A 69820-nucleotide genomic window follows, 5' to 3' on the forward strand; every position below is an offset into this window, starting at 1 on the left:
TTTCAGTCTTTACTGTCCGCACACAGGGCAGATGACGTTGGGTCTATCTCCTTACATCGCCCATCTGAGTTCTCTACCTCAGAGGGGGATCAAGGGTTTCCTCCAATAATGTGGCACCACCTGATGAATTTCAGGATAAACAATTATTATTAATTAACAACAGCTTAACAAAGGTGAACAGGCAACAGGTAGCACTGCTCAGAGAGGGAGAATTCATCTGGTTTTCCATTTCTTATTGTGCAGCAGCAAATCCTCTGTGGGATTGGGCACCAGAGATTTACCCACCCCTGTTGAATAAGATGTGTAGTCCTCTGATGCAATGAGTACACAACTCAGTTGGTGGATTGCAGAAAGAAAATAAGACATGTTTGGCAGGACACATTTCAGAACTTGTATGCGCAAGGCTGCATCCAGGATATTACAGCGATGAAAGAAGCGTACCAGAGTGATTTTGATCTTTCTTATTTAGCAAAAAGGAAATTTAAATATTACTTGCAATATTGGTAATTCTACTGAGCTCCTTGGGAGAAATGTAGAATTGGAAAAGCACTAGCAGAATTTATACTGTGGGAATGATTTAATATCTTGTGGGAGCAATATCCTGATCTTGTGGCCATGAGATTTCATGGCCACAGGTTAGTGATTTATGGTGGGGAGCTGCTGGCCACAGCAACAGTGCTTCACAGCAGAAATGGAGTTGGAAAAAACACACCAACTACTTACATGCACGCCATATTCTGATTAAGGCCCATGTTCTATTCAAATAAACTATAAGCTTATCACAAACCTGCACAGCAACGCCCTCCCCCCCCCCCCCCCAAGCATTTTCTAAAAAATTTACATTTCACAATAAAAAATAAATTCCCAGCACCTCAGTGAATTGACCTAGCACCCCCTTAGCACTTCCAGGGGAAACTTCCTGGTGCTGCCATGCTAGATACACTGAGTGACCGTTTTATGAGGTACACCTGCTTGTTAACGCAAATAGCCTGCTCCTCCAAACAGGTTTCACTGTTGCTCGACCAAACATTAGAATGGACAAGATGCATGATCCAGTATAATCCAGTATCCCTCTACAAATAGATCTGGAGTTGTATGGAAGCATTCCCAGAAGGATTGAACCTTAAGCTGTTTCAAAGGAACAGAGTGGTCCTACTACTTCTTTGTTACTTGGAATTCAAATATTGTCAGGTGAATCCAATCCATTGATGTGTCCAATCCTGCCACACACACACACACACAACCATATAAAAATGAAAAGAGCTTCCAGTGAGAATCATTCATTCCCCCTATCTATAATGATCTAGGTGTGCCACTTGTGTGACAGTTATTTTCTATATCTGGTTGAGCATAAAAACATGCAGCACAAATCAAAATCTAAAAGGCAGAAAAAACAGCCAAGCGTGCATTATTTAAATGCGTGGAAAGAACCCTACAGTAGTAAGGAATGAGAGGAAGGGGGAAGTCACTCTCTTCTGAAGATGGCTAAGTGTATTTTGTCTGTGGGGACTGGGGCAGGGTGAGGGGCTTTAGAGTCTGTTTCTCACTGTGGGGCTGTAGTGTCTGTTCCTCACTGTGGGGACTGGGGCAGGTGAGGGGTGTAGAATCTGTTTCTCACTGTGGGGACTGGGGCAGGTGAGGGGCTGTAGAGTCTGTTTCTCACCCACGCTAATGATGGATAGATGAAGCCTGGGATGCTGCCTTATTGAAATAGGAGCAATGAAACCAGTGGACCCTGCATTAAGTGGTCTGTAAGATGCTTGTGCTGAAGGTGCCCCTTATGTACCCTCCCATGCTCCGTGCCCAGCCCTGAGCTGACCTATCAAAGCTGGGAGTCAGAGGTAATGATAGCTCTCAGATCTGAGACACTTCTCTTCTCCTGTAATGGGGTAACCTCATCAATAGCATCACCTTCTGTTTCACAGGCGTCTGAATCTCAGATCAAACTGGAGAAGTCGCAGTCCAGAGAAGAGCCAGGGCCAGTATTATTTATAAAAATGTAATTATTGCACGATGAATAACTGACACATATTAACCCCCCAAACACTTTATTTTATATTTTCTAGCAGTTCGTATTTAATATTTATTTAATATTGAAAACCAGCCATGCTGTAGATCCAGTTTGAATGATTAAATTCAAACTGTATCCATGGGAACATATTTTGCAGAGAAAATGTGACCGTTGTGAGAATCTTCACAAACCAGGGCCAGATGTATTGAGGTTTTCATGCCTCTAATGAATGAAACGTGGAATCTGTAACATCAGAGTCAAGGTAAAAGCCTTTTCTTTGTATGCTCCTTGGCAGATTTGTAAGTGCCAAAGCTTATTAAGAGTTATATGTGTACAAACCTATTTCCCGTTGTATTAAAACTAGTGCTCCACTCAAATAAATATACCGCATTAACAGGGCTCTGACACCACTATGAGACCCTTAGTAACATTATCTTTTCATCTTTATCTATATGTATTTTATTCTTTCACATCTTCTTCACTCCCTCTTTTGTCTTCTCTTTTTTATTGTAATTTTGCTGTAATTTGCTCTTTCTTTTTCCTCATGTCCTCCCTTTTCCTCTCCCTGCAGCCAGGAACCTGCTGAAAACCAGAGAGTCTGAGTTGGGCGCAAGACTGTGTTTGTCCTTTTAAGCATTAAACATTTAATTATGGTACAGAACATCTAACCTGAAGATACAGACATAACAAACCATAACAAACTGTAATTTTAGCATTTTCACAAGAACATTTTTGTGAGTTGAGTCACATCATTGAGACCTGAGAGCACAGAATGTTCCCAGAAGGCGCTCTGGTTTGGCTAATGGGGCCTCTACACCTCCCATTGTTCCAATTAAGAAACAAGCAACGTGCTTCAGCATTGAAATGGGGCCAGTGAGACTGACATCTCAAACAGCACATTGGCTGAGGGGACTAAAGTTTATTGCCTGCTTTACTCTACCTGTGGGCTGAAATGAACATACAATATGGAACAAAGCACAGTACCCCCTCAGCAACGTCAGTTCAATGGAATAACATAACATAACATAACATAACATAACATAACATAACATAACATAACGAAGAGAACAGGCCATTCAGCCCAACAATGCTCCACATTTTCCTAACGAAATTGTACCTAGTGCTCTGATTACCTGCAGACTAGGTAGTATACTAGTATCTTACACCGTATCAAGCCTAGTCTTGAAAATCCCCAGAGTTTCTGCCTCTACTATGTGAATTCAACATTGTGGCTTGTGGCTGCAGCCAGTCAGCTGGAAAGTCGCGGATTAAGCATTCTCTTGGAGGCCCAAGGACATGAAGAGCTGTGCCTTTGGCCCGCTGAAAGAGCTTATTGACATCTTGGAGCATCCAAGCCGCAGACCTGACTCTGGGGGAGAAAGAGACACTTAGTGCAGCTCTTCCCTGTGTTCTCTTTCTGAACAGTCACCTCCCCCTAATGCTAAGTACCGTCCACCACCTCAACCCCACCTGGGTTAGGGCTCAAGTGCTAAGGTCACTAAAGCACCGATTCCAGGGGAGTCAGTTCAACATAAAGAAGAACTTCCCTTTGGAGACACATTTAAGAGCAAACACGATTCAATCAAACCAGACTTAAGTTCCTCCGGATTCAGTAAAACCAATATGGGGCTATTATTGTCACAAATAAAACAAGATTCACAAATAATTTTAATATCTTACAAAATAATAGGTTCACAGATAAAACATAATGAATCAACGCTCCTAATAACACTCAAATCATGCCCAATTTGTACTCTCCGGAATACCTCAGGAATAATTCATTTGGATTACTGTCTGTCTGTCTATCATTTGAGAATGTCTCTCTGTCAGATTATACTGTGTTTTTTGAAAACAGAGAGTACTGTGTGAAAAACCACCTGCAGACTATCCTGGTTTTCACATGTCCCAAACATTATGCAGCTCGCTCTATATGACCATGTACACACAGCAGAAGAGTAACACACCTCTCCACTCCCTCTCTCTCCCACTCTGCTCACTTCAGTGGGCTCCAAGAAAAGAGGACAGACAAAGAGAAAAGGAAATAGCTATTTATAGCTTTCTTTTTCCCCCTTTGTTCTCTTTTCTTGGTTCAGTGCGGATATTGGAATCCCCGGAATGTCTAGCAGCGTTCTGTTGCAGACTTGATTGATTGATTTCTCATTGACTGATGGAATGATTGTAATATATTATTGATTGATTGTAAAATGGCTGCTATGATGGTTTCTAACTGACTGCTTGTAAAGTGAATGATATGATGCACCTAGGTTAACCTGCAGCCTGCAGTATCTATGTGCCTATTGAGGCGTGCTATACTACAGGGAGCCAGGGCCATCGCTAGTGGGGTGAAAAGTGCTGAAAATCTTAGGGGCCCAAAGCTTTGGGGGACCCACAGCAAAAAAAATTGAATTTGTTTTATTGAGAAATGAGGGCCCAGAGCAATATTCTTTCAGGGGGCCCATAATTCCTTGCTATGACCCTGTAGGGAGCCGGCCTGATGGAGAGTGAAACGTACCGTTCGCATCCTTACCTGCAATTAAGTCATAAAGTCATAAAGTCTAGTTCTTCTTTTTTGAGTGTGTGGTTCAAGAAATACCATATTGATGCCCTTCTTGATGTTTGATATGTGTAGGCATATATATATATATATATATATATAGTAATTCTGTATGGCATTTTAGATTTCTGGAGAAGCGTGTTCCTGTTGATTAGTGCTCTGTTTTAGGCATAACCTCTGCACAAGTCTGAGGCCCATACATACTAAGTATTTAGATCTGAAATCCAATCCACTGAGCGAAAAAGAGCAGGTGACTGCGCCACCGGTGCTCAAAGCAGGGGCCCCTTTGTTAGACAATGGAACACATGCCGAAATTAAATGGCACTATCCTGCACCATGTTCACCTGAGTAAGATTATTTGCCTTACATTTTGTCAGTGAAAAAAAAACTCGTTCTGTCTCATTTATATAATAACGTAACACTTAGAATTTACATTACTACCCTACCCCATAACTAAATTTAATTTTACACATTCACATTGTTTTCTACTAGAGTTTACATGTTTTCACTCTGCCATGTCCATCTTACAGAACATAGAAAGTGTAACTAACCTATATAACAACCATAACGATGTATGCAAATTATTTTCGTATGTTTCATAAAAGAAATGACTGAGCTCATTTTTCCTTACCAAATTAAATATGTTGTCACACCTGTTACACATGCATTAACCGAGCAGTTTTTTGTTATAAATATTTAAGTCTCTCTGAGAGAACATAACCGCTATCTTCGAATAGCTGACAAGCAGTCGTTCTGTTGCTGCTGTACATGCATCTAACGTAACATTTTAAAGCTCCGTGTTTGTTCTGCATCATTTCGTTCGAATCAAAGCGATTCTGCTTTGGCTATTATGGTGAATACGCAAACCCGTCGTGTAACCAACTGGGACTCATAATTAACTCGATCGGCGCAAAGGGACTTTATTAATTACGTCTGATTGCTTGTAAGAGCGGTTTAGGATGCACAGCAGTGACCACACTGCTGCTCTCGGTCACCAACGCAAACTCTTGCGCACCCCCTGGTGCTTGCCAGTCTTCAAAACTTCTTTGTGTTGCCTGCTTTGCAGATTGTCTGCCTTGTCTCTCTGTGGTTGCTCATTATTCAGAGACAGACGGATCTCAGGTCATCTGCAGCTGCAGCATAAGAGAAGCAGGGAAGATGGCGATCACCCACTGAACCAGGCATACGCACGAGACATAACAACTTTTACTAAGATCGTATTCACTGGACGAAACCGTGAGTAAAATACTATTCCAAAATGTAAGCTCGTAGCTCTGTTAATGATCCACGAACAAACCGTCTTGATAGATCGACATGATCTGGATAACGTCCCTTTAGAACTAGGGTTTATCTATTTGCCTTTTTATTAGTTTGGGACCAGTCTTGGCGACTTTGGGGAGCGAGGGAGACAGACAGAAAGTGAAGGGGTGTAGCGCGTGCTGGCACCCAAACATGTAAAGTCAGCCAGATCGTGACCTTTATTTTTTTCCTACAAACCTTGTGCCGCCGGGCTTCTGGAATTTGGTGGCTGTGTAACACCACAGACATGGACCGTATTAACGCGCGGGTATTCGGGACAGTTTAATTTTGGGACATCAGAGGTTTTGCTCTCCCCTTTCGCTTTCATGTTCGTCGGCTTGGAAGGCGAAGCATTGCACATATATCGCTGTCCTCTCCTAGCACCAGGGCTAAAAAGCTGAGATACCATTAGCGACAATCCACTGCGCTGGTCCAAGTCAGGGCTCTTATTTAAAAAGCCCTGCCCCGGTTTTTTTTCTGCTCAGCAATATCCTAAACGTCTGGATTTGTATCTACTTTACCTTCTATAATAAGGAAGATTTTAGGTTTATTGGAGAATTTCTTGATTTACAGTTTTAGTTATTTCATTGTCCCCTTTCTCATTCACCTTATGAATGCTGCTGCCAGCTGGTGCTTTGGATGTCTGTGCTGTCAATGCCCTGAAGTCAGGTATGTCATTGTGGGCTTCACCATAAAATGGAGGATGGCAGATCAGTCTCTTAGGAGAGCGAGCAGTCCCTCGGAATTCCTCACTCAAGAACAAAGGTTGACATTATTATTTAGCATATCTGCAGGCATTGGTTGTGCATTGACACAGATAACAGATGTTCATGTGTAGCTTTCCTTGCTGTATGAAGCCGTCACATTTAACTCCCCCAAAAAAAAAAAGAAGAAAAGATGGTCTTGAAAATGAAAATAGATGCAGTGGAGCTTTGAGTCGGACTGTGACAGAGCTAAGCAGAGTGGTGGGATGGATGAGACAGGAATGTAAAGGCTTGATTATGCAGTAGTGGAGACAACGTGTTCGTAACGTGTTCTTAACGCGTTCTGAAACCTTGTACAGCTCAGGCTTCAGAAGCTGCAGAAGTTTAGTCCTGCACAGTGTGAAAGTTCATCAGCTGTGTGTGTAGCCACTGCTGTGAAATGTAGTGCGACTAATTAGTGTCTGGTGTTACTGAGGTATTCACTGAGACTGGAAACATGGTCCCACAGTTCTGGCTCATGAGATGTGCCTTCTGTTGCTCAAGAATGTTGGAGCAGTTTTTTTTAAGCTGCAGAATCTGGGTGTCATATATGTATGTGGTGATGGATTTTGGAATTTTGACTTAAACAAATAGTGCTTTTATTATATCAACGTCATAATTCAATTATATTAGTTTATTTTCCAGAAGTCATATTGCCAAAATTAGTAATTTTTTATTAGTAATTATTTTACAAATATGGAAAATTTCTTAGTTGTTGTCTTCCCTATGCATTGCAAAGTTATAGCTGATTGAAATGTTTGATAACAGTGTAAGTTCTTTCATTTTTATACTTGGCAAATGTTTGTCTGCACTCTTTTAATTCACCTGTATCAGCAGTGTCATCAGGGATAAAGAATTCTCTTTCTCTTCCAGCGAGGTTAGATAGTGAAATCTTGCTGACAGAGACACAGATAGGCAGTCATGCAACTTGGCTTGAGACAATATAAAATGGTGGAGTTTTTGTAACGTAAGGGTAAACTCTGGGGAAATGGGGTCTTAAAATGTTCAATGTTCTACACAGTTATGTGCTACTGTGCTCAAATGTGGTGGCTTTAATGTGTACATGGAAATAGATTTATTCTGTAAATTATAATAATTTTCCATATAATAATTTTCTGAAATTAAAAGAACAAAAATTCCTATAGAGCTCTGACATTTGCTGCAGGTGATCCACATATGAACTATCTTTAGCTCTGAAACTTTTTGGCTGAGCAATATACATTGCCTTCTTTCTTTGATTCACTCATATTTTACAGTATTTGGCACAGTGTTTGCACTGCTCTGCTGGTGGACTGAAGTGTAAAAAATGATTTGGTTGGCAGCATTAGTTTAGGAAAATATGTGTTGTCTGTACCCTCCCAAATGTGTGGAGGGCGTTACGTACGTCAACAATAGAGGGCTCTGAATACGAGTGGGTTTCCAAATTTATAAACTCCTCAAAAAAAGTTTGGAAATTTGTGTTTGGTCGATCATATCTCTGTTGTCAGTGTATTATTAGCATTGTATCTTATACCATTGGAAAGCCTGTTCATTTCCCTTTACAATGGTGTCCCATTTGTAAGGATCATGCATTTGTGGGATGAGCAGCACAGCTGATTATGTGGGTGGGGTCCCAAGTGAAATGTGGCAAATTTCCCTGCCAATGTCAAACAGTGTATTCTCCTGTTGGTATTGACTCTGTTGTTTTGAGTTGTTTGGGGGATTGGATGATTGAACTCTCTATCAGTAACAAGGAACAAACAAGACATATTGGTAATTTTACGCTTTATTCATTGAACAAACAAGAAGCCTCAGTTGCGGGTGGAAGAACCATACGCAGCCACAACAGCCTGGCACCTCCTCCTCATGCTGGCCACCAGCCTGGTCACGCGTTGCTGTGGGATGGCATTCCATTCCTCAACCAGGATTCGTCGCAGGTCAGCCAACGTGGTTGTGTTGGTCACTCTAGCACGTACAGCACACCCAAGCTGATCCCACAAGTGTTCAATTGGGTTGAGGTCTGGGCTGTTGGCAGGCCATTCCATTCAACCACTATGCTAATAATACAGTAACAACAGAGATATGATTGACCAAACACAAATTTCCAAACTTTTTTTGAGGAGTTTATAAAAGAAAAAAATGGTTGCAGAATGCGTAAATGACAGCCAATTTTTTAACTTTCCCAATTGCTCTGAATCAAACACAACTCCCAGCATGCATTTGATACTGTGTTACACACATTGGCAGGTAATCCTGGTGCTTTACCTGTACACTGCCAGAAGAGGGAACATCTAGATACTAAATATACCTTCTCATCGTTGAGAGTACATCTATCCCTCTATGCTGAAGTTGGTCTTACTGTAATTCTAAAGGTAGTGTCCTGTTATAACACTATGTTAACACTTGTTAACCAGCCACATGTGGTTTATGATCCGATGCAGGCTGAGTTATTTCATTTATATGTTAGCACACTAGCTAGCTTTTTAGGAGGCTAAACACCTGTTGAACAAAGGCACCCTTGGGCCTGTCCTGCTGATGCTTTTCTATTCTTATTAGTGGATGCTACAAGCTAGTTGGTACACCAGCTACTATGAGTCCATTTCCTGAATATCCTCCTTCTACTCTAACGGTTTCTATAGGGAATGGTTAAAATAGGTTGCAGAAACCATTTGCAACAGCCTGGAGACTAATTTGAAAACCCAGATCAACACAAAAACCACTCTGTGCCTATTTATAAAAGCTTTAGCAACATCAACAGAGAATCCGTTATCTCAGGGGCCCGGAGTGTCAGCTGTGCAGTGCGTTTAATAAGTATTTACGCCCTTGGACTTTTTCAGATTTTTTTACAATTATGTTTTTTTGCCACTGATCAAAAGAAAAATACTCTATAATGTGAAAGTGATTTCATATTGTATATGTAGGCTATATATAATTGTATATTTCTACACATTGGCACACTTCACGGTGATTACAGCCTTGAGTCTATTCAGATAACTCTCTATCAGTTTTGCAAATCTGGATACTGCAGATTTTGACCATTCTTCTTTGCAAACTTGCCCAAGCTCTGTAAGGTTGGATGGGGACTGTAAGTAAGCAGTAACTCTGAAGTCCTGCCACAAATTTTCAACTGGATTGAAGTCCAGGTTCTGCTACTCTAGGACATTGCCCTATTGGTTTTCAAGCCATTTCTGTGTGATTTTGGCTTTGTGTTTGGGGTCATTGTCTTGCATGAAGTTGAATCTTTTCCCAGGTCACAGTTCTCCTGCAGACTGCAGCAGGTTTTCCTCCAGGAGTTCCCTGCACTTTACTGACCTCATTTTGCCCTCAATCTTCATCAGCCTTCCACTTCTGCTGCAGAGAAAGTGTGGGGAAGTGGGGAACGCGGCTCTGGAAACCCAGAGATAACCTGAGGTGTGTGTATGCTTTGGTGTTGGGCAGCATATCTGCATGGCACCAGCACCCCCTCTGGCTCAGAGGTCTGAGGACTTGTTACCTAACAGGTCCCTAAAGACTAGGAATGTAGTGGTAAAACTCAGAGGTCTCTTGCAAGTTGTACTGAGCTCTGAGTGAGGCAGGGGGCTCTGACTCTGAGACACACATACCACAGACCCCGTGCCACCGTCGCACTTTAGAACACACACCCGTCCTACTGGGCTGTTATGAGCCGGGTTCTCAGTATTTGTGAAGCTGCAGAAGAGTTGGAAAGGAAGATGCAGATGAGGTGAAAAGATGTTAGCTTATTTATGTACATAATCACCAGTTAATTCTGTGAAAGCAAATATGACCACATTTAATACCTCTAGCTGAACACAGGACAACATTCTGACTAGGGCTAATAAACAGGAAAGAGTGGGGGGGGGGCGGGGCGGCCACCTGACTGGGCCGGCCACCTGACTTGCTGTGATGCGTAGGAATGAAATGAGGTGGCCAATAACGGTGCCTCTGGCACCTGGGCTGGGCAAAGCCGTCATGAAGCAATGAACCCGACCCAGACAACACTCAGACAAACCTTTTAGTCCTGAACAGTTCTGGGCTCAAATTATGATTAATTTTTAAAAATTTTGAAAATTAAATCTTGTTATGTCTGCAGTTTGAATTTTAAAGACAAATAGATCATTAATTATATCCACATTAATTTGTGACAAATCCAAAAAGTGTTATGCATTCATGTGGCCCAAAAGTGAATGAATCAAAGCCCGCTCTAAGATGACAAAGGTTGTGAATTAGAGGTGAAGCGAGAACACTACAGAGTTCCTGTACTGCAGTGTTGCCTGGATTCACAATGCTGAACTCATTTTCTGGATAGACCGCCCACTCTGCTGTGAGATGTTGTGTCGTCACTATGGGATCTGATAATACAGAGGAATGGGCTGTATTAAGTATTAGGGCTGGCTGGGTAATGTCAGGTAACCATCTGTTCTGCCCTGGTGGCTTTCTGCAAACTTGATGTGAGGGATCTCGGACATCCAACAGCAAATTATTATTTCACCGCTGGATTAACATAATATCGTCGCCACACTGATGGAATTGTCAGGAAGTAAATTCAGCTTAGTGCCTTCTCTGTCAGCAGTGCACATACTGTAATGCAAGTTTTAGTGTCGTAGTGTATTGTGATGATATTCAGATCTGTAGACTGGGGCAGCAGTAAACCTGGTGTCCTGCCTGCTTGCCTGATTGGTGAAGTAACTGACAACTCCTGCCAGTATCTTGGAGAGAGGAAAGGAGAACAGGAATCAGTTTGTGCAGAGAAAACGGACATGATGGCGCATAAAAATGGGCCTCCATTTTAAAAATAACATATCAGAGAGCACTATAAATAAGAGGCTCAGACTTTTAAGGGTTAGTTGGGAAACTTGTCCCATTGTAGCAAAAAATTTTGCCTGAAAATTTCAATACTGGACAATTTCAATACCCCTTTCAGCTTTTAAGCTTTCCTTTTTAACCAGCTGAAACAGCCACCAAGTTTCTCTGTGAGTTGAAATTACACCAGGTTCAACTTGTACAGCTGCCATTTAAAAGATCTGCCCTAATCTGGGGAAGATCTGCCCTGACGTATTTTGAAGTGTGAATCACTCTGTACACACGGCATGCAGAGGAATCTTTCACATAATTGACTTTTTTTAAAAACAACCTTTGTGTCCAGCCCTAATCTGGGGAAGGTCTGCCCTGACGTATTTTGAAGTGTGAATCACTCTGTACACACGGCATGCAGAGGAATCTTTCACATAATTGACTTTTTTTTAAAACAACCTTTGTGTCCAGTTCAATGGGTATGCAGTCCAGAAAGTATTATGAGCATTTCTCATTAAGACATAATTTTTGCCTTCTCAAAATGTACAAGAAGAACGCTTTAGAAAAGGCGTTTGGGAGGCTCTCAACATGCATGTAACAAATGACATTAAAATGCCATGTAAGTCTCCCTGTTGAATGTACTGTACTCCATTCTGATAAAAATGGGTCCTCTGTGCATTTATTCATGCCCAAAGTTCAGATGGAACTTTCAAATTTAAAGTTGTATAGACTTGACTTTTTCATCTTGGTGTTGCCACAACAAAGACTGCTCATTAAAAGGACTTCTGTTGGCTGTTCTCAGAAAGGCTTCCTGTGATTTTGTTAATGGTTCACCTAGTTTGGTTTCCTGCAGCAGAGTCAGTGCCACTGGATTTTTATTAAAATATTGAAATGTCAAGGAGGTCCTCAAATTAGGAAGGAAATGTGGTCTGCATGTATCTGATTTGTGGAAATTGCAAGAGGTGAATTGCTGCTTCATTAAAAAGGTGCAGGCTTGGCCAGGCCAGGAACGTAAAGACCTTTCATTTTCACAGCATGAAAAAGCCATAAAATGCAAGATTTACTGTTTTACTCTGTGCATGCCTGGTCTGCAATCTACTAGTCATTAACTTGTCTTAAGAAGAAGCAATTACACGGGATCTAATATTTTTAACCATAAAGTACTTTTCTGTTGATCTGATTTTCATGCCTGTGCAGTGACCCCCAACATGTTTCACATCCTGGATTTAAAAAAAAACATTATAAGGCCATACAAAAATGATTACTAGTTTACCGGATTAACTCCCTGTAAAAATACAAATACAGACAGCTGAACACCCCTAAACACGGGCGCATGGGTGCTGTATATCGGAGTAGGTTTGAGGATGCACTGTGAGTGGATTCTCATTACAAGGGGCTTTTTGTGTCTCTAAAATCAAGCCTTGAATACTTCATTGATTGGAATCATGCACATATTTTACTGTAGTTGTGTTTTAACATAGGCTGCTGTCACTTTCTAACTTTAATTCTGTTTGAGTTAATGACCAATCAAACCAGCAGTAATCGAAATCTCATAAGAACATTCACATTTTTTTTAATGCCTTGTTTTTTTTGCCTCTTTTGTGAACTGTTAGACCCTTCTTTTTAGCAAACACTGCACAGCTAAAACATGCCCCTTTGATTGACTTTGAGATTAGTGGAAAATGTAACTCCTTTTTGTTTACATGTTTTTGTATCAGGGAAAATAAGATTTTCATAAGATTTAATTTAGTATGCTGTATATGGTTTTATACCCATTTGGCTGATAGATCAGTAACTCTAAGATTTGCATCTGTGAGGTTGTGAGGTTCAGCAGTACTGACACATTTATGTTTGTTGACTGTTCACTGCACAAAGCGGACAAAACCTCCGCAGTTCTAAATCAGCTTAGTGATGGATTATTCAGAGGTCTCCCTTTCAGTCCATGCAGCTGCTGCCAGCGTGTTTGGATGGAGGGTGTGACTGACGACGAGGCCGCTCAGTACACAGTTGGTGTTTAAGATTTAAAAACTTGAGGAAGCTCTGGTATCTAGGGAGCTGAGTCAGAAGGCTTTGTCCTCTCTCAGGCTGGGTTCAAGCTGGCAGGTCCTTTTCATCCCCCACTCCTCAGGATCACAGTCAGCTTCAGATGTTTTCTGAGATCTGGAGAAGGAAAGTCAGACATGTTTTGCATTTTTAGCCCCTCTGGTGGAAGCCAGATGGCAGGTTTTATATGTTTCCCTGCTTATCCTGTTTAATGTATCAACCAATTCATCAGCTTTTTAAATTTCCAGGTTTTGTTCTAAATTGATTAGATTAATAATTATTGAATCATATTGGTCATATGCACATACCTCCTAGCAAGCAAACATTTTGCAGAAACTTTTCTCTAAAGGGAACTTTCAGAACATTTGGAAGAAGAAGATAGATTAATGTTTTGATATGTGTATGTGGAGTCTTATTGCATATCAATCTAACATTGTATCTTTGCTGGTACCAGTGCACTTTCACACATTTCATAAACATGTGTCTTATGCTATTTGACAGATGTAGAGATGGTCTTAAAATTTTTGTATCTCTCATTCAGGTGCAATGCCAAATAGCCAACATTGGACTGCATAGCTGAACACAGCTTGCATTTCAAATAGTCAAATATAAATAGCCTAAACAAAATATTTATTGCATCTGTGTTATGTGTTCATGCATTCGTATGTGCGGTGCATTCATGGCACCACCAAAATAGCACAATGTGGCCACGCTTAAACTGGCCTGGGTTGTTCAGCACCAAACTTGCAGCAGGTCTACTGGTGACACACACCCGGTTGCGCTGCGTAAGCCATATTGACACAAACGGGTTTACTGTGGAGCACAAAACTGCTGAACTACTGCATTTGGAGGAGACAAAACTAGCACTGTGGCTGCCCACTGCTCCTAAGTAACTAGGATGGGTCAAATGCAGAGGACAAATTACCCCACGGGGTTCAATAAAAGTATATCTTACCTTACCTAAGTTCCCCTTGCACTCTGGGGCAGTGGTGCTTGCATTGTCACCAGTATAGGGCCCTCAATCTCAGTTTTGGAGCTTGTTTACACTGAAGCCTGCATTCACAGACATTCACTCAGAAGCTAAAGTTTGCATAAAGTTTTATTTTGTGCCAGCATTGATAGAGCAGGTACTGCTGCTTAATTAGCTGGTTTGCTCTATGTTTTGCTCTATGTTTTGCTGTTAGATATCCTCCCCAAAAGTGGTCACGATTATTTTAGCTTAATGAAGCATGTTAATGTTCTCCTTAAATAATGTGTTTAGAAAGCCCACTCAAACTCCTGACTTCAGCCTTTCTTGCCTCACAGCTACTTCTGGGATACTCCTCAGTGATGGAGGTGCTTCAGTGTGATGGCTGTGACTTCCGTGCGGAGTCCTGTGATGATCTAAAAACGCACATCCAGGATGTCCATACGTCTGTCCTGCAGGGTGTCCATACATCTGTCCTGCTGGGTGTCCATACGTCTGTCCTGCAGGGTGTCCATACGTCTGTCCTGCAGGGTGTCCATACGGACTTCCAGCAGCCCACAGTGGGTGGAGAGCAGGCCCACCCGTGGTCCAGCTCCACCTCACTCAACTCCCTCAGCCAGGCTGAGGAGGAGGAAGACCCGGCTGCTCGGAATGAAGATGAATCACCAAATGAGCAAACTGGTATGGGCTTAGCCGTGGTGTGGGTTATTAATGGGATTTAATCTATCAATTTTTATAGTAATTTTAGTACAGTCATTTTGTGCTTAAATTGCAGTATTGTTTGCGGGCTTGATGTACGTTTGGAATTATGATTTATCATTATTTTTGAAGATTTACAAATAACTTGTATTTCCTTAAATACTTGGGCTTTTAGCCAAAAACATATTTGTTATAATATGTGTTATTTTTTATTTCAGGGATTCATTCCTTTGACATGGACAGTGGAGATGTGTCCAGCTCTAACCAAATGATCAGCAACCAATCAATGAAACAATCTTCTAAGTCGGCCAGTCAGTTTTTCCAGTGCAAATTTTGTATCCGTTACTTCAGATCAAAACCTCTCCTCTATGAACACACCAGGAAAGTACATGGCATTATAGAAGGTGCTTTGCTCAGTGAAAGGAAGTCACTACCTCCACAGGCTTCTGAGGAATGCAGTTACAGCATCCTCATGCAGGATGGATTTGAAAAGGTGTTTTCCTGCCAGTATTGCACATATAAATCTCCACGAAGAGCCAGAATTCTGAAACACCAAAAGATTTACCACAAGAGCAACTTGCTAGAATCTCCAGGGTCTCCATCAGAGTCTAGCATAGTGTCCTCTTCCGTAATACATCCCTCTCAGGAACCCTACTGTGATCTGCCAGAAGAAGTGAGGCAGCGGAGTATCTTAGAATCAATGGTTAAACCTCTGACTAAATCCAGGGGAAACTTCTCATGTGAGTGGTGCAGCTACCAAACTGTTAGACGTGAGCGCTGGTGTGATCACATGATGAAAAAGCATCGCAGCATGGTGAAGATCATTTCATCATTCAAGCAGTTGCAGGATGAAGGGGGTGAGGAGGCTTCCTCTAAACGCGACTCTCCTTCCTCACCTAGGAGTCTTCCCAGCTCCAACTTGATATTGAAGAATTCGAGCAGCACTGAATATTCCTCATCTTACATATCAGGCTACACAGAATCTGCTGGCAGCACAATTTTTAGGTACACTTCTGAACCAGTGCATAAGTCTCAGCCATATTCACAAGTGAAATCAAATATGTCAAACAGTACAGAATCCTCAGTTTTGTCTGAAAGAGGAGACTTTGAAAAGGCAGATTCAGGCATGGATTTGGAGATAAATGATTCTAGAAGTAGCTCAGATGATGAACTAGAGGTTCTTAATGTCAATGAAGGTTCCACTAAGCAGCAGCTGTCTGAAGAAGATAACAAAATGCTAGAAAAAGAAGGAATACCATTTAGGAAGTACATGAACAGGTTCCAATGCCCTTTTTGTTCTTTTCTTACCACACATCGTCAAAGTATCTCCCGTCACATTGAGAACATCCATCTCTCTGGCAAGACGACTGTATACAAATGTGATGAGTGCCATTTCCTTTGCACCAGTCAGCTCAGGTTAGCTGCTCATAAGAAGTGTCACATGGAGACTTCCTCAGAGTGGGAACCTGGGGACATACAAAATGAAAACCCGGCAGGTCAGAGTGAGGAGCCGATGAATGGAGTCAATGGCAGTGGCAAAGTTATTGATAAAAAGTCCAGAACATCAGCTGAGCTCAGTGAACAGAATCCTTACTGCTGCACACTCTGCAGCTTTTCCACAACCTCACTGAAAGATCTGCGTGATCACCAACAACAGAAGCATACCTGCTGCCAAGAGGTGAAAGTAACTGCTGTTGAAGAATCATCTACTGAGCAACATGACTCTGAGCTAGAAACATACAGTCCTTCCAACTATCTACAAAAAACTAAAATGTCAATTCTTGGGTTTTCTTCCAAAAAAGCAGTCAAAACAGCTAGAAAGTCTATCAATGATGTACCTCTGGATCTGTCTCCGCTTAAAAAGAGAACAAGAATAGATGAAATTGCCACCAACCTGCAGACGAAGATCAGTCAAAGCAAACAGCAGGTGGACACAATGATAAATCTGGAAGACGTTGATGATGTGGAGGAAGTGAATGGAAGTTGTGTTGAGATGGGAGAAGCTGGGCAAGATGAATGGCAGCTGAGGAAGCCTAGCGGGTTCCACAGGCAGCGCGTCCATTTGAGAGAGCTGGAGGATCCTGAAGAGGGCATTATAGGGAAGGAAAAGCACACCCCTCAGCAAAAATTTAGCCCCAGTAATGTTCCCATCCAGCCAACTTCGGACAGTGAAGAAAATGTAGATGAGTATTGTGTTTCTGCTGAATCTAAAGGTCTGCAAGATCAAACTGACCAGGACAGCCAAGACGATTTTCAAGAGGGGCCTGGGACACTTTTTTACTGCAAGCACTGTGAATACCATAACAAGTCAGCCCGTAGTGTGAGTACACATTATCAGAGAATGCACCCCTACATAAAGTTTAGCTTTAGATACATCTTAGATCCAGAGGATCAGAGTGCTGTCTTCCGTTGCTTGGAGTGTTATGTTGAATATACAACCTTTGATGACCTTAATCAGCACTACGGGGAGCATCACCCTGAAGCCATTAATGTCCTAAACTTAAATCAGCCTGATTTGGTGTACAAGTGCCGTTTCTGTCTATACACCAGTCCAAATGTTCGTAGCTTGATGCCTCATTACCAAAGAATGCACCCAACAGTTAAAATAAACAATGCAATGATATTTTCTAGTTATATCGTTGAACAGCCTGAAAAAGAACTGTCTGAGTCCCAAACATTGAGGGAAATTTTAAACTCTGGTCCGAATAATTTTGCCTATTCCACTTCTACACCCAGATCCTCAGCACAGTCTAGTCCTGTTCATAGTAAAACACCGGAATCATGCCAGGAACATGCTGTTCTTAAAGAATCCATGTTCAACAATGTTGTAGTCTATGACTGTGACATCTGCTCCTTTTCCAGTCCAAACATGCATTCTGTCCTGGTTCACTATCAGAAATCACACCCACAGCAAAAAGCCTCTTACATACGCATCCAAAAATCCATGAGGGAAGTTGATAAATGTCAGACTTCAGGTACTACAACATGTGACAGTAACACACATAGTGCTCCAAAAATATCTAATGCAAGTCCATTGGGAATAGGTGATGAAATGTATCACTGCAAACATTGTGTATATAGCAACCGGTCAGTGGTTGGTGTGCTTGTTCATTATCAAAAGAGGCATCCGGAAGTAAAGGTGACTGCTAAATATATCAAACATGCACCTCCTACCCCTGGTGTACTGAAATTAATGGAAGACTTACAGCTTGTACTGCCAAAGCAGTTTTTAAAACCATTCAACAACAAAGTAATAGATTCCTCCAGCTCATCCGTCTCTAGGTCTGGTGGAGGCAAGGAAGAGGTAGAGATGCTGTTTTTCTGTCAGCACTGTGACTATGGAAATCGCACAGTGAAAGGGGTCTTGATTCATTGTCAGAAAAAGCACAGGGATGTAAAGGCAAATGCTGATTTGGTTCGCAGACACACTGCTGTGGTCCGTAGCCAACGAGAGAAAGCTCCGCTGACCCGTTCTGGCAGTGCGTCCATCACCTCCTGTGCTCCTGATTTAGAGAAAATGAGGCCCCTTCGATCGCTGAGGTGTCGGCTCTGCCCTTACACTTCTCCGTATGTTTATGCTTTGAGAAAGCACCTGAAGAAGGATCATCCCACCTTGAAGGCCGCAGCCATAACCATTTTACAGTGGGCTTATCAAGACGGCGTACTGCAGGCAGGCTATCACTGTGAATGGTGCATCTATTCCCATTCAGAACCAAATGGATTGCTCATGCATTACCAAAGACGTCACCCTGAGCACAATGTTGACTATGCGTACATGGCCGCCAAACTGTGGGCAGGTCCTGACAGCCCTGCCTCACCACCACAGGGAAGCTCAGACACCAAGCGCTACCAATGCAGAAACTGTGACTTTGAGGCTAGCTCTGTCTGGGACATCACAAACCACTACCACGCTGTTCACCCCTGGGCCATCAAAGCAGATGAGTCCATACTCCTGGATATCATCAAAGGTAGCCAATCATCAGGAACGACGCAAACTCAAGTGTCTGAAGTTCATGTTGCTTTGTCCAACCAGTTTGATAGTTACGCCTGTAAGCACAGTGCAGAGACATTAGATGTAGGACCTCCTCCAGAAACAGTCACTCGTCTTTCCTTTGCTAGTACCTCTATTTCATATAATCCGTTTAAGTGTAATGTGTGTTATTCTGAATATAACAGCCTTCATGGTCTCCTGACTCATTATGGGAAGAAACATCCAGGCATGAAAGTCAAAGCTGTTGATTTTGCGCAAGAAACTGACCCAGGTTCCGTTTACAAGTGTCGGCACTGCCCTTATGCGAACTCTCGTATTCACGGAGTTCTAACACACTACCAGAAAAAGCATCCATTGATCAAAGTCACTGCTGAAGACTTTGCAGATGATATTGAACAAATGATTAACAATAATGAAGCTGAAGAGAAAGGCAAAACGCAGAGACAGGGATATGGTGCCTACAGGTGCAAAATATGCCCATACACTCATGGAACATTGGAAAAGTTGAAAATTCATTATGAGAAATATCACAATCACCCAGAATGGGAAGAATTCAAGTCTTCAAGCGTGCAGTTTTCTGACAGTAAAGAGGAAAGGCTGCCAGAATGTAGCTCCATGAGTGTAGAAGAAGTGAATGACTTTCAGTCCGCACTTGCTCAATTCCCCATTATCAAGGGTGAAAAACATGCTGTATTTAGATGTCAGCTTTGCAAATACTTCTGCTCTACCAGGAAGGGAATAGCTCGCCACTACCGCATTAAGCATAACAGTGCTCGAGCGCAACCTGAGGGAACAAACAGCGTTTTTAAGTGTGCCCTCTGTTCCTATACAAATACTTTACGCAAAGGGCTGGCGGCCCACTACCAGAAGCGCCATGACATCGATGCGTACTACACTCATTGCTTGGCAGCCTCCAAAGCTCTTTGTGAGAAGCCAAGCGAGGCCATTGCTCCTGAGACCTCCCGAGGAGAAGGCCCTTCACTGAGTGAGGAGATCAGACTTCCTGTAGAAAGGAGGAAGTGTTCTCTGTGTTCCTTCCAGACCTTCAGCCAGAAGAGCATAATTTCCCATTATAATAAGCACCACCCTGGGGTGTTTCCCAAGAGGCAGCACCCCAGCAAGCTTGGGTGCTATTTCACCATGGTCTACACCAAAGAGCCCGAACACCTGACAGATGCTGAAGAGAACAAACAGATAGAGTGTCCTGAGAAAGAGAAAGTGAATGTGGCGGAATGGCTGCCATTCAAATGTGTTAAATGCTTTAAGCTGTCCTTCAACACTGCGGAGTTGCTCTGCATGCACTATAATGACTATCACAGCAAGCACTTCAAGCGAGACTTCACTACATTTCCAAGCCCTGCTCAGGATCACATGGACTGTTACAAGTGTGCCCAATGTGACACTGATCTTATGGACCTGCCAGAACTCAGCGCCCACCTGACCAATCACAACAAAGAATTCTGGAAGCAAGCAAATCAGCAGGAGAGGAGGGAGCAAGAGGAGGGGACAGAACAGCTGGAGAGTAACACTGAGAAGGTGGGTGTTGCTTAGAAAATGTTTTGATGAAACATTTCAAAATAATTTTTCCGTACTTTGTCCTGGTTTTGCAATAATCATGACTTTTGTACATGCACAAGGGTTGGCTTTCTGAATTATTAAAATCTTTTTTTATATACATATATATTAATATAAATTTTTTTGGAGGAAACCAGGGAAAATAAACTGAGTTTTCTTTCTTCCAACAATATCCCAATGAAGCCCAAGTGCATATTCATTTAAATTTTTTCCATTTTATTTGATATTTTGCCATTTTCTCCATCAGCTGGGCAACCACACAAATGAAGGGTCAGTTGGCTACAGGTGTAACTTCTGTATGGAGGTGCACTCGACTCTGAGGGCAATCTGCAGCCACCTGAGGACACACGTCCCCGATGGAGAGATCCAGGCGGGGCGTGTGAAGGTAATTATATTTATGAGAGTACAATCTGAGACGTTTCTTATCCCAAATTTTGGTATAAAAACCAATGTGAGTTTTATTTTAAATCCCCTAAAATAAATCCACTAAATGTGATATGCAAATGGTTGACCCTAAACTATGCTTTAAAACTAAAATTATCTTTTAAACTACGGCCATCTACGGCCAGCAGAATGTGTTGCCTAATATTTAGTTTCAGTATCAAGGTAAAGAATGTTAACATAAAGGAAATAAAAATTATGATTCAGAGGCAAACCGATCTCAGAAAACAAAAATATGCAATTTGAAAGAGGCACAATTTAATGGCATAACTGCGCTTTTTATTTAAATTTTAATTACTGTTTTCTGAATAGAGTTACAAATTGCTGTTGTCTGTCCAGAGTTTTATTTCTTTCTGAGGGTCTCAGCAAAGATAAATAATTACCTTGTAGGTTGGGGAAGTTTCCAGGTTTATGGAAATGTATGCCTTGCACAGAAAGTCTGGTGATTCTCTTGAAAAAGTGATTAATTTCCACTGGATTTCTCTGGTTTCTGCTCCTGCCAAAATGTTCACATGTAACTAATTACTTATTATACATATAAAATCTATGTAATCTGTCTATTTTTAGCAGGAAGTCGCAGAAGGTCCCGTTTCTGGCCCAGCTGAGGTGGTTAATGGGGACTTGCCGGAGGTGGAGACTTTGGCATCAGGGTTGAGGTCACTTCTCTCCCAGGCAGCTGTTCCCCGGGGGCGTGTGGATGTGCAGAGGGGGCGTGTGGACGGAGGGGTGATGAAGCCAGCGGGGGGTCACCCCTGCAGCCAGTGCGACCGTGTGCTCGTGTCCAAGCAGGGTCTTCGGTCTCACGAGAGGAGCCACTCCTCTACCCTCTCCCCCCAGGGCCGGCACAGCTGCCTGTTCTGCCACTTCACTTCTCCCTTCAGGCACACGTAAGCATGCCAGCTGACCCCCCCCCCCCCCCTTAACCCAGCTATAAAAACAGCACATGCTGCGAGTTTGAGATCTGCTTGTGATTGTCAGCCTCTGGTTATCCTGAGTTTAGGCATCAGAAGTGGCTCATGCAGTCCTGGGTCCTGTGGCCTGGGGCCATTTAGAATTGTGTCAGCACTGGGGGGGTGGGGGGTGCTGGGGGGGGAGAGGGGGGGTGCACTGACTCCAGTAGTGTCAGCATAGGAGGAAGGGCTTTGTCCAGGTGTGTGTCTGCGATCAGTCAGTCAGTCAGGGTTGGTGCAGCCGCCCCTCAGGGGGCGAGCGGACATCTTGCTGAAACGCACGGTCGGCTGAGTTTGCACATTTTGGGGGAAACTTGCCCGTCTCCCCCTCCCAATTACAGGAGGGTGTCGCATTGAAGGGCAGATCAAACGATGGTGCTGGGACTTGTAAACTGCTGGGAAAACAGTTTTTGACTTGTTTGGGTTTCCAGGGTACCACGACTGCTGGAACTGCATCAGAATAATAAATGTTTATGTATATATTGAGTTTTTCTTGTGACCAAAATAAAATTGCACTAGATGATCAATAGTGAGATTATACTGTTTACAGTTTTATTTCACCAGAGCCCAGGCTGAATACTCAGCCATGTTTCAGCCTCAGGTGTGTTCAGTCCCTGGAGAGCCCTTTACAGGGCCTGTATCTCTGCATCAGAACCTCAGGCTCTCACATGAGCCCTTTCCCTTAGTCATGTACAATAATGTCATCATAATAATAATTATAATCACTGTCACAGTTATGATTATAATGATACAAGCAATAATAATAAGATGAAACCACAGTGACACGACCCAGGCTCGTCTGAATCATGTCACTGTAAGATTCCAGATGGAGCAAAAAGAAACAAAATATGAAAATGGACTGGACATTAATTACAATCATGCTGCTGCATTCTCTGAGTCATAAAAGAGCTGCTAGTCAATGATTTTAGGCAAGAGTAAAAATTACTGCTAAATCATAAATCACTGGGAAATTTTATAGTTTAGTGCAAATTTTTAAATTTATTATATGTGGTTGAATGTAAAGTACTATAATATCTTTTCATATAGCCATCTGGATTTATACCTTAAATATAAAAAACATTTTTACAACAGAAATATTATATATCTTTTATAAAATCTGAACAGCAGTTTTAGAGTGCAGCTCCTAAATGTATGGACTACAGGAGGAACGGGCGTGGGGCACACAGACTGACGTGCTTCAACACTTCTGCGTCTTCATACGTTATGTAGAAGATATGTAAAAGTCTTTTACATAACGCTGATGAAGACGCAGTAGCATTAAAACACATCAGTCTAATCATCAATTTAATTAATGTTAAACCCAGAAACATACAGTCCAAAAACAATTGCAAATTAAAAAGCCTCCCTCACCAAGATGAATCGTTTCCTGTGTACCTCCACAGCCTGGACCGACATGTTCAGGCTCAGCACGGCCTCCACAAGCCTTTCCAGTGCCAGCTGTGCTCCTTCCAGTCTGCTTCCCTGAGCCCGCTCAGAAACCACCTACAGAAAGCACATGCCGGTGAGAACGTCTTTCTAATGTCCACCAAAAACCTGCACATTTACGCCAGGTTACGTACTATTTGAAGTTAATTTTTACAAATAAACTATTGGAGTGAGTTGTCTTTAAACATATTATTAATGTGACCCATAAATTAGACTTGCCTCTAAATTAAAACTTGCTGTTGAGGCATTAGAAGATTATGAATTTAGTTCAGTTTACTACTGTCTGTCATGTGCTTGGGAAGAGGAATTGCAGACAGATTCCAGTGAGATTAGTCTCTTCTCACTGAGAGCCGTTCATGGATGATGAGATTTATCTGTACACTGATTCCTTCATTTTTGAGACAATCAACATTTTTTTCTTTTCCATCATATTTTACTAGATTTCTGTGTGGGAAAATAGCACTGGCTAGAATCAATCACTCAAAGTTCTCATAATAGTTTGAATCGATTCAGAGTAACACTTTTAATAAGTAATACTTTCAATTGTGTTGAAGATGTATACTGGTGACAGTCATGCTTTTCAGCATTGCCATGATTTAAATGAACTCATTCATTGTATTTTCATCTCTATTGTGGTGTTAAAAGGAACTTTTATGGTGTGAAATTTTGTCACGTTTCAAGTGCAGAATGGAGAGTTTTGTGTGGATTTCATCGCTGCTGGTGTATGTTTGGTTTGTTGATCCTGACTCAGGAGGAAACACATACAGGTGCCTGTCCTGCCCCTTCTCCACCCTGACCATCAGCCAACTGAAGAGCCATTCCCTGGAGGCCCACCAGGAGGAGCTCACACTCCCAGACCTCCGGGCTGCCTCACAGACGGCCCCTCTTTCCCAGAGCGTGACCCTGGACTGTGAGAAGAGCCTCACTGTGCTGGAATCTGAGGGTGAGTACGCTCCTGCTCCTCTTCATAAGGAGACCGTTACTTACTAACACATACACACCAGCCCTAGCAGAACAGGAAGAATTTGGTTAAAGAAATGACAGCGCTTAGTTTACCTGCCGATGATCCACTCAGGTAAAAATCTTTGTTTTGGGAGCGTTAATATTATGCTATTATGCTAATATTATAACACTACCATGTAACACTCCCAAAAAAAAGATTTTTATAAACAAAAAAAATAAAAATAAAAAACTAAATATTTTTAGCAAATGTTCCAGCGCTTCAGTGTTAGTATTACCACCCTCTAGCTGCCCTGCCTCACTGGAATCCAAGCAGAAAATAAATTTTCAGACTAAAATGTCAAAATATCCAAATTTCCAAATAAATATAGTATATTTCTTACCTAATTTATTCTGTCTTCTGCAGAATCTGAGCCACCGGACATCCAGCTTGATCACTACCAGCTGGGGGCTTGCACTGGTGCTTCCATCAGCCCCCCCACTCCCAGCAGACCCCCCACCCCCAGAAGCCCCCCCGCCCCCAGTAGCCTCCCTGCCCCGCCCGAGGCCGAGCCGCGCCCTGGGGGCGTGCTCAGCTGCCAGCTGTGTGACTTCAGGTCAGGCTACATACAGAGCCTGCGCAGACACTACCGAGATCGCCATGGCGGCAGGAAGCTCTTCAAGTGCAAGGACTGCCCTTTTTTCACCTGTTACAGGTGAGAGGGGTGGCTTTAATAAGCAGCGTACAGCACAGGCGATGGGATGGTCCTCTTCCTTATTTTCCCTTGAGCAAGTCGCTTAGTCTGCAATGAAAGCTCGTCTGATATCAAATTAGAAGCACTGCTGAGAAAATAAATATGAAATACTGAATGTTTTTTGTCATTGGTTGAGGGATTTTACAAAACTGCAAACTTTACCAAATTGTCAGATGGTATGCTGTGGCTTCTCAGACAAATTGGCATATTTCCTTTAATTTGAGCTGGTGAGAATATAACTCAGTGCTCAGTGCTGTTGCTCTCTGAGACCCTGCCTGTGTTTCAGTGCTCAGTGCTCAGTACACAGTGCTCAGTGCTGTTGCTCTCTGAGACCCTGCCTGTGTTTCAGTGCTCAGTGCTCAGTACACAGTGCTCAGTGCTGTTGCTCTCTGAGGCCCTGCCTGTGTTTCAGTGCTCAGTGCTCAGTACACAGTGCTCAGTGCTGTTGCTCTCTGAGACCCTGCCTGTGTTTCAGTGCTCAGTACACAGTGCTCAGTGCTGTTGTTCTCTGAGACCCTGCCTGTGTTTCTCAGGCCAGCCTTCAGCCTGCATGTGGGGGCGGGGCACCCCAGCGTCCCTGAGGAGAACCCCAAAGACCTGCGCTGCCCCCTCTGCCTGTACCACACCAAATACAAGGGCAGTATGATCGACCACATCGTCCTGCACCGGGGTGAGTCACCATATCTAATGTTAGTTACGCTAGGAACTGACGAGAGGAATTTCAGCCAAGCTCCTGAGACGCCCCCCTGCTCTGGCTTGCACTGATCATTTTGAAATTTGTTTTTTTAACTTTATGTAATTACGTCCATGTCCATTTACGAGTCTCCCAGATGGTGATCATGCCAGAGAGCTGATCTGTCAGGTTACTATTTCCTCAGTGCTAATGCGAACTTTAGGGGCTCTCTTCACTACTGGAACACCAGATGGATCACAAGTATGAACTTATCCAGCTAGCACACGTTCCTCGCTGACGCATGCACCTGCCTGCTTGCCCGTCTCCAGAGGAACGCGTGGTGCCCCTGGAGGTACGCCGCTCCAAGCTGTCCCGCCACCTGCAGGGCGTGGTGTTCCGCTGCCACAGGTGCACCTTCACCTGTTCCCGTGACGACACGCTGCAGCTCCACGCCCGCAAACACCACGAGCTCAAGCCTTACAAGTGCGAGCTCTGCTTCTACGACAGCAAGCGGTGCCAAGACCTGGAGACACACCTGAGCAGTGAGCACAAGGTCAGACCTTTTCCTCATGTCAGAAAGTGAAATATCGCTAAGATTATTTTACTGGCATTATGGGATACAACTAGGAAAACACACTGCACAGTCTTTGTGCTGAACTTGTCTCTGTTCTGAAATGCGTGTCCTGTTCTCTTGCAGGTGATGCGGAACTTTGAGCTGGTAGGCCGGGTCAATCTAGACCAGCTGGAGGCCTCCAAGGGTCAGCCGGTAAGTCTAAGCTCTGCTGAAGACGAAGAGGAGGAGGAGGATCATGAGGAAGCTAAGAAAGAAAAACAGGAAGAGGAGCTGTCTGAGCAAAAAGGTAAGCTGGCCACCACAAGGACAAGGAGTGTAGCACAGTGGGTAAGGAACTGGGCTTGTAACCGAAAGGTTGCAGGTTCGATTCCTGGGTAAGGACACTGCCGTTGTACCCTTGAGCAAGGTACTTAACCGAAATTGCTTCAGTATATATCCAGCTGTATAAATGGATACAATGTAAATGCTATGTAAAAGTTGTGTAAGTCGCTCTGGATAAGAGCCTCTGCTAAATGCCTGTAACGTAATGTAATGTAACAAGGAAGACCCCCCAAACTTTCTGCTCTTTAGTCTAACCGTGGCTCTTCCTCAGAACCCCCGGGGTCTCCATGCAGCCGGGCGTCAGCATGCAGCGAGAAGCCTTTTCGCTGTGAGTTCTGTGGTCGCGTCTTTGCCCGCGGGACGGAGTGGGAGCGCCACGTCCTCCGCCATGGCATGTGAGTCTGTCTCCCACTCTCAGGCTGTGGGGGAGAAAACAGACAGGAAACTCTTCTCTCGGTCACTCTTTATTTACCACTTTACGCGCTACGCTTAAAGAAGGGCACTCTTTCTGTACTCCTAATGTCTCCTAATTTATTGTACTTCCACTATTCAAGCTTCTGGTGGTTGACAGTGACAGTAATTTGTGCTCTTCCATTGTTTCTGTAATACCAGGACTGCAGCCGCCCGGGAGGTGGAGCGCGAGCGAGTGGCTGATGCTCCGGCACGCTCTGGCGTCTCTCTGGTGGCTGTGCCGGCGGAAGGGGACTTCCTGGGCAGCACCGTAAAGCCGGAGAGCCAGGATACCCCAGGCCGAGCCAAAATCGAACCCTTGGACAAGGATGAGGAAATGACCAAAAATTATACCTCAGACATGGCTGAGCACTGCAGAAAGACAAACAACTCACTGTAGGCCTCTTTAAATGTACAATGAAACTAAGAAATCATCTCAAACCAACAAAGCTGGAACATCTGTTTTAGGCATTGAATGATAATCCCTGGTGCATCCCACACATACTTTTATTATTTTCATTTTTGGAGTGCTGAATCTTGGAATGATTTGGTCCCCTGGAACAGATGTTAATATATTTGTAGCCAATAGTGAACAGTGCTGCAATGCCCTTGTTCAAGTCAAACCTTCAGTCTGTTATTACAGTAGGAAAGAGGAGTTTGTGGAGATCCCATCCACTTAGATAATAAAGTATTTGTAACTGTGTTTTCCTCAATTTTGTACTTGTCTGTTAACTACAGAAAGGTGTGTAAATACTGTGTGTAGCCCTTAATTTCACCAAATCTTACCTGTGAAGGCAAGGGATTAGGACTGGGCGATGTCTAATCTTCAGTATTATTTTCGCTATCATACTTGGATACACCAAAACATGTCAGTGATCTGACCCAAATGATTAGTAGGTTTCATACGATTTTATCGGTTTGGTTTTAAATTTGTGTTTGTGTTTCCTTGAGGACTGGTTTCTTCATGGTTTATATACATATAGAGGTTTCTCACCTGTTTTTCTGCTGCTTTCGGACACCCCAGTGCTTATTTACTTTATATTATTATCCCTAGACTATGTGTGGTCAGGAAAAGGTAACGGCGCACAAATTGGGATGTTTACTCAACAAAAGGATTGTTCTTTAACTTGCATATAATTAGTCAAAGACAGAAAGCTTTGTCCGTGTATTAAATCACCAGATGATTGCTCTAAACAGGTTTACATAAAATGTCAAGTTCTGAAAAAAAGAATATAACAAAGAATGTAAAGGTCATACTGGATACGGTGTGTCCAGACATCTACTGTACCTCCAGTAAGAAACTGTTGTTTATTATTTTGCTGTTTATTGTACTGACATGAGAAACTCAAGAACAGTGCACTTTGATAAAGTGCAGCTGATACACACTGTAATTGACAACAGAATCAGTAGTACTGTGAACTTCCATGTAAAATAGTGGGATTAAAAATGCAAGTTTGAGGTTTATTAATACAAAAAAAACATTATTTCTAACCTACATTGTTTCTAATTTGACTAATGAAAGTTATCTGAGGTTATATGTATTAAAGGTAGCTGCTCAAATACCCTAAAGCCTTAACATGAATTAATAGCTCTTGTTTTATCATTTAGCAGTTGATTTAAATATTTTTTCCCCAATGTCAGTAGGATCAATAAGCAAAATAATTAAGAATTATCACAATGAAAACAACCTACTCTGAGCCATTATAAACACAGATAAACTGATTTTTTAAAAACTGGCTTGGAAGCCCAAACCGGAAAATATTTGTCAAATATAACTTCTCTTTCAGTTATTTTCTTATAAAAAGGATAATGCACTGCATCTATTCAAAGGTATTGTATTGTGTCTGAATAAGAAATGCCCTTGTTTGTGTAAAAAATAAATGTAAAAATCAGAGGGCCAATTGTCAGTTGGTCCCTTAACCTTTTTGCGCCTTTGTTTCCCTAACAAAAGAAAACCCAGCATTTTTAAACTAAGAACCGAAAAACTGTTTGAGATAGCACTGCAGCTGTTTTCTTTAATGTGTATGTTTCTACAGTTTTGTGTTGAAGTTCTGTCATAGTTTGTCCCCATCTGATGTTTTCTCCTGTGAAAGTATGATTCATAAAGGTGGATTGTAATGTTGCTTAGAATGGTTGTTTACACTTTTATGTTTTAAATGTATTTTTATTTCTGGATACATTGTATATATTGTAATTCATCTGTCTTTTTTTACTTGTTGATAAAGTTATCTGATAACATAACTTTCAAATGGTTGTCATTTTTCTCTCTTTTTGCACTTAGTTTTTGTTAGTATTGGTATTGCTATTAACTTGCAATTATATGAACCAGGGACAAGAAAACCCATTTGATAATTCTCTGAATGGTGAAATGCTTGAGTCACTGTAAACTATTTTACAGGTAGTGAACAAAGTATAAATAGACTTTCTCATGGGAAAGTAGTGGGCTGTAGTTTTCCTCTTTAAATATTCCACACACCATACTGCTCACAGCCTAAACCTACCCTCCCAGAAGGACAAGGTCAGCTGTATGCCCCACTGCCCGTAGTCATAGTCAGCTAATTCCATATGAACAGTGGAACCTTCAAGTGCCCCTTCTAACTGAGCGACTCAGTAGCTGACTCAGTTCTTTACTGAATTATCTAAATATTGTGGATGCTTAGTACTTCATGATTTTCCTGCCTAAGTTTTTCCCATAATTATAACTGACATTTTTATTCTGTTCAGTATTTAAAAATTGGACATACGTGTTGAATGCACTACGTTTTCAAGTATTTGATCACGCTCCTATTCTGTCTGTATTAATATAGCTCTCGTGGCATTCTACGCGTTGTTTTCATGGTTTTCTTCTAAACAATATTTGTATTGTACAAAACAATCAATGATCAAAGAAAGAATTTCCGCGTTTCAGAACTTCTTTAGTTTTCACACTAGCTGCTTTAATCGATTGGGATTAATTGCACGATTGAACCATTTCTACGGAATTTAACACGCAACAGCCGTTTTTTGAGAACTGTTTCAGCTACACTACTCGAGTAGCCTTTTCACAGACCGATCTTTGTCTATGATTTCTGAACACGCGGGTGATTTACACTTAAAATAGCGCATGCTCAGTCGTATGGAGGAGCTATGTTTATGCGCTGGAAAAACCATACGATAATGGCGACGGATAGGCCGTGGTGAGCTAGCTCGCGGCAATAGTCAGAAAATACTGTTTATCCTCTGTTTATTTTAACGAACCCGAGGAAAGTAGTAAACTTTAGAAAGCGGTCGTCGCCAAAATGCAGATCACGTTGAAAACCCTTCAGCAGCAGACATTTAAAATTGACATTGATGGAGAAGAGACGGTGAGAGCTGGGAAACGCACCACGACACGGGGTTGAAAGGGGTGGAGAGGGTTACGAAGTTAGCTATGGTAACGTTAGCTAGCTACCTAGCTCCGACGGCAGTATTTCACTTTAGTCCACTTTCCATTTAAATTTTATGAAATCTCATGTTGTGATCAGTTTAGCTACCCCGAGTTGTCTCTAAGGTTTTGGAAGTATTCAAAAAAGCAGTTTATTTGCTGATCTCCATGATATTTTAGCTAGTCTAGTTCGCTAACGTAGCCTAGCTGGCTAAGTTAGCAAGCTAAAAAGTCTTCAGGAACAAACCAACAGGCCTAGCTAGGCATTGAATTCAGACAAACCAGTTAGCTAGCTGTCTTGTTATCGCATAACTAAGCGCATCAACGCAAATGGGTATTAGCTAGATTGCTGTAATATTACACAAATGGACAGGCTGTTTAGCGCTATAGCTAGTCAACCGTCACTGCAGTTGGAAAGGTTTATTGACAGGTGCCTAGCCAGCTAGCAAAATGGTTAGTTAGCCAATTTTCTAACTTGGTTGGTAGCTAAAGAAATTGCCTTGCTCACCAAATAGTTAAAGTTGGCTAAGCAATAATACTATTCTAGCTAGCATGTTAGTTCAACCAGTTTTGCATGACTTGCTAGCTATCGACTGTAATGGTGATTTGTAAGGGTAGTTTTGTAGCAGCGAGCTTTCTAGCTTAAATGAAAACCCTGTTCAGACCTGAAAATGCTGGTGAGCTATCCGTGCTGTACGTTAACGTTAGTTATAGTAATTTGGTAATTTATGTAAACTATGAGCATCGTGGTTTGCAACGTAGCCAACGTTTGCTAGCTATCTACTATCTGGCTAGGCAGTTCACCTCAGAATTCAACAAATTTCAATGTTTGTAGTTGCTGAATGGGCCTAAGTTAATGTTTCCTTAGCTTGATATGAAGTACTCTGAATGACTCACCAATAATGTTACTTCGTCTGTTGGGGTTTTCTATGGACGTTCTTTGTGAATTTGGACACAATTCCCTTGACGTTTCTAATTTTCCTAACATTTTCCACAAAGGGACTTCCTCAGAAGGAAGCATATTTGACGCATTTGTGATATTTGGGTAAACATACTTTGAGAAACCCGTGTCGGGGATTTGTGCTCTTGCAGGTGCTGCCTTTGAAATCCTGTCTTTTTTCGTACATTGTATCGACAGAATGCAGTTATCATTACAATCATTAAGAATATGTTTTTAAATTATGAGGGTCACTTTTCAAAAGTGCCATTTTTCATTTTGCTGGTCTTCTGGTGCAAACGGAGCATTTAGTGTGGGGACTCTGGTAGCCCACTTTTGAGCTGCTAGATATTTTATGGGGGCAGGCGGTGGAGGTGCATCAGGAAATAAAAACAACCACATTGGCTTTGGTGCATTCAGTTGTTTTTCATTAATAATTTCATCTAAATTGAATAGTACATTTCTCTCTTTTTTACTGTATTGCTAAGTGTTTTTTCTAAGGGGGTGTATCCTATAGGAAAAAACATTCAGCAACAGCTGGACAAGGCTGTCGCAGTGATGTCATGTCTTCAACAGAGCGATTGCAATTTCTTCGGATTTATCTTTACTGTCTTCACTTTATTAATTAAAAAAAAAAAAAAAAACTTATTGCTGATCTCAGATGTGAAACTGCAAGTAGAAACTGTCTAGTGTGGAGAGGTATCTTGAAGGCATAGCTGTTCATGCTGGCTAGGGTTGAGTTCAGTGGTAGCTTTCAAAAATGATTTGAATGATCAGAGTTCAACAAATAAGCAAATTCCAGTGAACTTGGCTTGGTGTTGTGTATCACACCGCTGATGGCGGTTAGCGATAATGTGAGCTCTGCAGCGGCTGCCTCAGGCAGTTGCTTTGCTCTAGAGCTGGGAGTCTTTACCTGTCACATGATTCCATAAGCATCTCAATACATGATCTGCTATGCAATGCAGGGAAGATACTTATAAATGCATGGCTTTGATCCCAATCAGTACAACTTGATCCAGCTCTGGTTAAGTTCAGTTTAGCAGATGTGATACAATTTATTTTAACATGTTCAATTTAACAAGTTGCCTTTGTTGTCAGTAAGGGTGGGACATTTTATGATTTTCTCTACACAGCGACAAGCTGTTTTGTCCTGGCAATTACTTGAGTACCTTTTCATGTGCCTAAAGCCTGCATTGCAGCCCCCAGAGATGCATAGAGGAGTCTCAGAGCATTTCCTCCAGCTTTATCTGACACAGACCCCCAGGACAGGAATGAGTGGACGAGCAACAGACAGCTGCTCACATTCTCTAGCCCACTCAGTTCCCGTCTGGCTCCTTTTATTATTGGCAATGGCAGAAATTAATGTGACTTTTGCCTCCCGTTTCACCTTACCCACTAGAGAGGCGAAGTGGGGTGTGTCTGTGGTTCCAGGATGGTTCTCCATAGACAGTAGGCCAATAGAGATGCATCCCTTACGCCTCTGTGTAGAACCTACAACCGAAACTTTCAACAGGCAAAACTTTCATACCAAAACTTCCAACATGCAAAACATTATAAACATATAATTTAGCATTTTTCAGTTGATGCAGCTGCATGTTAGACACTTGGATCGGTGCATACGCTCAAAGCAGTGAATCTCTATGCCCCGTCATTGCGTTTTCTTTCAGGAAACAATGTGCAGTTTCATGGAGTGTGTTCCATTCAATTCATTTTTTTGGCCAGTAAAAGGTTGAGCACTCCTTTGTGGCAAAATTACCCATAATCCTCAGTGCGGCCATTCACAAATGGAATGGAAGATTTGCTAATTGGTGCTGCCATTCATTTCTACAAGCATTACAGCTATTGCTTGCACCCGACTAGTCTCTGCTAAAACTGCCTCTGGTGTTATGACTGGCAATGAAAGCAGACCACAGACGTGTCCAATCAGAGCAGCCTAATGAACGTGAGGATTTGTGGCAGTTGACCTCTCAATTCCTGGCAATGACTTTGTTTTGAATAAATCATTTCTCTTTTCTTTTTTTAATAGGTAAAGGCGCTAAAGGAAAAAATTGAGAATGAGAAGGGGAAAGATGGTTTTCCAGTGGCAGGACAGAAATTGATATATGCAGGTAAGTTTCATAAGGGTGCATGGAATACGACTAGTAAGCAGGACTTAGGAGTGCTGGGCTTGTTGGTAACAGGGCAAGTACAGTATTCTGTCTTCTTGGAAGGTCAGCCAATCTCAAATGTATGAGCCAGGTAGTGTGCACTGTGATACCTGCTGTTAAAGGAATCTGTCTGATTGGTGTTTATGTTTGCATATTTCACACTATGGAAGGGGGTGGAGAATTAAATTGTTTTGGTCAGGTAAATTCCAATGAAAGTCTAAAGTCTTGCTGCAAAGGGCATGAGAAGTGTTTTGGTTTTCGAGAAATGAAAGAAATGTTTCTTCATTAACCAACCAATCCTAATAGATTTTTCCTTTTCTTTTTTATCTATCAGGTAAAATCCTTAATGATGACACAGCCCTCAAGGAGTACAAGATTGATGATAAAAACTTTGTGGTGGTCATGGTGACCAAGGTGAGTAAGTGATGTAAATCCAGATAATCTAAAGGGCTTCTTTTTAGGCCTAAAGGCTAATATAATGCTAATAATTCTCTGTCTATTAAACATTTTAATTGTACACAGTTGACCAAAAAGGATCTCCCAATGGCAAGGATCTCCCGATGTATTCTTGTTTGATTTGCGATAGTTCTCGGGCATCTCTTGTCCCAAGATCCATTCTCTAAACAGCTACCCTCTACTACTCGGAGGAAAACAGCAGAATTTCTTTGCATTATTTATTTGGCCGTTGTGTTTAAAAATTTCAGCTTCCCCTGTTTCTAAAATAATGGACATCAGTCATGTCCGTACAATTATGAGGTCATGTGCTTTTTCATCGTGTGTCATGGACTTTTCAGAGGCTGTTGATGTACAAGTTACTGAACTCGGCACTGTTGTCAATGAATACTAATGTTGATGTGATCATTGTCCATTTAAAATCACACACATAAATGCTAATTACCTCTATAGTCCTTTGCTATTGATTTCACTCCTATTCAGGCAACTAACATTGGGTCGAAAATGAACACATTGCGTCCTATGCACTAGTTTGTGTATAGAATGTGTATCTATTGAACATTCATTAATGGAGTCCATTAATGATATTGGAAAGCCAGCCAACAAAAAGCAGTTTTGTTGCTTGAAACATCTGAAATAATATGAAATTCCTGGTCAGAACGCCATTCTGAGAATGGAAAGGGAAACTGTAATTGCACTCCTCTCTTTTCTGCAGCCTAAAACAGCACCATCAGCTAGCCAGCCTTCCCCTGCTAGTAGCACAGCCACCCCGTCCCCTGCCCCGGCCGCAACCCCCGCCCCCGCCCCCAGCGCCACCCCGGCTGCCCCAGCTGCCCCTGACACACCCCTTCCTGACAGCGCCAGCAAGGAGGACCCGCCCTCTGAGGAGAAGGGCTCCACAAGCGCCCCACCTGCCCCCTCACCTGTCAGGTAGGGCACCTGGACTCCCTCCTCCCGTAACGTCACTGGTGCTGCGGGCTCAGTGATGATCATGACCTCGTCCTTCACATCACTTACTGCTGTGTGCGTCTCCCCTTCAGAGCATCCGCCAGAATGAGAGGACATGCCTGTTCCACTGTATTGGCACTAGCATTTAACACTAGCATTTAACATGTCTTTACTGAACTGTGGTTTTGTTGTTACTTATTTTTCAGCTCATCAGGCCTGCCGACAAATGCCAACATATTTGAAGAGGCCACGTCTGCACTTGGTAATTATTTGGAATATAAAATACTTATTTAATTACGTGTTCCTCTGAATCACGTGTTCCTCTGAATCACATTATTTACTGCAGTTACCCCAGGAGCTGATCCATCTCCATATCACAGAGGGGATCTGTGTATCTGTTGATGCCACTCAGTAATTTTGATATTGCCACTTGATATAGAATTCCACTATAAACACACCACACCACGCGTCCAGTTTTTAAAGCCGTCCATGTGTGTAATTTTGGTGTCTGGTTGAGAGGTTGAGCGGTGTTTGAGAGGTTGAGTGGTGTTTGAAAGGTTGAGCGGTGGTTGAGAGGTTGAGCAGTGGTTGAGAGGTTGAGTGGTGTTTGAGAGGTTGAGCAGTGGTTGAGCGGTGTTTGAGAGGTTGAGCGGTGTTTGAGAGGTTGAGCAGAGGTTGAGCGGTGTTTGAGAGGTTGAGCGCGTGTTGAGAGGGTGAGGTTGAGCGGTGTTTGAAGGTGAGCAGGGTTGAGCATGGTTGAGAGGTTGAGTGGTGTTGAGAGTTGGTGTTTGAGAGGTTGAGCAGTGGTTGAGGGGTGTTTGAGAGGTTGAGCAGAGGTTGAGCAGTGTTTGAGAGGTTGAGCGGTGTTTGAGAGGTTGAGCAGAGGTTGAGCGGTGTTTGAGAGGTTGAGCGGTGTTTGAGAGGTTGAGCGGTGTTTGAGAGGTTGAGCGGTGGTTGAGAGGTTGAGTGGTGTTTGAGAGGTTGAGCAGCGGTTGAGCAGTGGTTGAGAGGTTGAGTGGTGTTTGAGAGGTTGAGCAGTGTTTGAGAGGTTGAGCGGTGTTTGAGAGGTTGAGCAGTGGTTGAGAGGTTGAGCGGTGTTTGAGAGGTTGAGCAGTGGTTGAGCGATGTTTGAGAGGTTGAGCAGTGGTTGAGCGGTGTTTGAGAGGTTGAGCGGTGTTTGAGAGGTTGAGTGGTGGTTGAGAGGTTGAGCGGTGGTTGAGAGGTTGAGCGGTGGTTGAGAGGTTGAGCGGTGTTTGAGAGGTTGAGCGGTGTTTGAGAGGTTGAGCGGTGGTTGAGAGGTTGAGCGGTGGTTGAGAGGTTGAGCGGTGGTTGAGAGGTTGAGCGGTGGTTGAGAGGTTGAGCGGTGGTTGAGAGGTTGAGCGGTGGTTGAGAGGTTGAGCGGTGTTGAGAGGTTGAGCGGTGGTGAGGTTGAGCGTGTCGAGGTTGAGCGGTGGTAGAGGTTGAGCGGTGGTTGAGAGGTTGAGCGGTGGTTGAGAGGTTGAGCGGTGGTTGAGAGGTTGAGCGGTGGTTGAGAGGTTGAGCGGTGTTTGAGAGGTTGAGCGGTGTTTGAGAGGTTGAGCGGTGTTTGAGAGGTTGAGCGGTGTTTGAGAGGTTGAGCGGTGTTTGAGAGGTTGAGCGGTGTTTGAGAGGTTGAGTGGTGTTTGAGCCCTTCCCCCTCTCCTCAGTGACAGGACAGTCGTATGAGAACATGGTGACGGAGATCATGCTGCTGGGTTACGAGCGGGAGCAGGTGGTCTCTGCGCTCCGGGCCAGTTTCAACAACCCAGACCGAGCCGTGGAGTACCTGCTAATGGTGAGCCTCCGCCGTCCTTACCCAACAGCGCAGCCGGGCCTTATCAGCGCCTTTCATCTTTACACACATAATGTCTTTAGTGGCCTAATAATAAAACCACACTATCCTGTATTCTGTTTGGAAGGTTGTGTTTTTGAGACGATTCTTTGGTTTAAATGATGAGTGTGAGGGTAAATGAAGTTCCTGCTGTGTGCTGCTCCTCAGGGTATCCCCACTGAGAGCGAGAGCCATGCTGTGTCTGAATCTGTACCTGTGGGTGGAATTACAGCTGCAAGCACAGGGTCCTCTTCCTCCCCCTCCAGCACCACTCCCGCAACACCTGCCTCTGCTACAGGGGGTGAGTCCTACAGGCCTACCTGCCTCTGCTACAGGGGGTGAGTCCTACAGGGCTGTGGACTCACAGGACACTGAGCTCACAGGATGCTGAGCTCTGAGGACCCAGGACGCCGAGCTCTGAGGTCACAGGATGCTAAACTCCTCCTCTCTCCCACTTCAGCCAATCCGCTGGAGTTTCTGCGTAACCAGCCCCAGTTCCAGCAGATGAGACAGATCATCCAGCAGAACCCCTCTTTGCTACCTGCCTTACTACAGCAAATTGGAAGGGAGAACCCACAGTTACTGCAGGTACCCCAGATACCCTTCAGTGTTGCCGACCTTTGACCAAAGCATTGGCATGTATGCTACGTGTATCAGGATGTAGGGATTGAATGAACAGATTCATTCATTCATTCACTGCACATTCTCTGGGCCAGTAGCTACAGCACTATCGATTTTGTCACAGGGTAAAAAGGTTGAGGATTCTTCACCTCATTTTGTTTTTGGTAGTCAATGGCCAGTTGTGCACAGGTTGTTGTCACACATTCCATAAATGTTGTCCTTGTAGCTCTGCTGAGGCATATTGGCTTTAACATCAATCCACATCAGCATACTGGGGCCCAGAAAGGGCTGGGTAAATAAACATGGTGCTCATTTTACCCTCACGGGTCTGTGGAGCCTGTGTATGGCATGGTCACAGGGTCAGAGCTAAAGATCAGGTGCCTCAGAAGTATGATTTAGCTTAACATGGAATTGAAATAGAAATGCAAGTACAACATGAATCAGCCAAAGGGATTTTAAATGACAAGAAACCCCAAAAGCATGTACTAATTTGTAGAATGTTGATTTTGCAGTGCATTTAAAGTAGTTCTACGAAAACTCTCTGAAGTAAGAAAACTACTCATCTGAAGTAAAAGCTTTTCCTTGATCTCACTGGGTCTTCTCTCCACTCTAACCTGCCCCGTTGTGCTTGTGCCCAAGCAAAATAACCATAAAATGAGTGGCTTACTCTCTCATTCCACCCAGCAAATCAGCAGCCACCAGGAGCAGTTCATTCAGATGCTGAATGAGCCGTCCCAGGAGGGAGGGGGGCAGAGCGGTGGGGAGGGGGTGTCCGAGGCAGGCGGGGGGCAGATGAACTACATTCAGGTGACCCCCCAGGAGAAAGAAGCCATCGAGAGGGTAGGCCTTTCTGGGTCATCTTCTGCCCAAATTCCATAATTACAATCCTCTGTATTGTTTTGCGTGGCCTTTGTTTCTGTGGCAAACATTTTCTATTTGCCTCAATTTACTATTTAAAAAAAAAAAAAAATTAATCGGGAAAAACTTTTGTACTTAAATGCTAGTTTTGGAAAAATGAGTTTTGTTCTGTGCGTTTGCAGTCATCAGACTGAGTGAGCCTGTCTTAAGAGTACTCCATGAATCAGAATCACAGCTGCACTGAGCAGAATTTAATACCCATTTAATACCAGACTTTAATACCGATTTCTCTGCCTTTCTCCCCACATTTAGCTAAAAGCGCTAGGATTCCCAGAAGGGCTCGTTATACAGGCGTACTTTGCCTGTGAGAAGAACGAGAACTTGGCGGCCAACTTCCTTTTACAACAGAACTTTGATGATGATTAAAAGGGAGTTTAATAAAATGTATTCAATGATTGTTCTTTTTTTGATTATAACATATTGGGAGACATGGGCCTTTACTTTTCTTAGATTTTACTGCAATGTATTTTCATGGTAACACTGGATTAACATCTTTATGCAAGAACTGAACTGTTTGGGAGTACCCTCGATAGTTTATTCAGTAAAATGCCTTCCTTCATCCCGACTTGTGCAACCCGTTTCTCTTTTTCTTATATTTGCAAAAAAACAAACAAAAAAACATTTTTCAGGAAGAAATAAATATGCTTTTATTGGTCACTTTAGTATGTCTCACAAATTTTCAAGTGGGTGGGAAAGTAAAATTTGGAAGGTTCTTATATTTTCTTATATCAGTATTCCTGTTAACAATATATTTTCTTTTTGTTTAAACGGTAGAGGACCCAGTGCTGTTTAAATCTATTTTAAAGTACAGTAAAAAATTTGAAAACCAAATGTTTTTGCAATGAATTTGTCTTGAAACTTGCAAGAGTTTACTGGATGCGTAGTGCTTGTTATTAGCACTGAACTGTGAAATGGCAGCCTGGTGAAAGTAAGGTAATGGATTTAGGTTTTTTTTTTCTCTATAAAACTACCAGTACCCATAAGACTGCCCTTCTCATAATACTTCAGACGGTAGTTACCCAGCTAGTTAAGTTAAAAATATATCTTAAAAAAAGAAACTTCTTCACATTAACATAACTAAATAGTAATTTAAATATAGTGTAGTATAACGTATGTCCTCATGGTGGCAATATAGCCATGGTTTGTCACGGTCTTTCACAAAAGCTTGACTGAACTTTAGTATTGTAAAGCCAAAGTAGAAGCTGAAGTAGATGGTTTTAATCTTAATGCCTGAAGTATATATGAACAATGGCTTTTGAATCAGAAAGCACACCGGTGACATGCAGAGATGTCCTGCACCATTTACAGCACAGCAGATACAGCAGTATGCAATGGCAGCAAGCATTCAGGATTCATTCTGAATAAAACATCAATAAGTACATTCACAACACCTGGAAATACTCAGACTGTACTACAACTGCAATTACTACTTCATCAGCAGATCATTTACTACAGGACTAAGGGTATAATGGGAAGATGCCACTACATCTGAAGGTCATGTCATGTCTGCTGCATATATGGCTGATGTGCTGCTGGCTGCAGGGTGTACTGTGTGATGTTCTTACCTGTGGGGGTGTTTTCAGCTATTCAGCACCAGGGAAAATTATGGAAGCTTTTCTCGCTCTTCTCTCCAAGGTAGGGTTGCCAGCTGTCCGGTTTTCAAATTATTTGTACAGGTCCATTAAGTGTGATTCGCCCCCTGGTCCGCGAGAGGGTCCCGATGACGATAGCAACGAGACTCGGGTAAATGTGCGTAGCTACTGGTGCTAGCGAGGTTAGCCAGATTAAGGGCCTGTGCAATTCAATCAAAGCACTGGGAATAAACAAGTAATGCAGTAAATAATGCAGTAATTTGCCAGTACTAATGAGTTAGGAGGAGCGATCAGCAGTAATTTAACATTAAAACCTTCCTGGGGTTGAGTTTTCCATATAATAAATCGGTAATTCAGGTATTTGGTGGTAATAACATTTGATGTGTTGAATGATATAGGAAAGATTTCAGAAGACTGAAGGAACCAGTTTTCTGATGAAGAAAAATGATTTATTTGCATCAATCATTAAAGTGAAAAAAATACCTCCTTTATAAGTGTAGGAGGCTGCTGATTATGATGTACCATTAAATGAAGCAAATAGTAAATTTTTATAAGTGATTTTCATCAGAGACATTTTAAAAGAATACAAACCTTAAAAAATGTTTTATTTACAAATGTACAAAAACATAATATATACATTACATAATTTGTCTGTGAACAAAACCTTTGTTCAGAGTTTTTTTTATGTGTTTCACTCGGTGACTGAAGTTATTGCACTTTGCGCCACAGTGCAGTGGAGCTGTCGTTCTGAAGCAGGGTGTGAACGTCAGGAAGGGCCCCAGACTGCAGGACTTGGCGCCCTCTGCCCAAACAGCCACCCCAAGCCCCGCAAACCACATCTGTGGCCTCTACAGCCAGTTACTGGCTGAAAAGGATCACTTTTTTGATGTCATTTCAGTTTTATTGTATGTTAAAATTTTCACAGACTGTTTATGTGCACAATGAAGGATATTTTAGATAGTTACAGAAGTCTCTGATTATGTGAAGTCTTTAAAATGGCCGCAGGATCATTTGGGAGCAAAATGGACAAAAGCAAGAAAACGCACAACAAGCAACTACAAATTAGCCTCCAGATGACCTGATTAAATATCTGTTCATACTGGAAACATACTGAGCAAGCTGCTTTGGAGTTGCTGGATGGGAGCTGTCTTACTTTAGAATACAACCCCCCCCAAAATGATCTTGCTTTTTACCACTAACTCTGAGTAGCCAAGATGGGAGGTGGCCCACCCTAGCCCTAACCCCCCCCCCCCCCCAAAAAAAGACAATAGTATCCAAACTAGCCTACATTGCACATATAACTTGTCTGGCCCAATTAAAAACATACACTAAAATGGAAATAATATATTTTTAAAATATATTTAATCAGCTGCTGTAGCACATCAAAACCTACAGGCACTGTGGCCCTTCAGCCCTGGAGTCAGTAAAATATGTTAAAATTGCTTTCATTCGTCCTTTGGTACTTTTAAATACATTTTAAATCACTGAGAGCAATCCAATAACTGAAAAATATCTTCAGTACCTGAAATTAAAAAAAATAAATAAAGAATAATGGTTGGCAGGAAGAATATAAAAATATATGTATAATATAAAATGTCTAACAGTGTTCTTGGGAAGGCAAATGGCATGTTGCTGGTGAAAGGTCCCTATTCTTTTAGCAATCATCTGTCACAACTTTTCCCTGATTTTCATATATTTCCAGTCTTATTTTGGCACCTGGTCCACCAAGTCTTGTCAGTGAAAATTCCAGTTTAGTCCTGTAGATCGTGAGATCAAATATGTAACAGCCAAATATGTATCTGAGAGATCTTGGGCTGGTTCCAGTTCATTGGGAAGTGCTGCAGTTGTATGCGGTTCGAGCCCGAGTGAACGGTTCTTTGCTGTGGAAGTCACAGCGTGTCGTGGAGTATGCTGACTGCTCAAAGGCAGCGCGGTTTGGACGAGCGAGCGCTTGCTTTCCCTCGGCTCAGTCTGGTCTCATAAATGGCGCTTCATGTGTAGAGCGAGGTGGTCTGACCTGGAAAAGGCCCGGTCACACTTCTGACACTGAAAGGGCCGGTGCCCTGTGTGTTTCCTGTAGTGACGGGTCAGCTCGTCCGACCGGGCAAACTTCCAGCCACATCCCTCCCAGTCACAGTGATATGGCTTCTCCCCTAAAGCGCAAACACCACAAAGCATTTTAATGGCATTCTCTAGTAAAATTAACCTTCATCACGGAATGGCAGTCTCTCCTGTGCCATGTATGAAAAGTAATCTCCAGCATTACTCTTCTGTAGAAATAACAGTTTGAACATCTTCTCTAGTCTCTTTCAAGAAGAGTAAATAAGTCATATGATACAAGAATGTCCAGCTAGCAAAGATGCTTACAATACTGTAACATACTGTAACTGTGACTTGTAAAGTATAGAGATATAATGTACTATAGGGATGTGACATAGCTAATGTGTTGTAGTCTGTAACTCAGACTGTTTTGATCCTGTAATACGGGGTTTCCCTCGTTATCCCCAGGGGCGCCAGGGCTGAATTCTTATCCCCAGCGGCGCCAGGGCTGAATTCTTATCCCCAGTGGTGCCAGGGCTGAATTCTTATCCCCAGCGGTGCCAGGGCTGAATTCTTGTGCTGAACATCAGAAAAAAGTTGCGCAGAAATACCCACTCAGTTCTGCCATGGAGGCGGCTCAGCACACAGACTTCACCCTACATCTGTCTGAGAAATACGGCCATTGCCTGTCCAGCAGAAACAGCTTGCACCCCCCCGCCCCCCCACCTGCGGCCCAGGTGAGTTTAAACATTTTCTACAGAAGGCTAGCTAGCAACAGTGCAATAATCAATAAAAAAAATTAATACTGTTGTAACGTTAACAGTACTTGTGTAAATTGCTGGATTGTGTATTATCACTGAAAATATTTGGTTAGATTATTTGTTACGGCAGTAGGCTGCAGCTGGTTTGTAAATGCCAGATAGTAAAATGTATTTGGACAGCTTCAGCTAAAATTAGGATTAGCCTACAACGCCGCCAGAATTCTCCCAGAATAACCGCAGTAAATCACTTGCTTATTTAAACGCCAGTTTGGAATTCTGCACAAGGCTGAGAGGTCCACCAATGTTAAATAAATGGAGATCATTTTGACAATACTTTAAAAACCATCATATATAGTTTAGAAAGATACAAGCAAATAGGTGTTCAATAAATTCACCAGAGAGATATCTCGCATGACTAGTTTACGAACTGTATTATTATTCAGTTTATTTCAGACATAAGTATTACTTATTAACAGGCCAGCAATGAACATGGTGGAAATTGTGCTGTTTATTTTGGTCAATTGTAATTTGTTTATTAATTCATCAGTAATAAATCAAGACAGACTTGCCAAACAAGCTGCATGAGATAAGTGCAACAGGCTGAATTATTAACAACATTAGCATATAGGTGTCATATGCTACTATTCTTGCATGCTGCTGCAGCCAAACCAGTCGTGTAGTGGTGACATAGCATGTTCACTCCAAAGGCTCCAGTACATTTTAAAGTTGAACATTTCAAAAATGTAAAAATAAAAAAATAAGTTCAGTGAATTCCAAGATTAACAGTCAATTTTGATCAAATTAAAAAACCTCTTTAAACGTTTTGGCTCTCCAAACTTAAAACCACAGCCGTAATCTAACAGCAGATGCTAAGAAGCCTAGATACAGTGAAGCAAACAAGACAAGCGACAGGGCACGTTCAAATGGCAATTTAAATCAGTAAATCCGCTTTACAAATTAAATATTCGTATATATATATATATATATATATATATATATATATCTGTCTCGATTTATTACTGATGAATTAATACAAACAAATTACAATTGACCAAAATAAACAGCACAATTTCCTCCATGTTCATTGCTGGCCTGTAAATAAGTAATACTTATGTCTGAAATAAACAAACTAATAGTTTACAAACTGTAAAAAAAAGAAAATAAATTAAAAAAAAAAAAAGAGACTTTTGTGCATTTTGGAAAGCTTACCTGTGTGTGTTCTGTGGTGTGCCTTGAGGTGGGAACTCTTGGTGTAGGTTTTTCCACAGCCAGCATAGTCACACGTGTGGGTGGCAATCCTTTTCCTGGGCCAGGAACGGCGTCCACGTTTGGGCTTGGGTTCCTCCGCCAGGCAGCTCCCTGGTGTCAGGAGCTCTGTGAGTGAAGCAGGACGATGAGCACCACCATGGGCAACAAATCTCAAATATTTACTCATCTTCAGAAACACGGAGCCAGGACTGACCTTGATAGTGCAGGGATGCAGTGCACCTTTCCTGCTGCAGTGAAGCATACTCAGCAGGTGAAGAGTATCCTCGTGGAACAGGCAAAGACGGGGGCCCTAAGGGCTGAGGGGAGGTCTTCCGTTCTCTTCGCAGACCATCCTCTCCAGACAGAAGGCTGGTTTCCATGAATCCGTGTGGGTCTCGGAGGAGTCTTCGGCCGGTCCTAGGGCTGGAGCTGACGGTAAGCTGGCCGTCTGCTGGCTGGATGTCGGTACGAGTGATGGAGCTTTCCTGTTTTATCTGCGGGCAGGTGAAGGGCAGAGTGAGGTCTACCCCATCACTGCTTTTACTGACACTTATGCCCTGGCTGTAGTCTGCCAAGTCCATGGTAGTCTTCACCACAAACTTCCCCTGTAGACTTGTAGACTGCAGGAACACAGGGTCCAGGTCAGGCCTCAACAGCTCCGCCACAAAGCCACCAGAAGGGGACACATCACTGATGTCCGGAATGGCGTACAAGACGTCCCCGGCAGTGCTCTGGGGGGAGGGGAGCTGGTAGGGGAAGGACCCAGGAGAAGGGGGCAGATTTTGGGAGTTGCTGGTCAGGGTATCCTGTGGCTGCATGGTATTGGACAGTATAAAGTCATAATCCAGAAGATCCAGGTCTTCTGGCTCCTTCTTAGCCGTGGCAGTGGGGAGGTCTGCACAGCCACTGTCTTTGGGCAGAAAGGACCTCTTTAGGCAGGACAGGTCTTCCTTCTGTCTCTGCAGAGAAAAAGCAGACAGGACTCTAAACTCGAAATATTCTAAACACTATGACACCAAGTGACAATGGTTACAACAAAATTACATTAATTAAAACAGCTCAGAAGTTCAATAATATTGGTTGTTTATTTTCATTAGGAGATCTAAAGAGTCAGTGAAAAGGCAAACGCATGTGACTTCAATTTGCATTCATTCTTTATAATAACCTGCATATCATTATGAATGAAATACATTTCAGGTGAAGCAACACTGATTCCAATGGTTATCACACACCCTTCATAATATAATGAAACATTCTGAAAAATACACGCGTTTGCTTCTAGACAACTATATGTAACCGGTACATTTCCAAATACATTCATTATATATATATATATATATATATATATATATATATATATATATGAAACAAGCGCAATTCCTGGGATATACCAACTCTAGAAAATGTGTTACTTGGGACACCAGAAACAGTCACAAAGACTACAGGATACTGTTAAATATCCCCTTGTCAATAGTAAAAGAAATCTAGCCCACGCCCTTAGTGCGGCAAACTACAAGAGCAGGTCTGAGGAATAGTGTAACCCTCTCGACCAAAGGAATTCACACAGCATGGGGATGAACGTTTCCAGATTCCAGACCTTCACAAATTTACTTTTTTAGCCTTACAATTATGAACACAAATCTTAATTTCACTGACACTACAAAATTCCATGTCGCCTTCTGTATCCTCACCGAACTAGCCGTGCCCGTTTCCATCGGCTTATCCTTGACACCGGGGCCACTAGCAAAGGTAGATAAAGATGGCAAAAGCATTCCACTTAAAGCCATATCGAAGTCGCTCGGTGATTGTCGTCAAGACCTTGGAAGAGACTGTAAATCCTGGTCTGAATTTAAAAAATGAAAAAGCAGAATGAAGTTAGAATCTGCGGGGTGAAACGGCCAGCTTGCTAGCAAAATAAAAGAATCACAATATTTCTTTCGGAAACCAGCCAAAGGGAAAACACATCTCGTCTACGAACATTTCATATTAGCTTGATAAATTTCAGACGGGTTTCTTCAGTGCAACACCGCACCGCCTGTCTTGCATGGATTGCAGCTAGGTTTCAAGGCGCTTTTCCCAGTCTTGTCACGCCTAGTTGCGCCTGGTGTACGCCCGTGCCCTGCGTGCACGCGGCACATGGAGCATTAAAAACTGCAGTGAAGCGGTGGAACGCTGATGCAAATGCATTAGCAAAGAAGCAAGCGGCGGGGATTCCCTCCTTTCGCTGGTCGCGCGGCTGCCATAGGGAGCCTAGTCTTGTTTGTCCGCGTGAGACTGTAGTGACAGACAGCGCGAGGAGGGCTTTCCCAGCTTCTTTAAATCATATTTAATGGACACGCCTTCTTGTCTCCCAGCAACAGGCAAAAACACCAACTGCAATAGCTTTTTGTAGGGTGCAGCTCAGTGAGACAGCGCCTTGGCGGTAGGTTTGTAGAGTCGAAAAAAAGACAAGAAGAAAGAGGCCAATGACGTTTCTTGTTACTGTTTGTGTCCAAACAGAACGATAGCAACAAGAGGGGCCCTCTTTTGTGCTAGAGTATTTTACATTTCTTTTTAACGTGAAAGAACAGGATTTCTGGTCACAATTATATGGGCACAATTATATGGGCATAAATAGGATTGAGATTAAACAACTGTACAAAATCATGTTGCAATTGTGTTGTCCCTGTTTTATTATAAGAAATATATTAATACGGACCACAGTCATAAAGATTCTAAAGGGAACACAGTGAACTGTATTTTATAATTATTTGCAAAAAAACAAACTTGTCAGACAAATCAATGTCAGTGTTCAACTTCACCCAAACCCATGTGCGGATGTTCCCAGCACCAGTGAACCACTGCAGTACTGCACTGTGTACTGTACCCAGCACCAGTGAACCACTGCAGTACTGCACTGTGTACTGTACCCAGCACCAGTGAACCACTGCAGTACTGCACTGTGTACTGTACCCAGCACCAGTGAACCGCTGCAGTACTGCACTGTGTATTGTACCCAGCACCAGTGAACCGCTGCAGTACTGCACTGTGTATCGTACCCAACACCAGTGAACCGCTGCAGTACTGCACTGTGTATCGTACCCAACACCAGTGAACCGCTGCAGTACTGCACTGTGTACTGTACCCAGCACCAGTGAACCGCTGCAGTACTGCACTGTGTATCGTACTCAACACCAGTGACACTCCACGCGGTGTGTTGGTGTGTCGTTGCCTTATACAAATTCACATTTGCATTCTTCTCTTCCAGCAAGGGGATTATACACTGGCAAGAATTTTAAGGAATATGTGCTGCTGACTATTTCAATGCATACGATTAATGCATAAGTTATTGTATTAAAGTGGAAATTGGCATTTAAAACTCAATCAACTGGCTAAATTATGACTTGCTACACTAGGTTGTTAATATTCCTTATTTAGTTCTATTTTAGAGAATGGAATTGTCCTTGATTCCAAGCACTGTTCTTAGCATTATTGCTTTCTATGCTAATGTCTTATCACAAAACTGACAACAGTGGTTTTAGAGCAAAAATAGAATCAACCTGACGCCTGGCTGTGTTTTATTTTCACGATGGCTTTGCGTGGGAATTGGCCCACATTTACATGAAGTGTTGTATGATTTTGCAATCCATGAAAATGAACCTTTCCTTCATACGATTCACACCAATTCTAAAATGCAAATTCTACTCATTTTACAGGATTCTCAAATTAGTTGAGCAGGTCAGATAAGGTATAACAACGGCAATGTTAAAGCAAACCTGTGGAGTTTCTGATGACAGGGACTTTCTACTCTTGTGTTTTACTCCATAAACCTCTCCTTCGGTCACGCTAGCTTTCCTGTAGTGCTGTGTGCTCTGTGTGTGTAAAACAGGGAGAGCTCATCACAACGAATGCATTGTAGCATAGTTGTGGGTGATTGAGCGGTCACTCTGCAATCACAGCTGGTTTTTCAAAACTGCTGAATGGGAGGATTGTAAAAAAAATATTGACAAATGGACACAACCAAATGCAACAGTCCAATCCATTAAATAATCACAAATGTTATTAACCTTCAGACTCAATTTCCAGTAAATTAGGCAGTGGTACTTTTCTTAGGAGAAGGTTTTCATACCAAAATTCATTTAACCCAAAGGTAGTTTGATTAATTTAAAAATGTGAGTTCATGTCTCAATCCCAACTACACACTGAAAACCCAGACCTGAGTTCCTCTGGACAATGCCGTCTCTAAACAAGCTGAAAGCCCAAACTCTGATTTGGTTCCTCTTTAACGGTGCTCATGTGAAAGCTAAACAGAATGAGTAAACTGGTGATGACATGGCTAAGGTGAAAGCCAAAGCCATGTCCAATCAGCAGTAAGCAGGTGAGAAGCATTAACACGCCAGTTAAATGCCTGTTTTCCTCAGCAGGTGACATGACTGCAGAAAAGCTTACAGGAGACAGGAGTCTACACAGTGTTCAGCAAAGCAGACAGGCTTCACCTGAATCATGGGGCAATACTGCACAGTGAGAGGTACTGTCCATACCTGCTGGTCTGTCCTAGTGTTCAGAACATGTGTTTTGTAGTTACACAAAAAAAATAGCAGATGTAACATTACAGGATGTGGACACGCCTAACGAACCACAGTACGGATTGCATAGTGTGATGCAAGACCAACAAAAAACAGTGAAAGAGAAAGGGTTATACATGGTGCTGAGAGCCAAACAAAATGTTTGGACATGAGCACAGAGACCACCTTAAGCAATAGAATAGCACAGCAGAAGCTGCAATAGAATAGCACAGCGGAAATTTCATACGGTTGCAAAAGGAATGACACACATACATTTTTGTATGAATTAGAATAACAACAAAACTGATAACACAGTGCATTAGGTTTGCTAAATATTAATTTCAATTCTAAATATTTTTGAATATCAACTGGCACAAACAGTCGCAGATTTGTTTGAAAAATAGGAATTTCTTATCAAAGTCCTTTTTAAATTTGTGTTGATTGTATAGATATGTTTAGAAATAAAAACAACCCCACAGCTTTAAAAGGAACCATACATGCTTCTTATAGATAATGACTGTGAGAAGAAGCAAGAGCACTCCATCTGGTATGAGCTGGAGACACACTTTTTGCAATGTTTACGACTGCTGGTCCAGGCCAGAGCTGCAGGACTCCAGTACTGCCGTTATGCTGCTCATGCTGCTCACGCTGCTCATGCTGCTCATGCTGCTCACGCTAAGGCTCTGTAGCAGAGTGAGCTCATGCTGCTCATGCTGCTCACGCTGCTCATGCTGCTCACGCTAAGGCTCTGTAGCAGAGTGAGCTCATGCTGCTCATGCTGCTCACGCTGCTCATGCTAAGGCTCTGTAGTGCAGTGAGCTCATGCTGCTCATGCTGCTCATGCTGAGGCTCTGTAGTGCAGTGAGCTCACGCTGCTCATGCTGCTCACGCTAAGGCTCTGTAGCAGAGTGAGCTCATGCTGCTCATGCTGCTCACGCTGCTCATGCTAAGGCTCTGTAGTGCAGTGAGCTCATGCTACCCATGCTAAGGCTCTGTACATGAGCTCATGCTGCTCAAGGCTGCTCCATGCTGCTCATGCTAAGCTCTGTTGCATGAGCTCTGCACTCATGCTAAGGCTCTGTAGCGCAGTGAGCTCATGCTGCTCATGCTGCTCATGCTGCTCATGCTGCTCATGCTAAGGCTCTGTTACAGTGTGAGCTCATGCTGCTCATGCTGCTCACGCTGCTCATGCTGCTCACGCTAAGGCTCTGTAGCAGAGTGAGCTCATGCTGCTCATGCTGCTCACGCTGCTCATGCTAAGGCTCTGTAGTGCAGTGAGCTCATGCTACTCATGCTAAGGCTCTGTAGTGCAGTGAGCTCATGCTGCTCATGCTGCTCATGCTGCTCATGCTGCTCATGCTGCTCATGCTAAGGCTCTGTTACAGTGTGAGCTCATGCTGCTCATGCTGCTCATGCTAAGGCTCTGTTACAGTGTGAGCTCATGCTGCTCATGCTGCTCATGCTAAGGCTCTGTTACAGTGTGAGCTCATGCTGCTCATGCTGCTCATGCTAAGGCTCTGTAGCAGACTGAGATCATGCTGAATCGCCAGCTGCTTTGCTTCTGCCTGCTGTGGGATTCCTCAGCAGCCTTAAATATGCCAGTTATTTTTAACTCATAGCGTAATCGCGGAAAGCCGTCCCCCTTTGCTACAATGTTTCCCTTCAGTCAGGAGGGGAAACGGACAGGAGCCGTGCTTCCTGGTCACATGGTACAGCCCAGTCAGAGGGGTAGGGGGACGGCGTCACCGTTCTCTCCCAGTGCAACGCCCTCAACAAAGCCCCAGACAGGACCGGCGATGCTAATCAACAGCTTGTACGTCAGGAGCGAATCACACAGCGCAGGCTGAGATTGCTGGTGGTCATTTGGGGGTGGGGGGGGGGGGGGGGGGGGTGGGGTAGAGAGAGTACAGCACATCAGCAGGCAAGAAGCTGCATGATGTCAGCAAGCCCGTGAGGATTAGAAAGCTCTAGAAGCACAGTGCTCACATGGTGTATGACAGCACGTCTCTCACACGCAGCAGACCTTCATCCCTGGTCATGAGCTCAGAACATTTCTGTTTTTTTCTCTTAAAGCTAAACAAACTGTATCCTTACCACACCACCAAAAAGAGGAATGAGAGCTATTTTGAGTTCTAAAATGTGAAAAGAATTGGTTATGTGAAGGTGGATATTTTTAATCACATATCACATATTCTGTGTTGTTCCTCATTTCTACTGAAGTCCTTACATTTCACGGTAATGAAATGGGCAAGAAAAGATTTTACATTACATATATATTACTATACATTACCACAACCCACCACCTCTGTAAAATATACTTTAAATGGTTTGTCGTTCTGTCAATGAAGATTCTATTTTTATTATATATGTATATATATATATATATATGTGTGTGTGTGTGTTTGTGTGTGTAATCAAACAATTCACATGTGGTTAAAGTGCAGATTCTCTGTTATTAAAAGGATGTGTCAGTGCAGTCAAGGTGGTGACTGACTGCTGTATTGACACAAAGATGCCATAGGAGTATTATATTCAAAATATTTTGTGATTTCTCATCATTTCATGTACTGAGGGTACCTCAAATGCTGAGGGTAATGTTACTGCCCATATAGCAACTGGCCCACTTAATTAATTCACCAATGAATCATTGCGGTTATACAGCTAATATTTAATGAGGTTTTACATTCGTACAGCATTTGTATATGACAGATGTACAAAAATAATTAAATTACATGTTTGACTCAGATACAGCACATCCATAAAAAGCCAAAAGGTTTTTGTTGTAATTACTGACAATGGCCTCACAACTGAAGTTTATCTTGGGAGGGATCAGCATTGCATAGCAGTTTCATTCTGATACCTGCTGTGATAGAGAGATTGCTGACCTGTGGATGCAGTTCCCTCCACCTTCCACCTGCTTCCTGGAACTGCTCAAAGATGGCACAGCGTGCAGCAGATCCTAGCTTATTTAGCATGTACATACAAAACCTAATAAGATTTGAGAGTATGGCAGACAACAGTAAATAAATGAGCAAGTGAATATCATTCACCTGGGGTAGGTCAATGCATTTTTAGTCACATGTAAAAAGGTACTGATGCATGGAGTCTGCGTTGTATACTGAGTGTGATTCTGAAGGCTACTTCTGCAGGCAATTTGCCCTTGAATCTGAGAGTAATAAAATGAGTACAATGGGAGACTGTAGCAATTTGTGGAAACTGTGCAAGAACACAAGAAGGTTTAGTCGTCAGCTAACAAGATGCCCCCTGGTGTAGAAAATGTGTGCTGCTTTACAACGTTGTCACAAGTGTTAGACAGTGGGCCTCATTTACCAAATGTGTACAATTAAGTTTTTATTTTTATGTAGTTTTCTGTTTTGATTTCAGTTCAGTTTTAGTTCATTTTAAGAGTGGTTTTACTAGTGTAGATTTGTTTGCGAATGGTTGGCTGATATTCGCACAGGACCCTGAAGTGGGCATGCCTATTAAGAGGCTTCCCTTATGCTAATCAACATGAACAGGATGTGATTCTTTTTTTCAGGATTAATAAAGTGATCAGTGGCAGCTACTTCCATCTGTGAGGCAGAACCAGGGGACACCGGGGCAGAAATCTGATAAAGGTACCTTCACTTTCACTCTGGGAAACCCCATTTCAGTGGCAGTCACTACGCTGTCATACCACCAGCTTACTGTAGACACTCATTTCTTATGCCCAAGGATTCTTTGCTCTCACCTTCAGACAAAAGCTTGTTGGTATTGCTGTATTAATATCAGCATCAAGAGCATGTTACATATAATTTAACTTGCCCATTTCTCAGCCTCCTGATCTATAGTGAACATAAAGAAGTTGAAACACAGCTTGTTATAATTTTTCCACACACCATATGAAAGCAATTTTCTCATATTTGAGCTTTGGGCTCTCGGAATGTGATTGGCCAGAGAAGAATTTTCTCATAGTGAGCGATCCAGGGCAGGGAATGCAGCCTGTTGCATGAAACTGGCTCACATACAGCGCGATTCTGTCATCAGAGAAATTGGACATTCATCAACCATTCTTCAATGTGTTGTTGCTGAAGTATATTTCTATAATGTCTTACTTTGGGGCTGATCGGAGATGGTGCTTAAGTGTAGACAGATCTGGCATACTAGCATAGCGAGCATACTAGCACACATTCAGATGACCTGCAGGGCAATGAGTTTCCTACGGTGAAAAGCTGTACCCACCCCAGTGAATAAGGAACACGATGTACTACTCGTCCAAGGTCCATTGAAACAGCAGAATGGTTTAATGTGCGTGGCTTATAGAAGACACCACTGCTTATAAATTCAATGGCAAAATGTCTGTGGCAGTTCCTGTACAGAAGCATCAATTTACAGGCTTATTCACTCTGAATACTTCTGTCTGCATCCAGGAAAGAAAGCAGCTTGTGGAAGCAAAGAAACCCCAGGTGTTCTGATCCACACAGAACACAATACATTCTCTGTACAATCAGTTTATACAGCTGAATATTTACTGAAGACACTCAGAGGAATCAGAGCAGAACCCTTGTTTCCAGGCAAGTTTGCAATCCACCCTGCCGCCATCATCACCATGGCATATTTAATCAGAACTGGAGCAAAGTGTATTCACTATAGTTTACATTATATGTCTATGAGAAACAGCACATTAATTTCACTGGACTGCTGATGCATTCCAAAAAACACATCATTGGAGAGAAAATCAACAGTGTATTTCATCTGAATGCCATAGAGATTGTTTAGCAATAAATTCCATCTGCATTGGTAATAATACTGTACGGTAATCTCTACTTATTCTCATCAGGTTTTTCAGGGAAATCCAAAAGCACATGGGGCTACATTTTTACATTATAACTCTTATTATTTGTAATTGGGGTTTGGTCAAGCAATAAATGATTTTTGAAAAAAAAAACTTAAAAAAAAAAAATTAGATGTCAGGATTTTGTTTTCAGCTTGTATAAGAGGTTATGACTGGAGAACCACGTGTTGTTCAGGTAAAGAATAGGAAAATTCACTCTGACTCTGGATACTGACTGGCTCAGTAATTCAGCTTGACTACTCTCTCAAAGTGATCCCACCTTTGAACGTACACAGGGCCAGCTGGAAAGCAGATGTGCTCTGGAGGGGAAGGGTGTGGATGGATCTGGTTCTGATGGAAGTAACCGGAGGATAAATGGGGGGGGGGGGTGGTATTGGTACAGAGAAAAGCATTCATGTTCAGTATCACTTTCGTTACAAAACGCCTGACTTATATAATTTCTGTTCTTCAGTAAAACAGTACAGTAGGCAATAGGATAATACACCATGTCACAAAGCATGCATCTCAAGCTGGTTCCACAAGCATGCCACTGACCTGGACCCAGATCTCAGTCCCATAGAGCGCCTTTGGGATGAGGTGGAAGGGGAAGTTTGCAGCATGAATGTTTGGAACTGATGGCATCGAGTGGACTAAAATCTCTAAAGAATGTTTCCAGCACCTTGGTGAATCCAAGACCGCAATATTTCAGACCAAGATTGCAATATTGCAGACCAAGACCGTGATATTGCAGTCCGCGCAACTACCAAACCAGACAAATGAAACAAAATGTTCAATTTCTGCAGAGCTAAATAAGAAACTCCACAAAAGCCCTGGTCAGTGTGTGTTAAGGTTGCTACCAAAATAGGGCCCATGGTGTTCAGAGGCATCCAAAATATGGCAAGCAATGCAGCGCCAGGATTTCACAGATCTCTGTTATAATGGGGCTCAGCTGTTTCCTGTGCTCAAGCCAAACCTGTCAGACTTACATCAGTGCGTGATGTCATCAGGAGGCCAGAGGAGCGATGTCAGTGTGGATTACATCACTGGCGCTGGACAGCTGTGAAAGAGCAGGCAGCTGCATGTAAACACCCTGAGCACAGGGTCCCAGCTCTGCGCAGAGAAAGGCGCAGTTACGCAGAGTGACGCAGGCTTCTCTGCAGCAGGGTGCTCTGGGTATTATGCACAGGGTATTTATTAACTGGACTGCGCTTTGTCTTTTTGGTACTCATGTTTTAGCTATTTGACCTTATTATACATCTCAAGTGCACTGATCTCTAGGTGCTCAGACCAGTGTAGGGTTAGGGTTAGGGTTAGGGTGCCCCTAATCTCTTGCTGTGCAATAGCTCTTAATCTTAACCAGGACAACAGTGTTCAGCATGATGTCCAGGTCCCCAGATCCGAAGTAGAAACGGAGGCACAGTACATGGCACAGCACAGCAGAATACCAGCTGCCCATCGGGGTTTTACAGTTTTATGGATGTTAGACTGAACCCTACTCTTTCACACTCCTTAGAAGTACAATACAGGGCAGCTTTCTGCTTGGCTGCTTGGACAATGCTTAAAAATCTGACTACTCTGATGAATTTGTCAACTTCTGCAAAATTTCTAACCCAAATATCACTTAAGCACCACAATGTGGGCATTTTAAGTTAAATTAACTGCTTTTGGCATCAAGCCTTTGAGGGATTTATTTTGTGCTTTCAGTATGTATTTCTCAAATCCACCTGAGAGTTTAATAGGCACTGTTTGACGTTATATTCCTGCCTAAAATAGTTTTATTGTATGGAGGCCCCTGTACTCACTCCCTCTAATGAATGAAAACAGCTATAACACTTACTGCAGTCCACAGCCAACTCCAGGTCTAATCAGTTGATTCAGTTCACTTGCTATACTTTCAGAAACATACTTGACCGCTCAGTGAAACATGTGCATATAATACAGGCTTACTACTACTATTTAACCCTGTAAGTACCACACAAAAAATGAAATGGATAACAGGCACAGTGGCCTATCACATAGCAGGAGACATGGTCCCCACAGTGGAGAAGGCAGGGTTCAATAGACCACTTAAAACCATTGATTCAGAATACCAGCTGCCTAGCCAGTTGGACACCTACAAGAGCTGATCTTTCCAAAACTGGCAATGGAGGTTGTGAAGAGCGGAGCAGCGTGAGAATGAGCGGGCATTTCCAAATTAGGGAACAACATGAAAAACAAATATGGTGGTCCTGAAATCCCCCCCCCCCCCCCAAAAAAAAAGAAGAGTGAATAAAAACATGTAATTATCATCAGTCCAGCATGTAGGCCTCAGCAGCCCATCACAGCACATCTCGGGTTCGAACAGATTTTCAGTTCTGAGGAAGAGGAGGAGGAGGAGGAGGTCTCTGCACTTCACGGCCGGCATAATTGATTGCAAGACGTGCTATTTGTCCACACAGCCGTTTCTCTGTGAATAAAATCTGCCATGGAAATGTGATCATAAGCTGCATATAATATAAACTGGCCATGGTACAAATGTGTCTGCAAAAGCCTGAAACCGCTTAATTTGAGTGGAGCCTCTCGTTTGGTAAACACGTCTTTAGAAACCACACCGATAAAAAAATGTGGCCTGCATTTGTGCCAAAAGTAATATGTGGGTAATGACTTGGTTTGGCTTTTTGCCTCAAACTATGGATCAACTGTGGCTTGTTCATCTGTCTTAATGCGAACCATTCCCTATTCTCTCAGAACCTTGCTGCAGCATGGAAACAGTTGTGCCAGATTGCTGGTATTTCCATGAACTGCATGTCAACTCAGTCCATCTGTTCACTCCAATGTCCAGATACAGTATAGCCAAACCCAGAAAATTATTACACAGCATTGTTATTAGTGAAAACAACAGCTTCATGTCTGGATTTTAAGCAGACTGCTCGTTAATTTCAAATGATGCTGGCCATCAGATAAGTTAACTGGATATTTGATTTAATAACAGCTAAACAGAATTAATTTGTTGATAAAGCACTTTACTGTCAACTTTGGCTTTCTCTCTGGCATTGCAGGAATTTCTTTCGTTTATATTATTTATGCAATTTTTTAAATAATGGCCTCTCTGTCATACTGAGCGTACAGATCCCTTTTACAAGTCAGGTCTTAAGCAGCTAGCATTTGAAAGGTAAACTAACCAGAGTCCATTCATAACATTTTTGAGAGCTTGTTTGAAGCTCAGAAGCTGGAAACTGGTTCAAAGCCAAGGAATCTCCTTATAATCACATCCACACTTGCATTTGTGTTTTTCCAGGCATACAGTGTAGTATTCCCTAGGTTACGCACACACCCAGCCTAGCGCCCACGGAATGTGTGAGCTTACCTTTGTAGCGTTTGTGCCATAACAGTCCCGCCTATGACATCATCAGGCAAGGGCCTTCCCACAGATGGCCCCTTGTCGCCATGACAACCTGAAAATAATCTGTGCAGACTTGTGCGGGCTGACTTGTGTGTGCATTCCAGCGGGATTCCCTGGCACAGCTTGCTTACTGCCGTTCACCCTGGCAGAGCTTGCTTACTGCCATTCACCCTGGCACAGCTTGCTTACTGCCGTTCTCCCTGGCACAGCTTGCTTACTGCCGTTCACCCTGGCAGAGCTTGCTTACTGCCGTTCACCCTGGCAGAGCTTGCTTACTGCCGTTCACCCTGGCAGAGCTTGCTTCCTGCCGTTCACCCTGGCAGAGCTTGCTGACTGCCGCTCCTGTAGCTGGGCTCCAGGCAACCCAGCACATGGGAATCATTTTATTTTATTTAATGAACAAAACATAAGAAGTTTGTATGCTACCATATACAGAGATGTGTCTGTCCCGCATACTAGGTTAAAATATTATAAAATAAGTATTATAGCGCCCCCTGGTGAAGTATTCCAGTAACCTCATTTCTTTTTGTGGCTATGTTTATTAGCATTCCCATTTAACTTGCAGAAACATCTTAAAATTCAACTTACCAATTTTTATGCCACTAAAGTGTGCACTGCACATTAGAGTAATGTGTCCTATATTGATTCTGTGCATTACACACAACATTCAATACAAAAAAATTAAAAAGCAACTGTTTCAAAACTTAAATAACTGAAACATATTTCTGGATCTAAAGTAGTGTGTGGTTAGAATGAGGGCAGCACTAGGTGCGATAGAGAAGGTAGCCTCCAAACGTTGTGACGGGGGGGTATCTGGCAGGAATGGATCCGGTGTCCAGTCTTAACCAAACCTGCTGTCCAAAATTAAGCTCCAGTACAGCATCTCCCGTGATGACCCTGCTGCCACTGTCCTGGCCCCTGGAGTCTTGAGACCGGAAGGCTAGCTTGTCGACATCATCTACCACCAGGTACCCAGAGACAGCGGAGCTGGTGTACTCAATGGTGTACTTGAACACGTAAACTCCCAGGTAGGGTATGGAGAACTTTCCAGTCCCCGGAGCATAAGACACCCCGTAGTTCACATACAGGTTGTTGAAGCGAATTGGCCCAGGAGCACTCATGGTATAAGTGTGTGCCACGAAAAAGGTAACCATGGGAGCATACCGGTAGGAGCCTTTGGAAAAATCTGAAATGGAAGAAATGTAAGAGAGAATCTGTGTGTCTGCGTGTGAGTGGCTGAGCTTCAGGGGGTGAATGAGGCAGATATCTTACCGGGGGAAGCAGCGCTGTCAGACAGCTTTACGGTGCAGTTAGTGCCTCCAAACGGAGAGCGACAGGCACACACGTAGCCGTGCTGTGCATCGATGCAGGTGCCGCCATTCTGGCAGGGGTAATGAGCACAGCCCTGAGATTCCACTGGGTGGAGAAGAGAGGAAATGCAATTAGAGCTTTAACTACAGCTCATATTAACCGCTGCAATGAGGTACACACAGTACCTCTCTCTCCCACACACACACACACACACAAAAGAAATTATGAAAAGGGGAAAAAACACAAGTGATTGAATGAAGCAACAATCTCCAGTCTTTTTCTCTGTAGATTCACTGGTCTTTTGGTCTGTGTTTATGCAAACATAATGGGCAAAGTCACTAGAAAAGACCATCCGTATGACTTAAAGATCATCTACTGTATATAGTACTGATTCAGGAAAATAACTCTGAGCTTTGTCCGTTTGTCAATTTATTGATAAAGTTAGTTTTCTAGTCACCATACTTAATTTACTTTTGAAATAATTGTGCACTATGATTAGTAGAGATAGGAAATAAATTGGTCAAGATTAAGTACATTTTTCTAAATGGAGCACATACCTTGGCATAGATAATATCATTGCATACCTTGGTTAACAATATTATCAGTGTTCCTCTGACTCCTCCCAGATACGGCTGAGGAGGCATTCAGTGTGGCTGTGGCCTCAAGTCTTTCGTCCAGATCCTCGGCATGCCTTTGAAGCACAGAGATGTCTTTGAACATGCTGGCCAGAACACAGTTTAAGTATGCTGTGGGATTCATCGGCACTGATTCACACAAATCCTGGCCTTCCTGTTTTAAGAGTTCATTCAGTCCCTTTTGGAGGTGGGTGAAGTTAATGTGTTCTTCAAAAATCTGAGGAATGTGAGCTTGTCGATCCAGTAATATTGACACATTTTGGTACAAGTTCCTCACATTCTGGTCGCTTTCTTTCAACCATAAAACTTCTGTAGTCAGGTTGAACATTATAATGGCGAGGTCTTCTACTCTATTGTTTAGATACTTGTATTTCCAGGCTAGCCCCATTTCAGCTGGTAACTTCTTCTTTGGTTTAATTGTAGGGGTGGAATTGTAGTTCAGAGAATTTATTCTGGACTCCATGCGTTGGAGGTGCATTCTATGCTCTCTAAAATTGCTGGAATAATTTGCGTGTGACCCCTGCAAATGTTCAATGGTTGTCTGGTGGTCTTCAAGTTTGGAAAGTGCTTCTGTCAGCTGCTGGGAAAGGTGGGTGAGATTTTCAGGCTTGTTCATTTCATTAGTCTGATTCATAGAGTCTGAAAGTCTGTCAAACAAACTTAAATCATCAAATCTCTCCATTTTTTGTTGCAGGATAAGGACAGTAGAATTCAGAAAGTCAATGTAAGGTATGAGATTGGAATTATTTATTTTTTTAGTGACATCATCATATATCTCATTGAGCTGTCGGTTTGTGTTATCAAGGTTATTTTCCAAAATGTAGTGGTTGTCTTTAACAGCGTCTATTGCTTTGTTGATGATGGTCATAGTGTCATTGAGGGCATCCTCAATCCCATCCTGACATCCTCTCAACTTCTTATCCACCTCATCTTCTTTTGCCTTCGTCTGGTTGCTCAGTTCCTCCTGAGCCTTCTCAAGGCCAGTAATGCTTATATTCAGAATGTTGATGGTAGTAGCAAGACTTTCAAGCTGGCCCTTCATAGCAGAAAGCTCAGCTGTTTGTTTCTCCTCATTAAATACACCAGCAAAGCCATTATTGTCTTTAATTGGCCTGAGCTCCTCCAGGTCATAGGATACATGGCTGATCTTCTCCTCGATGGCGTTCATCATGTCGTCCATGGGATTGACTTTATCACACAGCGTCTGGTTCACCGTCCTGATGCTGTCCTTGATCTCCTGCATCTGCTGCCGGAGGTCCTGCTTGCACCGCTCAACCAGAGTATCAGACGTTTCTCCCACCGGGCGACTCTGCAGACCAGCGGCGTTAGAGAGGTTCCATACAGCCAGCCCCTGCTCATGCAGGTCCTGCTGCAGCTGCAGAGTGAGCAGGGCTTGCTTCCTGACTGCATCACCCAGGAGAGACACCTGCTCTGAGAGGGTAGAGTTCTCATTTCCTTTGCGGTCAGGGATGGCGGATCCATAAACAGGCTCTCCTTCAAGGGCAACGTTATCCTTCTGGAAACTATATTCATCTTTCAGTTCAGTTGTTATATTGGTCTGAATGACAGAAATATCTTCTTGTAAAGAAGATACTTGATCCTTCAGATTTTGGATATCATTCCCCATGTGTGTGTTACTTGCCTTCATTGGGCTTTGAGATGCTGCCAAAGTGATCACTGTCTTATTGAACTGCTTCAGACTGACTTTTGTGGCCTCAATGTCCTCTGATACGCTCAACTGGTTTTTGATAATGTTAGAAATGCTTTCTTGTATCATACTCTGAAATGGTTTGATTTCTTTTTGGACAATGTCTCTGAAAAATTCTTGGATTGCTTTGGTCTTCAGAGCTGTAATAAAAAAGCATAAAAACATTTATTGTGCAGAACTTCGATTCACTTCCTAATCTAGTAAAGATTGGGAAGTAAACACGTGTACTAATATTGTCTTACAGGTTCACAAGTTTGAAATACCTCCCTTGTAGAATATATTAAGATATTGATTTTCAATTCACATTCACAACCCTTTGTTCTCAGGGGTGGCTCTCAAGGAATCTTGGCAGGAGCCACCTTGTAAGTAGCCAAACATTTCCACCAGTCTGGGTCAAATGTTACTAGCCCTGTGCCTGCCCTCTATCAATCACTTCACATTCACAGAATGCATGACACATTCCTGTTCTATTTTCATCAACGATACTGCTCATAGAACAGCGAATGCACGTGCACATGATCTAGACTACATTTAGAGAACAATCTCGAGAGAAAGTGTTGGTCCAACACCATCCCAACAGGTTTAAAAGTGATCACAGGATACGCATGTCGCAGCATATGCAAAAAGTTATATAAAAAGTTTTCACTGCTGGAATTAAACAACTTTATTTTTACAATTTTTTAAATTTACAATTTAAACAATGTAAAGATGACATTAGAAATTTTTAGGAATCAACTGATCCTGCAACACTGTGAAACATGATGTAATACCTATACATACACTTCCTGTTTGGCTATTTATCTGCTGGAAATAATTTATCATAATAAACTTCATTACCTCTGCTAAATGGCAAATGCAACAAGTGGAATAAAAGTCAGGATCACATTTTAAGAACCAAAATTGCAGAATTGGGAAAAAACGATGCATTATGATGTTGTTTCGCTAATCGCTAGATGCAGCAGGATTTGTAACTGGCAGTATTTTGTAACTGTAGTTTACCGATTTATGTTGCCATGGAAACTTGTTTTGTGTCTAATGATAGGATTAGGCAGGCATTATTAAACTACCTTAACTCAACCCTTGCCTATTTTTCTTAAGGTAGACTGATTATCACTGATTATGCTCTTCAGTCATTTTGCATTTTACAGTATAGACCCATCACTGTTTAAGATGTCTCACTTGCCTGACGGACTAGTGAGTTCAAATTGGACCCCAAATATAAACTACTCTCCTCTGACAAGCAGGCAAGCTGAATTTACAGCCCTAGTTGTTCTATGTTGAAAGATCAGGTGGTACTAAGCACCTTTAGTCTTAGTACTTTCTTATAAATTTGAAAATGTGAAAAATGATAAAAAATACAATTTCTTGAGCATACTGTTTTTAAAAGATCTACACAACGTTGAAAGGTACAATGAAGTATTTTGAAAATGACTCATTATTAGTATAATAATATGAAACATTGATTCACCTCTCAGGATAGATGGAAGATCATCTCCCTTCTCCTCGTTCAGTTTCTCCTCTAAGGAGGAGAGCACCTTCTTCATGTTGTCCATGTCTGTGCTTATGTCATTCACCTTGTTCAACAAAGAGGTGAGTTTGCTTGCCTGATTCATGACTTCATTGTCCATTTTTGGCTTTATGGCTTGTAAAAGAAATTGTGAATATAAATAGAAAATAAAAACATAAATGCTAGGATTATGTACAAAGTATTACATCTAGACTAGTACAGCAAATTCTCCCAGTGCTCTCATTGGCTAATACTCTCTCTGCATGAATGCCTTAAAATGTGGTTCTGTAGTTATACAACAGTTATAATTCAGCGTTACCCCCTGCAGAGACAGAACTCTAAATCCTTAATTAATGGTGCATGACTGCTGCACACCTAATGTTCCAGAGACTTTACTGACCGGGCTCAGTGGCCTGTTCCGATCCCTCTGGTGCTGGTACCTCTGAGGTTCTGCTGTCTGAATGGACTTCAGCTCTGCGGGCTGGCTGCTGGATCTGAGGGGAGGAGTCTAATAACACATCGTTGATTTAGTACAAGGCATCAGCCAATAGGGTACGAACAGACCGGTGGCACCCTCACCTTTCGGCTGGCACTGGGGGCCCACGTATCCTGGACAGCACCGCCACTCCAGCGAGGTCATAATCTTGTGTTTAATTTTGTAAGTCGGACTGCTCATCATCTGGTACCTTTGGGTGATTCCAGACACAGAATCTTCAGCCTAATTCCACTCTAGGCTCTAAAATAAAAACTTAAATGTGTTGCTCAACAGTATAGACAAAGTCTATTTGTTTTTTATTTGGTATTTATTTGGTTAGACTGAATCTGACTCTAGAGTTCTGTGTGAACACATGCAGCCCCAGTGGATACTCTGGATCTGACTCTAGAGTCCTGTGTGAACACATGCAGCCCCAGTGGATACTCTGGATCTGACTCCAGAGTCCTGTGTGAACACATGCAGCCCCAGTGGATACTCTGGATGATCCCAACCTTCTCTGACACCCTTCTCGGCTCCAGTAGCACGGATCGGTGACGATGGGCACGTAGGAGGAAGCTGAGTCCATCACTACTGTTGGCGTGAGGCGAGTGTGCACGTACGCACACCAGCTTCTGTGAGGGGAAAACAGGTAGAGCTTTTTCATGTGTGATGAAGAAATGACTGATATATATAAATATACATAAATCTTCAGTCAAAGTTTTCATGTTTAGTAAATGAGCACAGAATGTTTCATTTATGTTGTGTGCATGATGTATTTTAAAATGTTAACTCATATATCAAAACTGTAGTTTTTGAAAATGTTTTAAATTTCTGAAAAAAATTAATTTTTTAAAGCATTTTGAAATTGAAATTGTGGGTTACTCTCAACGAAGTACATGGAAAAACTAAATCTGAAGTTTACATATTCTTAAAAAACATTAATTGGAAAATGTCTATTAAAATTCTACACCAATTTTGTAATTATATAATAGCTTCAAGTTGTCAATATGAATATGGAGTGCAATCTTAATTAACTGCATGAACATTCATTGTATGCTCATGAATGTGTTTTACAGATTTCTAACATTGTTACACATTGTTCTATAAACCTCATCATCTACTGCCCTCTCTTCTCAAGATGCAATATCACACATATCTATTCCTGCCTCCACCCACACACCCAATCATGTAGTTACAGTATCAAACCAAAACAAATTTCACTCACTTGCCCCTGGAAGTCTCAAAACTAGGTTTGGTGGCACTTCTGCTGCTGAATGTTAGTCCTGGTGGTTTATGTGCTTTCTCATTCAGTCCAAATCCACTCCGAATCCTTTGGCTTTGTATCACTGGAGTGGAGGAGTTTCTTCTCCCTGCAATCTGGTTGTTCTTTGAAAAACCAGCTGTATTGTTTGTTACATATAGAATTCTTGCCACTGAAGCTGTTGATTTTGTTGTTTGAAGTTCATCTCTCGAAGCTGTCAGGTTCCTTTGCTGTGCCTCTTGACTATTTTCTTCTGAGTTGTTAACGGTAAGATTTGGAGAAATGGTGTGATTTTCCAGCTGTCCTGCTGTTCTGTTGTATGTAATCATCCCAAGACTTTTGTGGCTGAAGTATAAAAAGTACAGATACGTTAGCCACATCCATGTCATGACTGATGGCCCGCGTAACTTCACTGTGTAACCTCAACTACAAACAGACAAAACCAGTCCCTTCATTTAGAAGCTCATTACCTGAGGAATACGTCCTTTAAATGTGCCCATAGTTTCCAAATTTTGTTCTGAGGAAATGGAATCTGTCATTTGACACACATGGGGTGGTTTCCTGCTTCAGTGGGCTTTCTTTATGACTCCTGACCTTTCAGGGCACAGTATTAGGTGCTGGAAATCATGGGATTTCTGTCCAGCGCTCCAGTGTTTTGGAAAACCTCAGTAAAGGAAGGACATGCAGTTTCTTTTGACTTCCTCTTGGCTCTTTGCTCTCAGCCGTACTTTGTCCTTCTGGTGTTATGATGGCCAATCAACATCCTGGCCACATCCTGAGCCAATGTGGTGCTAAGGCTAAGAAAACATATCCTCCTGCTGTCAGGCAGGGTGAACCTGAAAAACAGAGTTAAAACCCCTTTGCACCTGCCATGGCTCTATGCCTATAATATTTCAAGCACATTGGCCGGAGGTTTTTCTCTTCTTTTTCTAGATATAAACCTAAAGTACTGAAAAATTATTAGTCATTTTTCTATTTTTATTAGAATTTTTAGTAGTAAAAATTATTTATAAACTATACTATTGTTTGAGTCGACCAGACTATTTAAGTAATGCAGTACAAATTATCTGTGTAATGTAGTACATGTTCTCTGTGTAATGTAGTACATGTTCTCTGTGTAATGTAGTACATGTTCTCTGTGTAATGTAGTACATGTTCTCTGTGTAATGTAGTACATGTTCTCTGCTTCAACTAACTTTTTTTTTACACACTAGTGAAGCTCCGCTGCACTAGAAAGCAAAAATAACATTTGCAATTATGCTTTATTATGCCAGCATTAAACCAACTGAATTATTTTCTATTTACAGTGCCCTGAAAAATATTTTGTCCTCTTCCTGATTTCCTCTATTATTGCATATGTGTCACACTGAATGGTTTCCGATCTTTAGACAAAATATAATATTAGACAAAGGGAACCAGAGTAAACACACTAGAATATGGCCCTAAGTCATGCCAGGAGTTTGCCAGGAGGGTGGCAGCCCCTGTGGCAAAGAACCATGTGCTAGTTTGGCACAAACCATCACCCAGACACCGCCATGGTGGTGACATCATCGTGCTGTTCGGTTTCTTTTCAGCAGGAGGGACTGGGAAGCGTGCGGTCATAAAGGGCCAGAGGGATGAAGCTAAATGCAGGCCAATCCCAGAACCTGTTTCATAAGTGATCTGTATTTAGGGCAAAGACTAATAATAATAGTAATAATAATAATAATAATAATAATAATAATAATAATAATAATTTTGGTTGGTAGAAGGAAATCTATTTTCTATGATTTACTTAAATTATCCAGTCAATTATGAATCCAAACATGTGCATCGACAAGTGACAAGTTCCGCTACTTCATTTATAGATAGCTGTCCAAGGGCGACTTTCTCAAGTTAAATAATTACGCCCTCGATCTGGAATGTATCCGGTAGCTCAGGTTAAGCAGGTAACGAGTACTAAGCGCCGCTGAGTTCCAGTAGGTGGGCGAGGCGCGTTCATGAGCGGAGGTCAGGGTAGTGCTGATGGACACGCGGCATACACGGAATAATCCGCCGTCTCGAGCTTCTTCTCCAGCTTCAGCACCACGGATAGACTCATCCGCGCGGACACTAACCAGGAGAGGAGGCGTTCACTGATAAATTTCTCTTAAATTCGTTGCCATTTAAAGACATCAATTCGTGTCTACTTACATACGATTTTTGATTCTTTGCCATCTAAAGACATCAATTCGATCTGCTCGTGAGAATAAAATATATTAAAACAGTGGAAGGAAAGACACGAAGTGTCTGTCGACAACACGATCCACAGGTTTGAAATATCATCCTTTTCTTCTGAAGAGTGTTAAAGTAGCTACGTGAATATCACATTACTTTCTAAAATATTTAGGGATTTTTCCTACAGATGAAACGACGAAGCTCATTTGCTTTAAACAATTCGATCGATATGGGTTGTCACAACGGGTAAAACATTGCAATTTTTAAAAAATAAAGTGTAAGTTGGCAATAGTTTATCACAGTATGTATTGTTATCTATAGTATTATTGTACTGGAAGTGCTTCATATAGCTATTGAACAGACTGATTGTGCGTCAAACAGGTGTTTGCATTCCCAAGACATGTTAATAGACTTATCCTAAGCACACATTTCAACGTATTATTGTAATTTGTGTGAGGTAACATTCCTTGATATACAGGAACTGAAAAATGGGTGGGTGGTGTCATGATTCGTTCTTCTCTGTCTTGGGCTTATTGATCACAGTGTGCGAACATCTTCCCAGCGATTTTCAGTTTGGATGCCATGGACGCGCTGATTAAAGGATTCTCCAAAGCGAAGGATGGGGTTGTGGCGGCGGCAGAAAAGACGAGGCAGGGAGTGAGTGAAGCGGCTGGGAAGACAAAAGAAGGGGTCATTTTTGTGGGTAGGTTAAAAAAAAAAACGTTAGAGGGACTAAATGTGAGTTAGATTAAGAATAGGAATTTTCATAAGGTAGGTCGACCTGCAGGGATAGTTTGAAATACTATACGGAAATATTAAACTGGATCACGGCAGACAGCACATAATGACCTGGATTTATGTTTTGATCGAAGACGCCCGCTGAAGGACGGGCTCAAATAGTCAGGAAATATGTGCGCGTGCGACCTTTTCCAATGCCCCCCCCCCCCCCCCCACCTTCTTTTTAATAAAGGGAAACGAGTAAATGAGTGCTGGAACATCATATGTGTAAATCTGTGAACTGTCTTATTGTTGTTTACAATTCAGTTGTTACCATTCCTTAAAGTAGATTGGAAACATGTTATGCTTCTATTTATCTTCCAATAAAATTGGTTGACATTTGAAATAGACTAAAATACTAGCCATGTGTATGTATTTTTTCTTTCTTCATAGGTACTAAAACAAAGGATGGTGTTTCATCAGGTAGACAAACCTCTATATTGTATATGTACTGTGCATGTCTTCATTTGATTTCTAGAGTACATATTAGCGAATATTGTAAAACTGTGTGTGTGTGTGTGTCTGTCTGTCTGTCTGTCTGTCAGTTTGTCAATCCTGAAGAAGACATATTAGAGGTATGTCATACTGTGTGTATTATGGCAAAAATCCACACCCTTACTAAATCCATGTAAAAAAACTGCTATTGGCTATCTAGAAAAGAAAAGAAACTGTTCCATTTTCTATGTTCTCCTTTGAAATGCATTATAATTTGTTCACATCTTCCATTGGCCACTCCCGAGTTTCCCATGCAGTTATATATATGTGTGTGTGTGTGTGTGTGTGTGTGCTCTGATGCTTATCTCTCTGTATCGCTGCATCTGTGCTACAGATCTGAGATCACACCCATCTGTGATGTGTCTGGTTACAATTGACATTACCTCTATAAAGCATTAATGATGCGTTTATGAGCATCACAAAAATGCACAAATAGCATTGACAGTGTTGTATGATGATTAAGGACCTGGGCGGTAACCACTGGGAACTGGTCAGGGAGCCACTGGCGAAACACAGTTTCTCTGGACCTCCCTGAAATGTGCCCCGCTGCTTTAGTGGTTGGTAACTATTGTGGAACATTAAAGAATAGCATATACATTTGGCCTTGAGAAAGCCAGAGGAAATTCAGTTTGTGCTCTTCACCTTTGAATCCTTTGTCAATAACATTTTGTAATAAAAAGCTGTAAGTTCATTCAGTGCACAGATTCAGAGAAATGTACTGGCATAAAATAATGCACACTGGAGTACACTGGAACACAGAAATCTGCCCTGCTCTCAAGCTTTCATGGCCACTGCCGTTTGAAGGTCAAGCCGCTGTTCCGTATGAGAATTCAGTTCAATTCAATTCAATTTTATTTGTATAGCGCTTTTTACTGTGAACTGTCACAAAGATGCTTTACAGAGTAGCCAGGCAACAAACAGAGCAAAAAGGCCTGAACCCCCAAATAGCAAGAACATGAAAAAAACTCCCAGTGGGGAGAAAACTCTGAAACAATGGCAAGAAAAAACTCACTAATGAGAAGCAATCTTGAGAGAGCCCCGGCTATAGAGAGGCAGCCCATTCTCCACTGGCCAGCCTGGTGTAAAGTAGCAGTGGAATGGAATCCAGCAGAAATGCTACAAGGGATCAATCACAGCAAATAGAATGAGTTCAGCAGGCTACAGTTGAGGTGATAACTAAGAGGAATAATAGAAGACCAAATTGCACAGTTCAGTATAGTGCAGTTTAGAGGAACTGGGTGATAGATCTAGAGCTCCAGGCTGCATCAAGGCCTGGGCTGGGGAGGAACAGGCCTAAAGAAGCCATCTTAATTCTTAACTGGGTAAAGAAATGAGCCTGAGGAGACCGCTAAAGACAGGGATGAGGGGGAAAACAGAACATATTGATCAGGGACCCATGTTGGATTTACAGCCCTTTTTATACACAGCTTCCCAGCTTCAGGATACTGCAAGTAATTGTACAATTGCTGCTGAACTGTTTCTGGGCCAGCTGTGTGTCATTGCATCATTAATAAACACACAAGAAAGCTAACAAAATGTCTGTTGCCGTTGTCTCTCAAAATGAGGACCAAAAAAGTGTCAATGGCAGTAAAGCAGGGCATCACTGTATATACATATATAAATATATATATATATATATATATATATATATATATATATATATACATATATACAGGGTTTCTCCTCAGTGTTAATAGCCATGGTGCTGCACCTCCGCAAACGTCAATAAAACCGCAGACACTAGGAAACTAGAACCGCATACGAACAGTGTGATGGGACCACTAACGACCAGTTTCATTTCTTTTCTGACAGGTGCATTTCATGATGAACAATAAACCATTCAATTTAATACATTAAAACTGGTCAAAAGATTAAAGGACAAGTACAGCAATAATTATTGGCAATAGCTGCAAGCACATGATTCACATTGTAATGAAACTCTTTCTGCCTTGCAACCAACGGCTGAAGAACATTTTGAGTCCTTTATATGTAAGTTACACATTATGTGACTAATAGCAACACAATCCCATTCTGTGCTCACATTCTATCTTACGTGATTGAGACAAACTCCTCAATCCCAGCCTCTCAGTGCGGTCTGAGGACGCGACTCAGACACGGAAGCTGAGCTGAGCTGCTTTCCTCACGGCCGTTTTTCCGGTGCAGTTGCAGAAAAGACCGTGTCTCAGGTGTCACACGTGGGCGGAGCCATGGTCACCGGGGTAACGGCCGTTGCCCACAAAACAGTGGAAGGAGCAGGAAATATTGCTGCTGCGACTGGATTGGTCAAGAAAGACGTAGACAAGCAGGCACGTATAAAACATTCCTTTGTAGTTATAAAGAGTTGTAGATAATGTGGTTATTTATGTTATTGTAGATGTATGTCTGCTTGTAATGAGAATTGCATGGTTTTCTTTCTATCCTCTGCTTCAGATGGATGTTTCTTTGTGGGCGATCATACTGTGAATTATTCAAAGCAGCAGAAGTGTTGTTATTAGTCACATTAGTGAATGTCACTGATGAGACTGCAGCTGCACATCGTCCTTACGCATCTCATCCACTTGTATCCAACCATCAGGGAACTGAGAATGCAGCTTAGAG

The 69820-nt window shown here is 42.4% G+C and overlaps 5 protein-coding genes and 1 long non-coding RNA gene across 11 annotated transcripts in view; 4 read left to right on the forward strand and 2 right to left on the reverse strand.

The window, feature by feature from the left end:
* Nucleotides 1–5376: 5376 nt before the first annotated feature.
* Nucleotides 5377–29442, forward strand: LOC135233657 (zinc finger protein 462-like). 3 transcript variants are annotated; one of them, XM_064297439.1, is made up of 13 exons: nt 5379–5801; nt 14726–15068; nt 15305–20613; nt 20900–21037; nt 21664–21980; nt 23447–23565; nt 24241–24432; nt 24856–25144; nt 25717–25853; nt 26186–26409; nt 26554–26716; nt 27023–27146; nt 27364–29442. In XM_064297439.1, the coding sequence occupies exons 2-13, from the start codon at nt 14750–14752 to the stop codon at nt 27599–27601; spliced, it is 7569 nt and encodes a 2522-aa protein (XP_064153509.1). In that variant the 5' UTR covers nt 5379–5801; nt 14726–14749; the 3' UTR covers nt 27602–29442. The 3 variants fall into 3 exon arrangements, with proteins under 3 accessions (XP_064153510.1, XP_064153509.1, XP_064153508.1); XM_064297438.1 differs by having other exon boundaries at nt 5380–5801; nt 21661–21980; XM_064297440.1 differs by lacking the exon at nt 27364–29442 and having other exon boundaries at nt 5377–5801; nt 21661–21980; nt 26554–26745; nt 26976–27102.
* An 870-nt stretch (nt 29443–30312) lies between these two features.
* Nucleotides 30313–39308, forward strand: LOC135233659 (UV excision repair protein RAD23 homolog B-like). 2 transcript variants are annotated; one of them, XM_064297444.1, is made up of 10 exons: nt 30313–30545; nt 33568–33649; nt 34023–34102; nt 34857–35071; nt 35296–35351; nt 36775–36902; nt 37107–37239; nt 37399–37526; nt 38244–38399; nt 38730–39308. In XM_064297444.1, the coding sequence occupies exons 1-10, from the start codon at nt 30480–30482 to the stop codon at nt 38841–38843; spliced, it is 1158 nt and encodes a 385-aa protein (XP_064153514.1). In that variant the 5' UTR covers nt 30313–30479; the 3' UTR covers nt 38844–39308. The 2 variants fall into 2 exon arrangements, with proteins under 2 accessions (XP_064153514.1, XP_064153515.1); XM_064297445.1 differs by lacking the exon at nt 30313–30545 and adding an exon at nt 31165–31281.
* A 1334-nt stretch (nt 39309–40642) lies between these two features.
* On the reverse strand, nt 40643–46473 carry LOC135233658 (Krueppel-like factor 4). Of its 2 annotated transcripts, XM_064297443.1 has the most exons (5): nt 46097–46473; nt 45810–45961; nt 44333–45077; nt 44080–44244; nt 40643–42222 (listed from the first exon to the last, which is right to left on the reverse strand). In XM_064297443.1, the coding sequence occupies exons 2-5, from the start codon at nt 45903–45905 to the stop codon at nt 42047–42049; spliced, it is 1182 nt and encodes a 393-aa protein (XP_064153513.1). In that variant the 5' UTR covers nt 45906–45961; nt 46097–46473; the 3' UTR covers nt 40643–42046. The 2 variants fall into 2 exon arrangements, with proteins under 2 accessions (XP_064153513.1, XP_064153512.1); XM_064297442.1 differs by having other exon boundaries at nt 45810–46472.
* Nucleotides 46474–48425: 1952 nt separating this feature from the next.
* LOC135233661 (uncharacterized) lies at nt 48426–53365 on the forward strand. The gene is made up of 3 exons (XR_010323910.1): nt 48426–48625; nt 52201–52279; nt 53072–53365. It is a non-coding gene; the product is annotated as an uncharacterized LOC135233661 (long non-coding RNA).
* Nucleotides 53366–57376: 4011 nt separating this feature from the next.
* On the reverse strand, nt 57377–64278 carry LOC135233660 (multimerin-1-like). The gene is made up of 8 exons (XM_064297446.1): nt 63719–64278; nt 63006–63125; nt 62598–62704; nt 62419–62526; nt 61980–62153; nt 58753–60651; nt 58130–58273; nt 57377–58043 (listed from the first exon to the last, which is right to left on the reverse strand). Exons 1-8 carry the CDS (start codon nt 64141–64143, stop codon nt 57622–57624), a joined length of 3399 nt encoding a protein of 1132 aa, XP_064153516.1. The 5' UTR covers nt 64144–64278; the 3' UTR covers nt 57377–57621.
* A 1425-nt stretch (nt 64279–65703) lies between these two features.
* The window catches only part of LOC135233662 (alpha-synuclein-like), a 6709-nt gene continuing 2592 nt past the window's right edge, over nt 65704–69820 (forward strand). The window contains exons 1-4 of one of the 2 annotated variants that reach the window (XM_064297448.1): nt 65704–66044; nt 66513–66653; nt 67121–67150; nt 69386–69528. In XM_064297448.1, coding sequence (XP_064153518.1) covers nt 66533–66653; nt 67121–67150; nt 69386–69528 — 294 coding nt within the window. In that variant the 5' untranslated portion in view covers nt 65704–66044; nt 66513–66532. Of the gene's footprint in view, nt 66045–66493; nt 66654–67120; nt 67151–69385; nt 69529–69820 lie in introns of both variants that reach the window. The other variant, XM_064297447.1, reaches the window with a different exon arrangement.

The sequence above is a fragment of the Anguilla rostrata genome, chromosome 10 (assembly GCF_018555375.3).
Source record: "Anguilla rostrata isolate EN2019 chromosome 10, ASM1855537v3, whole genome shotgun sequence".
Taxonomy (NCBI): Eukaryota; Metazoa; Chordata; class Actinopteri; order Anguilliformes; family Anguillidae; genus Anguilla; species Anguilla rostrata.

Excerpts from the sequence above, each read along its gene's own strand:
- LOC135233658 (XM_064297443.1), bottom strand. The coding sequence starts at position 45,905 with ATGGCTTTAAGTGGAATGCTTTTGCCATCTTTATCTACCTTTGCTAGT. Across the intron at positions 45,078-45,809 it reads AAACGGGCACGGCTAGTTCG|AGACAGAAGGAAGACCTGTC; the intron begins GTGAGGATACAG and ends TTTTCTCTGCAG. Across the intron at positions 42,223-44,079 it reads ACACCACAGAACACACACAG|GGGAGAAGCCATATCACTGT; the intron begins GTAAGCTTTCCA and ends TTTGCGCTTTAG.
- LOC135233660 (XM_064297446.1), bottom strand. The coding sequence starts at position 64,143 with ATGACATGGATGTGGCTAACGTATCTGTACTTTTTATACTTCAGCCAC. Across the intron at positions 63,126-63,718 it reads TTTGAGACTTCCAGGGGCAA|AAGCTGGTGTGCGTACGTGC; the intron begins GTGAGTGAAATT and ends TTCCCCTCACAG. Across the intron at positions 62,527-62,597 it reads CCCCCAGTGCCAGCCGAAAG|ACTCCTCCCCTCAGATCCAG; the intron begins GTGAGGGTGCCA and ends ATGTGTTATTAG.
- LOC135233659 (XM_064297444.1), top strand. The coding sequence starts at position 30,480 with ATGCAGATCACGTTGAAAACCCTTCAGCAGCAGACATTTAAAATTGAC. Across the intron at positions 36,903-37,106 it reads CCGTGGAGTACCTGCTAATG|GGTATCCCCACTGAGAGCGA; the intron begins GTGAGCCTCCGC and ends GCTGCTCCTCAG. Across the intron at positions 37,527-38,243 it reads AGAACCCACAGTTACTGCAG|CAAATCAGCAGCCACCAGGA; the intron begins GTACCCCAGATA and ends CATTCCACCCAG.
- LOC135233657 (XM_064297438.1), top strand. The coding sequence starts at position 14,750 with ATGGAGGTGCTTCAGTGTGATGGCTGTGACTTCCGTGCGGAGTCCTGT. Across the intron at positions 20,614-20,899 it reads TGGAGAGTAACACTGAGAAG|CTGGGCAACCACACAAATGA; the intron begins GTGGGTGTTGCT and ends TTTCTCCATCAG. Across the intron at positions 25,145-25,716 it reads CCTTTTTTCACCTGTTACAG|GCCAGCCTTCAGCCTGCATG; the intron begins GTGAGAGGGGTG and ends TGTGTTTCTCAG.